General features: G+C 37.1%; 1 protein-coding gene across 1 annotated transcript; it reads right to left on the bottom strand.

Annotated features, from left to right (window-relative positions):
* Positions 1-18,140: 18,140 nt before the first annotated feature.
* Positions 18,141-48,742, bottom strand: LOC127189905 (histone H3.v1-like). The gene is made up of 2 exons (XM_051146963.1): positions 48,606-48,742; positions 18,141-18,776 (listed from the first exon to the last, which is right to left on the bottom strand). Exons 1-2 carry the CDS (start codon positions 48,740-48,742, stop codon positions 18,248-18,250), a joined length of 666 nt encoding a protein of 221 aa, XP_051002920.1. The 3' UTR covers positions 18,141-18,247.
* Between the last annotated feature and the right edge of the window lie 23,347 nt (positions 48,743-72,089).

The following is a 72,089-nucleotide window of genomic DNA, read 5'->3' as shown; positions in this document are numbered from 1 at the left end:
TCAAACTAACTCAGCGATCTGCTCTAATCTTCTGGCTTTTTCCGTTTTCACCTGAGTACTCTCTCTGCAACCCATCTCTCTGTTACTGTCCTAGTAAAACTACCTCCTCTCTCTGAAAAACTGCCTCTTAAGTAGCTTCTCTTTCCTCTCTCTTCTCAAGAGAGTTGTGTGTATCCTATTCTATCAAATCTTCTTGATATAAGTGAGTATATACCGTTTTTCTCTTTTTGCTTCTGGGTGAACTCACTTATTATGATAATTTCTAGATCAATCCATTTGTCCACAAATTTTGGTAATTCTTTGTTTTTAATAGCTGAGTAGTATTCCATAGTGTAAATGTACCACAGTTTCTTAGTCCATTCTTCTACTGAGGGACACTTAGGCTATCTCCATGTTCTGGCTATTATGTATAAAGCAGCTATAAACATGGTTGAGCATATGTTCCTGTTGTGTGGTAGGGCATTTTCTGGGTATATTCCAAGGAGTGGGATAGCTGGGTCTTGAGGAAACCCTATTTTCATTTTTCTGAGAAAGCGCCAGATAGCTTTTCAAAGTGGGAGCAGCATGGAAAAATGGGGAAATAGTAGGATCCACAGGGTCCTGGAAACATACAAGAAGAACTTTATGACAGACAGATCTGGGTCTGGGGCCTCCTCAAACTAAGGCACCAGCCAAGGAGAATATAGGCAGTAAACTTCGAACCCCTACCAAGACTTAGCCGACGAACAGGATATTCTCCACCGTTGAGTGGAGAGTGAGATCTGACTCTCACACGAACTCTGGTGCCCCTTTTCTGACCATGTCCCCTGGATGGGGAGGCCAGGCGGCACCCAAAGGAATGATAGCAAGTTACCAAGAAGAGACTCAATATTCTAAGAGCATATATAGGGGGAGGAGGTCTCCCTCAGTCACAGACATAGGGGAGGGGAGAAGGGGGGAAGTGGGAGGGAGGGAGGAATAGGAGGAAACAAGGGAAGGGCTAACAATCGAGATGTAATATGAATAAATTAATAATAAAAATAGTTCTCAAAAAAAGCTTCTCTGATTGGTCACCTTTTCTGCCACTCAATTAGATATAATTTTCAAACATGGGTATTTTCTTCTACAAATTAACTTCACCTTTGTTTAAGATTAAAGGCATGCCTGGATCTAAGCTTTTCTTTACCTGATACTGATTCTATACCAGGCTGGCCCTCAATTCAGATCTGTATGCCGGTGTCTTCTGGATTAAAGGCATGTTTGTATTCCAGCTGGATCACACACACCTAGAAGCTCTTTGGATGTGATCTCTTGCCAGAGGAGCCATTTTCTGAATAGGTATTCCTCTACAAGTGTCATGGAAAGGTATGTAAATTTAACAATCCTAAATGTATTATTTAGCATAACAATTATCAACTCCTCCCTGCTCATCTTACAATGTTGTCTTAAAGACCTTGAGATCAATAGGAAAATATGTGGATAATAAAGCAAAGGAAAGTGCTACCTTACAAACCATAACACCAACAACAAAACCAGAAAATTGAACATGTGAATTTTGCAAGGTAAAGTTTATATTTTTATTTTGAAAGTTTTGTTTGCATTTTAAGTGCATAATTTAGTTCAAAATTAAACTATATTGAAAAAATATATATATATAGTGGTAGAGCCTTAATATAAAGGCAAAATGATGATGTCAACGTAATAATGAACATTCTATTGACCACATCTTTAGCCATCTACTATAAATATTTGTCCATTATAGACTTATTTTAAAAAGGCATAATAGAACCAGGCATAGTGGCTCACACCTTTAATCCCAGCACTCCAGAGGCAGAGGTAGGTGGATCGCTGTGAGTTCGAGGCCAGCCTGGTCTATAAAGTGAGTCTAGGTCAGCCATGGCTGTTACACAGCGAAACCCTGTCTCAAAAAGGAAAAAAAAAAAAGCCAAAATAGGCAAATGGCTTGAGAACCCATAGATGATATAATGCCTGACCATACATATACATATGTGCAGAGACATACACATACTCAATTTTCTACCATTCACTAATTAAAAAAAAAAAAACCAGAAAAATATCATTGCAGCATTATTTTTTAATTTATTTAAAAATGTATATATTCACTTTACATCCCAATCATAGGCCCCTCCCCTCCCTTCTCCCCAACCCCACCCTCCCACCATCTTCCCTCTACCCTACTACCTGTTTCACTCTGAAAACAGGAACCCCTCACCAATCCACTCCAGCACATCAAGTCGCTCCAGGACTGAGCTCATCCTCATCCACTGATATTAAAAAATCATTCAAAACTGACATGCGTATCAAATCATTTAAACTGTACACCTTCGCTATACAGAATTTTTTATTAATTCATAAGACCTGGTAGCACTCAGAGGAAGGACAGCAGGTAGCCAAGAAGAGACTTGATACCCTATGAGAATATATAGGGGACGTAATCCCCCTCAGGAACAGTCATAGGGGAGGGGAATAATGGGAAAATGGGGGGGGGAGGAATGGGAGGATACAAGGGATGGGATAAACATTGAGATGTAACAAGAATAAATTAATAATAAAAAAAAATAAAAAATAAAAAAAAAATTAAAAAAAAAACCCATTAAAAAAAAAAGATAGAGGAATAAAATGCAGCATGTTCTAATAATAAACAAGAATTTGCACACTGTTTCTACATATAAGGTGTGGCACTTATTCTTGATTCCCCCATGACTTCTCCTCACTGTCCTCTGCACAGTTTGCAGATGTGTGTGCTTCCTTACTCTTAAATAAGTTTACAGAAAGGAATATTCTATTGAACCCACTCTAATTGGTTCCTAAAATAATTCAATGACCTCATTTCACTTGCATTGTTAGAGGAGTTAATTAGACCTGCACAGTCACCAGGTAAATATATTGGTTTATGGAAACATTGAATCCAATTTCCTCTATAAACCTACTTTTCCAGCATGAGTACAGATGTAAAAGCAGAGAATGCTAAATACAGCCTCAACATATCAACTTTGCCTAATTATCTCCCTTTATTTAAAGGAGAAAGATGATATTTTGTGTAAATAAGTATAAGTAATGGTGTATACATGATAATAAAACAAATTATACTTTGTGTTTATGTTTGATAATGGCAAAACTATGTGTCAATACCTCCACACGCTATTTCTATATCCATATGCTCATGTCTATAGACATGATAGCTCATATAGTACTAATTTATGCCAATCATCAGAAATGTACTTCACTCCAGCCTGTGCCTCATATGCATCACTCTTAAGTGTATGAGTTAGTCTAAGAGAAATTTTGTCTGATATCCTCTGCTCCAACAGAGTGTACAATAGACATTTGCTTGACTCATTCTTCTGGAGGCAAGAAATTCTCCACCCAGGGGCCGCATACAGTGAGGATGTTCTTCCTGCACGATGGTTCAAGGTACCTCATGAAAAGGACACAAAAATGAATCGAGGAACAACACTGCTTTCATAATAGGCTTCCTATTAAAATAACTATGGACCGCATCAATACATTCATGAAGATGGAACCTTACATTCCTAGTCATGTAAGGTATGCACAGCAATGGTGTAGACATGGCCTAACAGGATATTCAATGTCATGTGAATAAGAAAAGAAGAGAGAGGAAAAGGGCATTAAAAAAAGAAAAACCTGTCTTTTAACAGTGTAGCTTTTACAGTAAGTTTCTAGAACATTAACTTTGAGGAAGAGGCACAATCCAAGTCCAAACCACAACAAACAGTAAGAAGAAAGTGGGAACTGCTGCCTTCTGTCTCCTCTCTCTCTCTCTCTCTCTCTCTCTCTCTCTCTCTCTCGCTCTCTCTCTCTCTCTCTGTCTCTCTCTCTCTCTCCTGTCTCTCTGTCTCTCTGTCTGTCTGTCTGTCTGTCTGTCTCTCTGTCTCTGTCTATTTGTCTGTCTGTCTGTCTTCTCTCTCTGTCCTATCTCTCTCTCTTTCTCTCTCTCTCTGTCTCTCTCTTTCTTTCTCTCTGTCTCTCTCTCCATCTCTCTGTCTGTCTGTCTCTGTCTGTCTGTCTGTCTCTCTCTCTGTCTGTCTGTCTTCTCTCTCTGTCCTCTCTCTCTCTCTCTCTCTCTCTCTCTCTCATAGTTTTCTTGCATGTGCACCAACATGCATCTCTAAAGCACTATAATGTGATCTCATTATCTCATCATCTAACACAGATTAGTGGTGACTTGATTGTAGGATTGAAATTCTAAACCATTCATCAAACACTCCCCCATTAAAGGCTATATTCACAGAGGAGACTATTGTGATGTAGTCGAAATACTAGGAGAGTGAATCCAGTGGAAGGCAGAATGTTTGCCTTTGAATATTATCTTAGCACATGACTTTCTCTGCTCTCCTTCTTTCTTCTTCCAGACGCCAAGAACTACACAGTATTCCTCTAGGATGCCTTTTCTGCTATGATGTTCTCAGAAACAAAGGAGTTGCTTCCCACCAATTAACATCTCTGCCTATGAACCAGATATGATAGGTTTTTCATCCACTAACGTGATTTCTCAGGCATTGCAGACCAGTGATGGGAGGCTAGGGTCGCAGTACCCACGTGAGAGAAACTGAGTCATTTGTGCCCTGATTCCTGGTGTCTGCTGACTCATTTTAGAAAAAGTTATGACAAGTCATATTTGTCAAAGCGGGGCAATTACATTTTAGTCATCTCTTGTATGTATGCTTTAAATGAGAACTTACTTTTGAACTGTGAAGTATTAACCACAGAAAACAAATCCTTTTGAGGTAAGGTTAAACATAATTAATACAATGAAATAAAAGAAATCATTATTTTTACATTAGAGCAAAGCTATTTTCTAACAGTCTGGAAATGTAGTTTACATCTTAACAATGATTATGCTAATGACAAATCATGAAGCGTTCACAAATCAAGGTGCTCCCTGTAAGAGAGAGGAGATCTTACCATATCATTTTGTTAATTGGATTCCAGTTATCATGCTTTTTAAATATGCTCCCCAAGTTTGTGTTTTCTAAAATTAAAAATGACTGTCAGTTTAATTATTCCAAAGTAAGAAGCTCGAGCTCATATTTAATCATTTCCACAGCCTGACTTAACAAGAGTCACATCTAGAAATCTGTGCTGGAGAACAGGCCTCTCCGCTTTCTAGAACACCCCCTCTGGCTGCCCCCCTAACCCCCACCCCCATGACCTCTTCTGTGAGATTTTGCTTAGCTTCAAGATTCTCTACAATGTTACTTCAAGCAGAAAATTGAGCCGATAGAATAGTGGGGTTTCACTTTAATGTTTTACAATCATTTAAGTTTAGGTACAAAGGGTAGGCATTGCCACTGTCTACAGTCTTGTGTCTGATCCACCTTGAAGCAATCGCCCATCATGGATTTAAGTGGGTGAGCCTATGAAATGAGTAAGCTTCATAGGGTCACCTTCACTGAATCAAGGAAGATATAGGTAGCTAATGTGACGGTCATTCTTGATTGTCAACTTGACCTGATGCAGAAAAAAATCTGACCTCCAGATGCTCTGCACTCCCAAGGTGAATTTTCTTGAGCTGACACTTTGAAGCAGAAAGACTTTTTCTACATGTGAGTGGCGCCTTCTGGTGGCTGCACAGATAAAGAAAAAAGACACTTTATTTCTTATTCATTTACTCTCATTGACTTTGGCAAGTTTTTCTATCCCGTTGTTTAGGTAGCTTTCCAGCAACACAAGAACCAACTTCTTTGGGCTGAATACCACAGGCTCTCCGGGACTTTTCCAGGCCGTCAGAACCACATTGAGCTGCTGAGACATCAGCCTGTACAGAATCAGATTCTTGTAAGACACTCTAATTATTAGATATGTGTATATGTGTGTGTGTGTGTGTGTATGTTTGTGTGTGTCCATATATGATATCAGTTCTGATATATACACTATATCAGCTCTGTTACTTTAGAGAACTCTGCATACAAGTGGCAAAAAACATTCATTTCTGATGACAAATGAAACTAATGAAAAGAAGCAGCCACTGTAAAGATTCTTGTATTGTAGCTCCAAGTTCAAAAGTGTTCTCAGAGTCTGCTGTTCTCTTAGACAATCCCTTTTCTGAATAAATAAGCTCATTTTTTGTTTGTTATAAACACTACTTTTAGCCAGAAATTTTCCTGGTATATTTTCAATTTAATAAAAATACACTTATCAGCAATTCTAGGTCTTGGTCTAATCTACATTGTTCTCTTTATACCTTGTGTGAGTTGGAAAATGAGCCTCATAGTGGCCAGTTGTAATCCTAAGGCTCTCTCTCTCTCTCTCTCTCTCTTCTCTTCCACCTCTCTGTCTGTCTGTGTCTCCCTCTCTCTGTCTCTATCTCTGTCTGTCTGTCTCGTTCTCTGTTTCTTTCTCTGTCTCTCTGTCTCTGTGTGTATGTGAGCATGTGTGCATGTGTGTGTGTGTGTGTGTGTGTGTATGTGTGTATGGTATGTACAGTCTCACAGTCTAGATTGTAATCCATGCTCAAAGTAATGTGCTCAGTGTGGGCAGGAATAGAACAGAAACTGTAATGTTTACTGTCATTTAAAGCTGACCTCGAATTTTACCATGTCACATCCCATGTTGTACCTACATAAAGTTTCCTTGAATGCTTACAGAAAATATTATGATGATGATCCCCATAAAAGTCCACACACCATGGAACTTTAGGTATGGGAAAGAGGGTGAGAAGCTAAAAGACTTTTATGTTGGTATTTGAACCACTTGAATACTAAACATTTACGTGGATTCCTGGTTTATTACTTTTTTTTTTTTACATTTCTATTGGGTTGGGACACAGCATAATGTGACCAGGGAAATGCTAATTGTTATTTACAAATTGTAATACTGAAGTAACGAACGAAACCAGAATGCAGAGTATTCACAGCAGAGGTTGTGCTCCAGCTAACTGGCCTTGCTTTATTCTACCATAGAGGGTGCTCTGGCCTTGACTAGGTACAAGTTTCTGAGGACTGCAAATAGTAGGACTGAAATTCTATGTAAATTGTCCTCAATTTTTCCAAAAGCATGAACCCATTCCTTTTTACTGTTAATAATCTTGACAATTAAGGATGTTTGACGTTAATATATAATGTGTTAGGATTCTGCTTCAGTCTGCCTACCTGTGATGTCACTGCTTACCTGCCACAGGGGCGTGGCCCTGCCCTGGGCCATATAAAAGATAGACCCTCCATGTGGCTCCCTATCATGGCTCTCTATCTTCCTCTCCTCTTTCTACTTCTCTTCTCTCTCTACCTCTCCTCTCTACCTTCTCTCTCTACCTCTGTCTCTACCTCCCTCCCTCCCATCTCTCTCTCTCTCTCTCTCTCTCTCTCTCCACTCTTTCCCTTTACCTCTTTATTCTTTACTTTCTCTGTCTCTCTCATCTCTCTTTCTCTGGGGTACCCTTTCCCCCTTTCCTAACCCCCCACGCTCATTTAATAAACTCTGTATAACATAATATCTACCTGGTACCTTGTATTCTATCATCTGTCTTAATCTTTCATTTTTATATATAACATAATGACCTTTGAGACTTATCCTAAGGAAAAAATGCAAGTTAGGTTATTAAATAAGAGAAGAATGACTTAACTCTCAGAGATCACCACTGCCCAGTTTCCCATAAAGATGGAGAATAATGGTGGATCTTTTGCTTTAAGGACCTGTGTATTACAGGACTTGTATATGAAACAGTACTGTATTGATAATTAAGATATTTAAATATCATGGTGGCACCCATTATAGTGTTAATAAATAACTCTGAAGTTCTCTAAGGAAGTACATAAGTGAGTCTGTGCTCACTTCCTTGGCAAAAGGGAAATGGCTTAGCAGGATGTTGGCATCTAGAAGCCAAGTAAAAGCTGGATGCTCTGCGTGGTAGATGGAGCAGGGTATCCCAGAACAGGCATGGTCTCAGGACTGACTGGGTTCATCTGAAGACCCAGCCTCAATACATTACATAGTGAGCAATAAAGGAGAATAGTTCACATCTACTCTGGACTTCTGTGTGAACTGGAACATATGGAAGGACCTTCATACGTGAGCACACACACAGGTACATGCATACACACCACACAGACATATGTATCCAAAACTAAAATAGAAAGAAAACTTCAGTTATTACATTTTAAAATATTTTCTTTTTACTTCTTTCTATTTTCTCCCGCCTCCCTCTCTTTCCTCTAAACACACCCACACACCCACACACCCACACACACACACACACACACACACACACACACACACACACACACACAAGGCCTGGTGGCACTCAGAGGAAGGTACCCCCGAGTCACAGTCATAGGTGAGGTGAGTAGAAGGTAAGCGGGAGGGAGGGAGGAATGGGAGGATACAAGGGATAACAATTGAGATGTAATCTGAATGAATTAATAATAAAAAATAAAACACACACAAACACTTGTCCTCAAACATTTATATATATATATGTATATATGTGTGTCAGTATATATTTATGTATATGTATGTATATATATTTTTTGAAGCCAAGTACAGATATATATATCCATACACACCTATACGTACACCTTTCTATATGTATATATACACATATAAGTGTGTATGTATTGAGAAATGCCTATGTATTCTCATATGTATATGTGTGTATGTATTTAGGTATATGTATGTGTGTGTATATATACATATATATATAATGTGTGTATGTGTGTGTATTGAAGACGAGTACAGATATATACCAATATATCCGTGTGTGTGTGTGTGTGTGTGTGTGTACTGGGAAATGCCTATGCATGTGGCATATTCCCTGCTTATGCAGAGAGGATAAAGGTGACATTAACTGTTTCCTCCTTTAAGGCTCTGATTTTCTAGTGATGCCAACTCATATGGAGCCATAGTCTTCTCTAAGCTCAATTCATCTTACTAAGTGCTAAGTAAGCCAGGAAGAAGCACTTAGCACTTAGCACTGTTAATGTCCTCTTGTCATTGGAATCAGCCTTTGGAGGCCAATTGGAAATACTTTTTTATACCTTGAATAAAACACTATTTTATACCTTGAATCCAAGAGGCTTTTGTCACTCTTATGTGTCTTTAAACTGTGTGCTGTGATCAATCTTTGTGTCAGCCAAGGCCCAAGATTCTGCAAAGGCTGTCCAATCAATGGTTTCTTTTTATTTCATGAAGATTTACTGCACGGAGATTTTGCTGAAATCTCCTTAGTGTTATAGGTAAATCATCTGTGCACCTGTGTTAGATTTATACACACGTTGAAAGTGATTCTCTTCCTCTCTGACCTGGCTTACTGTAAAACTAATGTGATGACTAGGGAAGCAAGTCTTACAGAAGTCCCTCAGGACGTGCATGGTGCTGATAATTCAGCTTGTTTATTAATATTCCTAGTTTCTGGCTCTTTTCTCTGTGTGTTCTTTCTGTTTGGTGACTAGGCCTAGGACAGTGGCAACAAACTGCAGAGCTGGAGGAAATGAAAGCCAGTCTGTTTGGTAGCTGGGACGTCCTCTCATGCACTAATCAAATACCTCCTCTGGGTAAATGCTATTACCTGGAAAATATTATATTGGAAGATAGATTTTGAAAAATGAGACTGCCATAAGAATACGAGCAATGAAATGAACTTTAGATAACACAGGAAAATTAGAGAAGAGAGCAAACAACCCAGGGACTGGGAAGCCTATATTGGTGACTGTCAGGAGGCAGTGCTATCCATCTTAGTATATTATACAGAAGTGTAAATATTGAAACATTCTTGTAGGCAGGGAAGCAGAATTACAACCTAGGGCTCTCGTTTGCATGTGTAGTACACTGATCAGATAAAGTGTTGAAGGATAAACACAAAGACAAATTTCTCTGCTTGATTTTCTTTTGAATTGGTAAAATTTCACTTGTAATATGGAAATACAGAAAACAATAGTATATTTTGCATATGTGCAGCCTAGTGAGAAAGTTTGAGACCAGGAATATTCTTGATCTGAGTTTACTGGAGTTTCCAGTCTTTCAGAAGGATGCTTTTTGCCCATCACTGAGGGTCTTATTTTGTGGTTTACTTCTGAAAGAAGGAGTGAAGTCATCTAGAGTAGGTGGCTGGAGTTTCAATAAATCCCAGAGGCTGATGACTGGTGTTCTGTCTCTCACAGCCTAAGCTCTAGAATACAGTTAGAATGGCATGTCAATAACAGTAGCTGTGTTGGAATGAAGACAGAGAAGACACATAGCTCATGAAAGGAGAATCAACAATAGCAGTGAGGGAAGCCTGCTGAAGGCAGTGAAGGTCAGTTTCCTCAGGAACAAGACAATTCATTTAACTGGATCTTGGTGGCTCTCCGCACTAGATTACTGATAGGATTAAACTGAAGTAGTTTGCATACATTTACATAAGAAGGCTTGTCTTGGTACACATCAAGCTATGTGACAGAGAAATGTGTAGAATGCACATGAAGAGGCTGATTAAATTTAGTGATGGTGTTGGAGACTGTCCTCCTCAAGGTGTCTGAGAGGAAATGGATTGTGCTTGGGACCAGAGTGTCTGCATTTCTTGGACTGTTCAGCACTCTCACAGCACCTGTTTATTCACTGCTCCACAGTGGTACCAACTGCTTTCTGTTTCTTTTCCATTTCATCATTGGAAATTTCAAACCATCTTCAATTCCTTCGGTTAAAGCAAAGATGACCAAGATCAAGCTAATCATTAAACTGGGCATCTTTAATCTCCAAAGTATTTTCAAGCTAATACCTTGACTCACCACTATGGAAGGGAAGAACTTATAATAACTTGATAAATTAAGAATCAAAAGTATCAGCCTGATGAAATGTAAGATGACTTTCACATCAATTGTGAAGTTGTTCAAATTAACTTTCAAATTAAATATGGAAAAATTGCCTAAGCAAATTTCTGAAGCTGCAGAAATTAAAGTACAGAAATTAAAAAGAAATATATTTTACATTACTAGTGGTACTAGTAGCCTTGACTGAAGAGACTCCATCTCTGAGGAACATGGTTGGGTTTGACTTACAGAAATACAGGGCTCATTATTTCTTTGCCCAAATATGAGGGGAATTTATGTTGCTTTGTCAGAGTTCTGTGTATTTAAGAAACATGTTCTTGGTTGCCCTGTGTATAAGCAGGTACAAGGTCTAATCAACATTCTGCTTTTTTCACATTGTTATCTTTGATTACTCCTCAACCTGTGGCCAAACCCTCTCTTTTGGAGATTATAGATACACAAGTTTTTGCATTTCCTTAGACACAGCACCCTGTATGTCCTAAATGTCATGTTTCAGGTTTAGCTATTCCTGTGATTTTTCAGGCATCTTTCCCTTTCATAATAGCATATTGCATCAGGACACAGTAACAGTCTCCTTAAGATTTCGCCTATAGTCAAGTCAATGCATTTTAGGCTTGAATATAATAAACCTGGTAAGCCTAGCGCACCATACTGCTATAAAGTTTTCCCTTTTGTATTGATTGCAAAAAGATCTGAGAACAGAAATTTCAACTGGGATGTCACAAGGACAATAAGTGTTTCACACTCAGGTGTGTCCATGTGTGTAGACACTTAATGCTCAAGAGCTGTTGTCTGCATCTCTTATGGCTTTCAGGTGGAGACATCATTGAAAACACTTACAAGTAACACTCTTTTCCCTCACACTCAGCATTCCAATTATCCAACAAGGCATGGGTGAGCTTAGTTGTTGTAAGTTGTCTGTACTGCTGATTGGGAGAACCCCTCACTATCTGAGCTACAATGTCAGCCTGCCATCAAAGCCACAAACTGCCTAAAGGCTTGTTGCTGGGGTTGTGAGTAAAAATTCTTGTTAGTGTTTATTGGTCTCCCAATCGTCCTTAGCAGCTACTTGCTGCTAAGATTCAATTTAACCATAAGAACAGTCAGTTATATGAAAAGGGATTTGTTTTACTACACTGGCTTTTTAACTTTGGCTCTCTTTGGTAACTTTTTTCTTAATAGATCGGAGCAAAAATGATAGAAGTCCATATAAAGGCCTCAAGATGATATTGTCAAAGATAGTTGGATTTTTTTTGTAAAAACTCTTAATACTGACCATGGACATGCGTTAAATTAGGGAGCAAGAACTAGGGGCTTGGATACAATGGACCCCGGTTTTATATCGAGGGTTTTGATCCATTCTGACTTGAGTTTTGTGAAGAATGTAAGTATGAACCTATTTGTGTTCTTGACAGGACAATGTGTTGGAGAGGCTGTCTTTTTTCCACTGTGTATTTTTGGCTCATATAATATATATATATATATATATATATTTTTTTTTTCAGGTATCTATATATGTTTGAATTTATATCTGGGTCATTTAATTCCACTGATCAAATTGTCTATTTTTATGCCAATTCCTTGTTGTTTTTATTTCTACAGTTTTTCCATACAACTTAAAATCAGTTGCGAGGCCTCCATCAGTTCTTTTATTGTTTAATATTGTTTTGACTATCCTGTTTGTTTATTTGCATGTTTTCATATGAAGTGGATAATTGTCCTTTCAAAGTCTATAAAGAATTGTGTTGTAATTTTGATGGGAACTGCATTGCAACTGTAGGTTGCTTTTCCAATCCATGATCAGGAGAGATCTTTCCATCTTCTGATAACATCTTCATTTTCTTTATTAAAAAACATGAAGTATTTTTTAATCATGCTATTAGTTTACATGCATGATTAGAATTACCCCAAGATACCCCATGATTTTATAATATTGGGGGCACTTATGAAAGGTGGTCTATCCATGATCTTTCTCAATCTATTTGTCATTTGTACACAGGAGGGCTACTGTTTTTTTTTTTTTTAAGTTAAATTCATATTCAGCTACTTTTCTGAAAGGGTTTATCAGCTTTAGAAGTTCCCCAGTGCAATTTTTAGGGTCAGTTACATATTCTGTAATATCGTCTGCAAATAATGACACATTTACTTATTTTTTTCCAATTTGTATCCCCTTAATCTCCTTCCGTTGCTTTATTGCCATATCCAAGATGTTAAGTATTCTATTGAGTATGTGTGGAAAACCTTGTCTTGTCCCTGATTTTATTGTAATTGTTTGAGTTTCTCTCCATTTAAATCAATGTTGGATATAGGCTTGCTGTAATCTGCCATTATTATATTACGTATATTCCTAGTCTCTGTAATCTCTCCAGGAAGTTTATCTTCTCTAAGGGCTTTTCTGCATTTCATGATATTTTCAAGGGTTTTTTCTTTAAATGTGTATATATAGAGAACTGCATTCATTGATTTTCATATGTTGAATCATCTCTGCATCTCTGAGATGAAACCTACTTGGTCATGGTGGATAATCTTCTTCATGTGTTCTTGGATTCAGTTTGCAAGTATTTTATGATTTTCTTTTTCATCTCTTCTGTTCATGAGGGAAATTAGTCTGTAGCTGTTAGGTGTTTGTGTTGTTTAGATATCAGGATACGTGTTGCTTCACAAAATGAGTTGGGCAATGATCCTTCTGTTTCTACGTCATGGAATAATTTGAAGAGCATTGGCACCAATTCTTCTTTGAAAGTCTGGCAGAATTTTGTGCTAAAAACAACCTGGCCCAGGCCAGCCCACCTTTTGTTGTTGTTGTTGTTGTTAAGAGATTTTTACTAACTTCTATTTCATTAGGAGGTTATAGGTCTGTTTAAATTCCTTAGCTGATCTTGATTTAACTCTGGTAAGTGGTACAGGCTGAGAAAACTATCCATTTCTTTTAAATTTTCCAATTTACAAGAGTGCAGCTTTTTCAAGTTTATCCTTCTAATTCTCTGGAGTTTTTCAGAATCTGTTGTCATGCTCCCCTTTCAATTTCTGATTTTGTTAATTTGAACATTCTCTCTTTGACTTTTAGTTAATTTGGATAAAGGTCTGTTAATCTCATAAGTTTTTTTCAAGAGACCAGCTCTTTGTTTCATTGATACATTATTCCTTTCTCTATGTTATTGACTGCAGCCCTGAATTTGAGTATTTCTTGCTGTCTACTCCTTTTAGATTTGATTTTTTTTCTTGCTGTTCTAGAGCTTTCAGGTATGCTGTTAGTTGTTAGTATAATATCTCTATTTTTTTTTATGCAGCTGGTTAGTGCTGTGAACTTTCTTCTTAGCACCACTTTCATTGTGGAGCATAAGTCTGGGTATGTTGTGTACTTGTTTTCATTGAATTGTAGAAAATTTTTCCTTATAAACAATAAAGTATCTTTATTTATTTCTGTCTTGATCCAGTTTTCATTCAATAGAGAGTTGTTCAATTTCCATGAATTTGTAAGCTTTCTGCTGTTGTTGCTATCCAGCTTTAAGCCCTGGTTTCTGATAGGATGCAGGGGGTTATTTCAATTTTCTTGTATCTCTTGAGACATGCTTTGTGTCTTAATGTGTGATCAGTTCTAGGGAAATTTCCATGAAGTACTGAAAATAAGGTATAGTCTTTTGTGTTTGTATAAATGTGCTGTAAATTTCTGTTAGGTACGCTTGGCTTATAACTTCAGTTATCTCTAGCATTACTCTGTTCAGTTCTTGTCTGGATGATCTATCTGTTAGTAAGAATGGGGGAATTTAAGTCTGCTACTATCAGTGTGCAGGTGTTAATTTCTTCACACATTTTGGTGTCCTTGTGTTTAGGGCATAGATGTTGAGAATCAAGGTGTTCTATGGATGGATATTCCCTTTGATGAGTTTGTAGTGTTTTCATCTATATTTTCTGAATAGTTTTGTTTGAAGGCTGGTTCTAAATATTAGAATTGCTACACTGGTTTGTCTTTGCTCTATTTGTAAATAATAAGCACATTGAAAAATAGACCCAGAGAGGATAGATATAGAAGAATGGACTAGAGGATACACGTAGATCTCCCTGGAAGGGAAAAATAAAATAGATTTTATGAATGAACAGTGATGGTGGTAGGAGAAGACTGGAATAATAGGATCTTATGAGGAGGGAGAGAAGACATGAGGCTGAAGGAATGAATGAGCTAGAATTGACGGCATTTGAGGGACCATTGGGAAACCTAGTACAAGGGAAATTTCCTATAATATATCAAGGTGATCATAATGAAGTCTCCAAATAATGAGGGGGCTGGAACCCAAACTAGCTATCTCTTGCTACCAAACAAAGCTTCTGGTACCAGGACTGGTTTTCATAGAAGGGTCCTATGGAAGTCTTCAAACAACCCAGGGTATTACCAACACAAAAATAGGTCACCTTTCATAGCTGGATAGTAAAGCCCCATTGCTGAGACAGCACATAAACACATACACTTAACACACACACACACACACACACACACACACACACACACACACACACACCTCATAACATATGAAGAGGTTAAGCTGGTGCTTACATATAACCTTTCCCTTCATGTTCTAGTATCTTTGGTATGGGAAAGTACTCTGCAGGCTAACAAAAGAAAAATGTAAACATGAACCCAACCACAAAACCTTTAATCTATAATCTGTCTTGCCTGCTATATATGCTAGGGCAATAGTAGATCAAACTTCGTGGGGATAAATAAACAAAGTCGGATTTGACTAGGGTCCATTCCATGAGATGGAACCACACCTGACACTGCTTGAGTTACCAAGAACCAGGGACTAGATATCCCAGAGGCCTAGAGTAAAAGGAAATAATATTGTTCTAAATAAAAAGATAATAATAGAATGATTCCTAATGATATGCTGCTACACTCATAGATCAGTGTCTTATTAAGCCATCATCAGAGAGCCTTCCTGCTGCAGCAGATGAAAAAAATATAGAGACATACAGCTAGGCTATGGGGAGAGAGAGAGAGAGAGAGAGAGAGAGAGAGAGAGAGAGAGAGAGAGAGAGAGAGAGAGAGACAGAGAGAGAGAGAGAGAGAGAGAGAGAGAGAGATAGAGAGGAGTAGCTAGAGCGCTACTTTGACCACACCCAGCTCTACTTGGATGCCTCCCTCAGGTACCTCCCCTCACATCCCTCACAGCTTGGGGAACCCTGCAAAAGAGAACCCAGAAAGAGTTTAGGAGCCAAAGGATTTGGAAGACACCAGGAGAACAAGGCTCATATAAACTTACTAGATTACATATGAAGTAGTAATCACAGGGCCTATAGGCGTCTGGACCAGATATGATGTATAATAGATTTTTAATGTATTGAGCTGGATTATGAATAAATTAATACAAAAAGGAAAAAATACTGCTGAATGTGTGAACAAGTATGGGTCTCTGATTCTTGTAGATCAAAATGAGAGAGGAAGTGGGGATGAATTGGGAAGAGTAGAGGGAGACAAAAATGTAACTAAATTATATAATATGAAAAAATATAATCATAACCATAATCATGATAATTTCTTATTTCAGTTGATTAGACCCTGAAAAACAAAATTTCCGGTTTAATCAATAGTACCTGATAGTCATGAGTACCACAGTCATAGTACCATTTCTTTAGTACTGATAATTGTGCTCTTGTTATATAAGATCTTAATATTAAAGTTTGGGAATGCGTGCAGCAAATCAATACCACATTTGTATATTTTGTATATTGTACAAATATTGTACCTATTTTATTTTATTTTTATTTTTATTTTTTTTTACTTGAAATTTTTTTTATTAATTTATTCTTGTTACATCTCAATGTTTATCCCATCCCTTGTATCCTCCCATTCCTCCCCCCCCCATTTTCCCATTATTCCCCTCCCCTATGACTGTTCCTGAGGGGGATTACGTCCCCTTACATATTCTCATAGGGTATCAAGTCTCTTCTTGGCTACTTGCTGTCCTTCCTCTGAGTGCCACCAGGTCTCCCCCTCCAGGGGACATGGTCAAATGTGAGGCACCAGAGTATGTGAGAAAGTCATATCCCACTCTCCACTCAACTGTGGAGAATATTCTGACCATTGGCTAGATCTGGGAAGGGGTTTAAAGTTTACCTCCTGTATTGTCCTTGGCTGGTGCCTTAGTTTGAGCGGGACCCCTGGGCCCAAATCTGCCTATCATATTGTTCTACTTGTAGATTTCTAGGACCCTCTGGATCCTTTTATTTTGCTGTTCTTCCATGCGTCTCTCATTTAGAGTCCCAATGGGATGCCTTCCCCTCTGTCCCAGTTTCCTGGTAAGTGAAGGCTTTTGTGGGACATGCCCCTTGGGCTAGTATGCAGATATAAGTGAGTATATACCATTTGATTCTTTCTGCTTCTGGGTTAACTCACTCATTATGATCATTTCTAGCTCAATCCATTTATCCACAAATTTCGGGAATTCCTTGTTTTTAATAGCTGAGTAGTATTCCATAGTGTATATGTACCACAGTTTCTTTATCCACTCTTCTACTGAGGGACACTTAGGCTGTTTCCATGTTCTGGCTATTACGAATAAGGCTGCTATGAACATGGTTGAGCAAATTTGTACCTATTTTATAACTCTAAAATTATATCAAAGCTAGGAAAGGTATATTATTAAGCAATTAATCTTCCCAAAATATTTTGAGAAGATCTTACCTATTTAAAAAAAAATTTTTTTTTTTTAGAACAACTCAGCAAAATAAAATTCCGGTTGATTGTTGGACATTGTTTCACACATACATCAAACAGGCCAAAATAATAATAATAATAATAATAATAATAATAATAATAATAATAATAATAATAATAATAATAAACAGCAACTTCATAGAAAAAAAAAGGGGAAAGAAATCTTTTATCTTTGGCCTTTTTAACCATCCCATACAAACCAATTACTTATAGTACAGCCAAGTACATACACAAAACAGTTACTGGAATGCTCGGATAAGATTGTTTTTTTGTTGTTGTTGTTTTGCTTTTTTTTTTTTTTTTAACAAGTTTTTTTTTTTTTTTTTTTTTTTTTTTTTTTTTTTTTCTCCTTTGAGATTATAATGAACATGGTCACACCACAAGTAAAGTCAGAAGTTGGACAGAGAACGCTCTGAAGGCTGGTTTGGTCACTCGTTATCATTAAATATGGCTGACCCCTAATATGTACAAAAATATAAAATGTAAATAAAAAAGTACAAACAGATTTTCCTTTTAAAGTATTTTGAAGGAAAAAAGCAGGGCCTGGGAAGTTTTGGTTCTTTTTTTTTTTTTCCCCCTCTGCCGCAAATTCATGTTGTGATTTTGGTGGGGTGGTGGAGAGCGCATGTCATCTGTGGGGGCGCTGCCCGCTGTGTGGTGGGCGGGGCCTGCTTCTCTGCTCCAAGGTGACCACGTTTAAATTCTGAGAAGGGAAGTGGAGGGTGAATAGGTCACGGTGGCCTTAAGTTTAGCTTTTCCTTTTTGCTGTCTAGTCATCCTCCTCAGTCTTCTGCTTCTTGGTGTCAACATCATCATCCTCATTATCTTCAGCTACCAGCTTGCCCGTAGGAGCCTCAGCTTCCTCATCTTCATCTCCATCCTCTTCCTCACCGTCAACTTCTTCCTCCTCCTCCTCTCCCTTCCCACCTTCTTCCTCTTCTTCATCTACTTCATTATCAGCCTCCTGCTCCCCATTTTCGTCATTAGCATTCCCATTGGCAGGTGCCTCTCTTCCATTTTCTGCCTCCTCCACAACTTCCTTCTTCTCCTTCAAGTCCTTGATGGTGATCTCAGAGCTGGTGTCCACTGCCGCGTCTGACAAGGTGGGGCACGCCGGTTGTCCGAGATGCAGCGAAAGAGAAAAAGAAATCGAGTTCGAGGACTCTGGCGAGAAAGCTGCCAGCTGCCGGAGCCCATGGTGGAGGAGGAGAAGGAGGAGGCAGGAGAAGAAGGGGGCTGCAGGGAGCGCAGAGCAGGACCCGGGAACAATGCAAAGATGGCTTTTCAAGCAGCCAATCCTTTTTAAAAATTTTAATATGTTAATGGACTAGCCAATGTGCAACAAAAGGCGTGTATCTGATAAAGTAAAAATTAAATTGCAACAATAGATTCTATGCTGGAAAATGAAGGCAGTCATCCATTAGAAAGCAGCATGCACTAGGTCCTCCCTTCAGTCCATGCCCCCTTCTCTCTAGGTGGGTGTAGATAAGATCAGGGTTTAAACACCATTACCCATGGGGTTTCTATCTTATCAGCGTGACATGCTAACTGGATACAGCTAAAGAACACTGCCTTGTCTGTAACTTAGCATCATTTCAGATACAGATAGCACCCTGTACAGCAGCTGTTATGATAGATGTGTACTGGGCTGGATTTTTTTTTTTTTTTAAATATATCAATTACTTTTTCTGGAGCCTTTGAGTCTTCCTCTGAAAGAGGTAGTTAGAATCCAGAAAATTCCCATTTTGCAAAGTAAAGCATTCTTTGGGTTCTAGAAGCATTAATTGCACTGGTTTACCCAGGTTAGGAACAATGCAGTGGCCCTCAAAAGGGAACAAGTAACAGTTCTCCCTGCTGTGTTTTCTGGTGGTATTTACTCACCCTGTCCAATAGAATGGATATTTTGCCAAGTAAATTAATTACTAAAAGTCAATGATCTTGATCTATTAATATTTTTCTGATAATTAGTTTTCAGTGGTATTCTATATGCCAGGTATTGTCCTAGCTGTTGCCTGGCAAACAGAGCAGCAGGAAACAACCTTGCTCCTGTCTATAGCAAGTAGAAAGATAAAGAATAACCCTTTAAATTATCCTTTGACTTCCATATTCATGCCACGGCACACATGCACAGGTAAACTCACACTAGTGAACATTTGCATATAAAAATATAAACATATACCATACTTTATATATAATGAAAAGAAATAAAAGTAGCCATGCCTGTGTGCTGCTAGCATTTCTCATTCTCAGACTATCCTGATATTTCTTAATACCTACTCTACCTCTTCTTCTTCTCTTCTCATCAATATCATGATGAAAGAATAGTGTTCAGTAGAACACATGGCTTTCATAACCTTTTGTGCTCGCCTATAAATTTTGTCTTTATAAACTAATAAAAATGAGTGAAAGTGGGTTCATGGGGAAGAGGAAGAAGGATGAAAAAAAATCTGAAAGGTATCATAATAAATTTGTCATCAGATCACTTCCTCTCTTCTATTGATTACCTCAATAAGAGGATGGATATTGATTTGGATATGAATCCGTGCACAAAAAAAAAAAAAAAAAAAAAATGTACCTATGGGACAGAGAGGAGAGAAACTGAGACAAGCATCTCCAGTGTGAGGCAAGAGTTCCTAGTTGCTATCATGATAGCATGCTGTCATGCATAAATGTGTCCTTTAGGGCTTACATGGATCTCCCTACTACTGTCTTCCAAGTTTCTAGGCAGATAGTCTTAGTGAGCCCCTTAATAGAGCTGAATCTCTTTCATAGTCCAAAGTTCCAGTGTCTTCCATATTCCTCAAAAAGCCAGCATGGTCCGGCCTTTCTTAACAATAGCTCATTTTCATATTACTTCCATATAGATACTTTGTATCTCCAAGTCACCCCACCCAAGTGACATGTGTCCCCCCCAATAAGGCCATACTTCCTAATCTTTCCCACACTCTTCAACCAAGCAGAAACCAAGTTTTCAAACATTTGAATCAATGGAAGCCATTTTCAATCAAACCACCACAACTATTAATTTATCTTAATTTTTTTATTTTTTCAATACTACTTGGCAAGTTCATATGTGAAAAACTATTTAATAAGATGCCAAAAGGTGCTTACAAATTTGTAAATTTAAAAGGCAATAGGAAACATACACTGTGCCTGGTAATATATTCAACAACGAGTCTTGAATAAGACTGAGAATTTTGGAAGATGCTTGTATTCTCAGTAAACAAACATTGCTGATATTTTAAATAATAATGAAATATTATCCCCAAGGAGGGTAAAACAAATGCATTTTGTATTTCAAATACATATATTCAAGAAAATTGTTTATGTTAGTTATATTTTTATGTCAAGGAGCAATGTCAAAGATGCAAAAAAAACTCTCTGAGTGATCTTGTGGAGGCCAAGATTTCTACCCAGATTCTCCAGTCACCTGAAATTCTCTATAATGTTGGAGAATCATCTTCAGCCTTCTGGTCCAATATATCTGATAGACATATTTGTGAGGCAGGAACTATTGAGGCCTTGCTTACCCTGTCTTCAGCCTTCTGGGCCAATATAGCTGACAGACATATTTGTGAGGCAGGAACTATTGAGGCCTTGCTTACCCTGTCTTGGCAGAGTTTGGCCATCAACTCTGCCTGCATCCAAGCTTGCCCATTTTTAGGCAGAATTCTGTCTGTGGTAGAAAGGAGGACGTTTTGCCCAGTGGCTTGTTTGTCACATTTGAAGCCATCTCCATGAGGAGATTCTTCGATCCTCATCATCCTCTTTGAAGTAGGCTGGGTGTTGTCAGGAGTTAACCTCATTGTCAATGAGTTTTTAAAATAATAAAAACATCTTTACGTGCTGTGTTCTGTTTGTCACGGAGGTTTTTAAGGACATTATCTAGCTATTCCACCTCATCTCTCTATAGAATCCTGTCTGTCTGTTACACCTAGGATGTATTTTCTTGTGGTAAAAATAAACTAGTAATTGATATGACCATGATTTGATCAACTAATAATTAACTTGTATAACTTACTTATCCTAAACAGCTAGTTTTACAATTAAGCTTAGTTGTTTAGAGGTTAGGATGTTTTTAGGTCTAGATAGGTCTTTTAAGTTGATAATGATGAGATATGATAGATGTCGATTTACATTCATAATTTTAGAAACACCAAAATAGAAAAGGTATTTCTTCAAGGCTGCCAAATCCAAAACACTAAGAATATAATATTTATATAATCCCTGATTGTTTCATGGTTCTTTTTGCTGTAGGTAGTTTATTGTATGTGTAATAATATAAATGTATGCATAAAAATTAAAAACAATATTTAATAATTAAAAACAGAGGTTCCTATTTGGCACATAGTAAAACCTTTCTTAAGAAACACATAGTAAGCTGTGTGTGGTGGCCCACAGCTTTAGTCCCAGCACACAGGGAAGCAGAGGCAGGTGGATCATTTTGAGTTAAAGGCCAGCCAAGAAAAAAAAAAAAAAAAAAAAAGAAAGAAAGAAAAAAATAAAAAAAAAAAAAAAAAAAAAAAAAGCAAAAAAAGAAAACCAAAGAGAAAAAAGAGGCAGTAATTAATTTTTGAATTATAGTCATTATTAGCACTCTACTTCTTCTATGTTGGAAATAGGTAAAGAAAGGCTTAACATAAAGTAAACATTTTAGTTAAAGAGTTTATTGTTGAAAACACATTAATGTTGTTTTAGTTGGCCTGAGATAATGTAATTTAAAGGCATTATAAAGTTTGATAAAATACTAATATTTATACATATTTCTGAACATTTCATATAAATTATAATACTTAAAGCTATTCTTAATAAATAATGACCTAGAGAGAGAAATATGTTTCAATATGCTGTCTCTTAATTTCAGTCTAAAGATCTTTGAATGAAATATGAATTATGTTAAGAAAAAGCACTAGGTCCTTTGGGAAAACTATTCAGTTAGCTGTGTTATCCATAAGAAGAGAAAATTGAGTTTTCATGACCATATACTTCAAAATATTATCTCCCAACATTGATCATTAGATGTAAGGACACCCATGTCCACAAAGCAGAAAGATCACTAAATCAGGCGAATTCACATAATGTTTAAAATTACTGCATTCCTGAAAAGCAACCTATACTTTGATTATGCATATCTTAAAAGTAGGATTACAACATACATTTTTATTGACTTATGACTGAATCAATTTAAAATGGGGATATAAGAGTTGATTTCCTCACAGTAATATTAAATAAAATTTGTATGTTCATATTTTTCTTTTACTCTGTTTCTCTGTCTCTTAGAAAACCCGTTTTGAATTTTCTAGTCCCCATTTCTGCCTTTTGTCTGGATCCTGGCCCTATGTTTGCCTTTTAGTAAGTTACCTCAGGAAAACATCAAACCTACTAATATAAAGAGAGATATATCTTGTGCTCAAATGTAAACAGTGAAACTGAATAGGCCCTCCAAGAGCTTCACCTACAGGGCAGCACAGAGCAGCTCTCCAGCTGTTAGCTGTTGTCAGCGCTGCCCTCCTGTGTGCATCTTTTCTGAAAATTGCTTCTGTAGGAAGAATTAAGGGGTAGGTAACTTAATGCTAGGCACGAGTTACATTCTTCAGGGAATAAAATGCCACAATATGTGTGCACTTTCTCTTTTTAACTTCTGTTGAATATCAACAAATCTTAATTTGTTATGGACTTAGCAGATAATTTTATTTGTGTCATTCACTTGCAATTAGAATTTTGTGACCCAGAAATATGTTAAGCAATATGTTTTGTTATATTTTGGTCACTACAGAACTAGAAAATATAAAAGAAAGAGACAAGGCCCTAAGAAATATTTACCAAAAAAATGCTCATAGAACAAAACAAAACAAAAAACTATTTTAAAAAAGATCTATGTTAATTCAGGCTTAAGTTGCTATTATCATATTTACTGAATAGAATCTTTTAAAAATTCCTTATAGAATTGTGGTAGAATTATTACATATAGTTAGTGGAAGGGTGCTACTTTGTGTCAGGTTTAGAATAGCTTCAGTATTGGTTTAATTCTCCAATATGTACTTTAAAAGGACATGTGTAACATTAAATATGGAATGAGATAAAATGATTAAAAAGCGAAGTTTGTGTCTACTTTAAAATTTAGAATTAAAGTGGGATAAATGGCTCAAATATCTTCTATGTTCTTACAAGGGACCTCTGCTTAGAATTTGATATATATCTACAGATAGGAAAAAAGATACACTGATTACTCAACTTCATATCATCAGAAAGAAAATAGCAAGAGACGAAGGGCATCGAAATCCAGTATGTAATTGAATATAAAATTGCTCTCAATTATTTTCAGAAAGCATATGAAGTATAAAGAAGAAATGTAGGTATTTGCCCAGTATGATTAAGTTATATGCTACTGTTATGTTGAATACTTTTCTAATTGGATATAATTAATAAATTAAAATTATTTATAGATATTGAGTAATAATCTTTTCTTTATGTGTTATAGATAGAAGTATGCTTAAAAAATGAGATGATCAGGGGACAGTTGGTAGAACCTGGCCCTTATCACTGTCCCCATTCTTTCCTACTATGCTAACTCCCAAAATGTTGCCCCGTATAAAACCAGGGTTGTACCTTTGTCCTGCTATTCTTTCTTCTCTCACAGATAGCCTTGGCCATGTCCAGTCTTTTTCTTCTTTCAGCTCTTGCCTCTTCAGATACCTGTATCTGTTTCTTCTTCTTCTTCTTCTTCTTCTTCTTCTTCTCTTCTTCTTCTTCTTCTTCTTCTTCTTCTTCTTCTTCTTCTTCTTCTCTCTCTTCACTTCTTCTTCTTCTTCTTTTCTCTCTCTCTCTCTCTCTCTCTCTCTCTCTCTCTGTCTCTCTCATGTACAATAAAAGGCCTCCCCAACTAGTGAACAAACATTTAGTGTTTTCTTTACTCCCACCTCAAGCATATCTGGTGCTAAGAGCCTGGGAAGGGCACAAATGGGCCCATTTTCCAAGGAGTTCAGCCTCTCCTGACCTAACCATGCTGATGATTTGAACCTCTTAAAGTATAGATTAGTTGTTCCTGATAGCTCCTGTCACCCATTTTAGAACCCAAATTTTGAGTAAGCCTCTATGCCTGCTCCTTCCCCTTTGATCAAAATGTCAGAAATCATGTAATCCAGGTTGAGTTAAACCAAGACTCTCATCTCTGGATATCTCACTTCCTGAGACCTGAAGCTGCTGATATTACAATAAGTCAATTAGACCATTGATAGTTGGGACTCTGTAATATACTATTTCATGTAAATGAATGCATTGCATTATGTTAATTTTTAAGAGTCAAGCAGCAATTGGAGGTATTAGCATATAATCTTTAAAAGATTATCAAATATAATAGCAGTGGGATACAGGCTTCTTAGATCCAGACACTTTGGTGAGTTGTTACGATAAGATGTAGGACATAGGAGATGCCCAAAATAACATACAACATGAATTAAGGCATGAGTAAATTAGTTGCCCTTAACATGAAGAAATGAGACTTCAAACAATAGATAAATCTGTCAAATTAAAAAAAAATTTGTTTTCTAGAATAGAAATTAAATCTGAAGTGTGAGCAACATATATGATTTGAACAAAACAAACATAAAAAAAAATCCCAAGAGAAAGTGTCTCTGTTGTAGGATGAAACATCCTTTTGGTAATGTCCAACAGTACTATAGCTGGATCTTGAGGTATATTGTAATTCTAGGATTTGATTTCTGGTCTTGTCTTTGTTGAGTAGGTGGATTGTTCCTTGGTTTCTATTTCTCTATCTGGTTCTTTAGAAGAGTATAGTGGCTGTGTTTTTTTGGTAGAAAATTCTGGGATCCTAATAGGTGTGACACTGGGGACTCCTAGTAATTGTGTTTTTAGGTATTGAGAGCTGACTTCTAGGAATGGGGATGAGGTGGAGGAGGTATTGTGGGTGCAAACAGGAGGGAGGAATGATGGAGGTTCCACCAGGATCTGCTTAGCGCCCTGGAAATGGGGACAGAGTGAAGAAACACTGTAGCAGGTGGTCTTGTACAAAACTCCAAAGGAAACTATGAGACTGGATGCGGAGAAATGGAGGGAAAGGTGAAGATATGTAGTAACACTACCTGCTTGCTGGCCAGAGTGGCCAGCGGTTCCCAGGGAGTACCTAATGGAGGAGGGGCTGGGATACTGCAGTGGTGGTGGGAAGGAAGTTCGGAGGGGATGATTGTTGTGCTCCTCTGAAGATTGGGAGAAGGAGGGGTGTTCTGCTGAAGTGCTAGAGATGAGACTTGGGTCTGGGTTTGAAGAAAAGAAGAGCTACGTGAGGATCTGCAGTTAACCTACTTGTTTCCCTGGCTCCAGTAACCTGAGTCTAACTAACTTTTCTAATTGAATATTTATTTACTTTACAAATTGCAGCTTCTCCTCCCTCCTCTCGTCCCCTCTTCTACCCTCCCCACCCTCACCCACCCCATTTTTCCTCTTCAGAAAAGTGGACACCTCCCATAGATATCAACCAGCCTTTGCATATAAAGTTGCAAGAATATCAGGCACATCTTCTACTGAAGCTAAACAAGGTGGTCCAGTTAGGGGAAAGAGACCTAAAAGCAGACAATGCAGTCAGAGACAGCCTTGCGCCCCCTATGGGCCCAGGTTAGTTGATTCTGTAGGTTTTCTTGTGGTGTCCTTTGAAAAATATGAACAGGTATGTTGTGTTATGTAGTGTTTCTTTCAATGATCTATTTTGTTCTCTATCTATCTAATCCATCTATCATCTATTTATGTATCTATCATCTATGCATCTATCAAATCAATCTATATCTATCAGGTATCTATCTATCATCTATCTATCAATCATCTAAACTATCTATCAATCTATCAATCTATCTGTCTATCTATCTATCTATCTATCTATCTATCTATCTATCTATCATTTAGCTATAGGCATGGTTTCAATACGCACCCTTCACTGGTCTGGAGCTCACTAAGTAGAACAGAACTGCCTGTTCTACATCCAAATGCTGGGATTAACAATATGCACCACATCCCCACTTTGTCTGGCTTTTCAGTTTCTTTTAATTCTTTTAATTTTTATGATATTTGGCTATATTCTTTTTGGAATGGATTTTTTTGTATAGACATTATTTTGGGTATGATCTCTACCTAGGGTGTGATCTCTACCCTAACACAGTGCTTTAGCCTAGCGTTTCTAGGTCTTTGAAACACATGTGTACCATATTTGCCATGGTCATCTTCTCCATGGGTCCATCAGTGAAATTTCTCTAATAGCTGAGGAGACACTAATATCACTAACCAGGTTTCAGTCTCTGTCAAAATGACTGCTATACATCATACAGTTCTGTGTTTCCCACAACAGGTACGATATCATCAGGTATCCACCAGAGTTTATAGAAACTAAGATTGAATTATCTTCTCATATTTAATTTTTATAATATCAATATTTATTGACTCTTGGATAACACTTATTTTTCATAAGCTGTATGAAAGCAGTGAATCCTGACTTTTAACTGAACCAGAGATCATACTACCCAACATGGAATTGTCTTCTAAGAGAAGTTTTTCATTACATGAATGTTGTATTATTTTACTGAAGGTTTGTATTTCTTCTTTTGCCATATTTAAAAATACACTGTAGACAGTGGGAAGATATGGCAGTTTGTTACTGTTTTGTCTACATATTCTCCAGTACTGTAAATGTTTTTTAATTCTTTTGAAATCATGGAATTATAAAAATAAATGTATAATTTATAATATTCTTATTTTGTGTTTGTCTAGATTCTAATTCCTTCTCTAGCACATTTCTTTCTTTCTCTCTTTCCTTTTTAGGCATCTGGAAACATTTTTTATTAATTAATTCATATTACATCTCAATTGTTATCCCATCCCTTGTATCCTCCCATTCCTCCCTCCCTCCTGCATACCCTCTACTCCCCTCCCCTATGACTGCTACTAGAGGGACCTCTTCCCCTTGTATATGTTCATAGGATATCAAGTCTCTTCTTGGTAGCTTGATATTCTTCCTCTGAGTGCCACCAGGCCTCCCCATCAATGGGACGTGGTCAAATATGGTGCACCCGAGTTTGTATGAAAGTCAGTCAGTCCCCAGTCTTCACTCTCCACTCAACTGTGGAGACTGTCCTGTCCATTGGTTAGATCTGGTTAGGGGTTTACCGCACGTATTGTTGTCTAGCCTGTTTCTTATTTCCTCTGTATTTTAAGCAATAGAAGTGTCCCATAAATTCTACAAATTAATATTCATGTATTTAAGACATAGGACATACCTGTATTTTGTATTTAATTATGATGCTAAATATGTATCTCTAGAAGGGCATAAATTCATAATCATCTCCATGAGACCCCAAAAGTAAAGACGGACAGCATTCATTATAGCAATACATGTGATACATAGATAAGCAAGTAACAGCATTAGAGGTTATCTCCTCAGATGTGTGATGAGTAGCCAAAGACTAATAAAGGGGAAGCTTGGTGGATTTTGCTATTGACTACATCGTTTGTAAACTTTATAGCTGGAGCAGGGGCATCTGATTCTCAGTTTCTACATCAGCTGATAGTACAAATAACACTAAATTAATTGATTTCTGGCATTAAGAAGTGACAGAATACAAGTGAAATATTCAATCAGTATTTCTTTTTTTTTTTTTTTGAGTTTTAATTTCATTTATTGTGTTGTTGATCTTTTTTATTAATTTATTCATATTACATCTCGATTGTTAGCCCTTCCCGTTTCCTCCCATTCTTCCCTCCCTCCCACTTCTCCCCTCCTCTATGTCTGTGATTGAGGGAGACCTCCTCCCCCTATACATGCTCTTAGAATATCAAGTCTCTTCTTGGTAACTTGCTATCCTTCCTCTGAGTGCCAGGAAACATCACATTTCTTTTTTCCCCACTGTTTTTGAACTGTTCATGGAATTGTGCAGGAGATGTGAGGGTCTTAGAGGAAGTTCCATAAATGATGTGAAACTGGCTCACAAGTGGCAACATCAAAGTGTCCTGTGTACAGATGTTGAAATGAACTTAATTCTTCTGAAACCTGACTGTTGGATAAGTCACAAAATTTTCTTGAATAGAAAAAATAAAATAAAATCTTCAAAATATGAAAAATAGTTATTGCTAGCTTTTATTGTAGTGTCACATGTTGTAACAATGTAAGAGTTATAACTAGCCATGGTGGGCAATTTGAACCATTATGCTTAATTAGTTTGAAAAGATATTGTCCATTTTATCATTTATCTCTGAATAACACTAGAACAGAGATTTTTGACTGGGATGTACTTGTCTGTATTTTTCCATTCTTAAAATTTTCCACAAGATAACAGAAATGGTCATTGTTCCTTCTCTTATGACATGTAATACTTTAGTAATGAGTGTCATCAAATTCTAATAAAACTGAACTTCAATACCATATGCAGGATAAAATTAAACTGTTGATGAGGATAGAAAGCTCGCCAGTATGTGTTGTAGCTTGTATTAGTGTAATAGAAGGCCTGTCATGGTGAAATGTTTGTTAATGAGGAAATAGCATTTTTAATGCCTTCTGTTCCTAATTTATGAACATCAACAAAAACAGTGGAGGTAACAAAAAACAGAAGGCTCACTCACTCTGCTTAATAGTTATAATAGCATTAACATATAGAAATTTGGAAATCACTTACTATAAACACAGCAGTAGTTTTTACTTTGAAGTAAATAAGTAATTGAGGGACATTTTCTAAAAAAAATAATAATAATAATAAACCAATCCATACTCTGTGTGTGGTCAGTGGAAACCAAGGAATGAGCCAGCTGGATGCATCTGAAGATTCTCCTGCAAGGCTAGAGGCTGTAGGTGACAAGATGTGGTCAAAACAAAGAACACCATTGTTCCCAGTAATCTGCGGGAATGATCTCTTCTCAGATGATCGGCTATTAATAGAGACACATTTAGAATTCCACATTTCCTAACATTGTGTGTATTGCAAATTGACTGCAAGTGTGTGTGTGTGTGTGTGTGTGTGTGTGTGTGTGTTCGTGTGTGTGTGTGTCTGTGTGTGTTAATGAATAAATTAATGAAAAGGAGAGCACTTAAGGAGTGTACACAGGCTTTGGAGGGAGAAAAGGGAGAAATGATGTGATTATATTATATTGTCAATAAAATGAATAATAAAACTATCCTTTCATATATAAAGGCATAGCAATGTTTATCACTTGCATTGAGAAGTGTGTCTGAAATTTCTACTGTCAAACGTGCTTGGAAAGTTACTCAGTTCCAAGCTCTGGCACTATTGTACAATCTTAAAGCCAGAACTTGGGGAATGAGAAATGATTTTTATTATTTGGAAAACATCAGCATACCCAACAGCTTTCCATAGCAAAGGTAGGTTGTTATACAATTTCAAAAACATGTCTCCTGGGCCTGTGGGATGGATCAGAAGGTGAACATGCATACCCCCAAATTGGATGGCCTGATTTTCATCCCCAGGATTCAAATGCCAGAGGTAGAGAACCCTTTGAACTACACGTGAGCCAAGCATGTGTATATCACACTCACACATTACCAATACATATGTACAATAAATAAGCTAAAGTAAAGGGATGAGATCATAAAATGTAAAATGAATTCCTTGTTTGTGGCTCTCTGTAATTTTCTTTTATCCCTCTTATGGCTAGTTGCCAGCTGGTGTTTCCATTGTAGTAAATCTTTCTCTCTTCTTGGTTCTCTTTACCTCCCTCCCCTCCATATGAGTCTCCTTCATTCAGTACTGTTTCTTGTAGCTTTCAATATTTGTTTAGTGATGTAGGAAGCTCATTGTCTGTTCTTGTCTGTTTCATAAACCAACAGCCTGTAGGCATTCTGTTATTTATATCCCTATTAATATTTTAAGTTCTTTTAAAGATAAAATTTAGAGTCACTACATAGGAAACACAAATTTGTCTTAGTTTGCAATTCACCTAAAGACTAAAGTTGGAAATGACTCATGTGTACTCCATTGAACTGGTGAATAGACAAATAAAAGTCAGGTAAAAAAGGTTTAAATAAAAGAAGATAGTACTGATACACACTGGATTGTATATCATTTCTTTGAGAATGAAATATCATGAAAAGAAATAATAGATTTATGGGCAATTTAAGAATCACAAGTGAAATTTCTTTTTAAAAAGTTCATTGTCCAAACTCATTGCAAAGTACCTTTGCATTTGCATTCTTGACCTTTGAACTTCTCACTCGCTTTAAGCACTTACCAAATTCTGACTACATTTTAGAATGTTATGAAGCGTCTAATTACTGATTTTATAAATTACTCAAACATTCAGTGTAAAACAGTTTACTGTATTTTCTTCTAGTCTGTTCCTTGGATAATATTTCAGAGGTGTTTTCATAATTCTACTTTGAAACCTGTAGTGGGAATTTGGGTTTCTTTAAAAACCCAATCATATTATGTGACTGTTTTTGTTTTAATTCCACATGTGGCATATGGGCTTTCTTCAGATTATCCACAGAAGCTAACTATAATGATCTTCTGCTCTAGAAGGAACATGGTTTGTGCCAGCTACAGATAATTAAAATTCTGGGAACTCTTGAGAGAGAGTAAACAGAAGAGGCCTAAAGGCCTATAACAGGTCCCCCACCCCCGACCTGTCTTCTTGTTCCTTCCTGCTGTTGCATTTGTTACTGCTGTTTTGCTGGTGTTCTGGACTGCTGGATAGGACTTGCCCCAAGGAATGCAGACCCTAATCAGCAGGAAGTAGTGTAAAGAAACCTATGCCCCCTTTCCCCTCTAACCCTCTGTCTAACCTACATGGTGTTGGAAGAGATTCGGGTGGAGAAGGGTAGAAGATATAAGAACCCAAATAAAGTAACATAAAAAATATACACCAACAGAAACCTTTTTTTAGTTTTCTAGTGTTCCTTATTAAAGAGTGACAGCATTAGAAAGGTGGAGAATCACGCCTCTACAGCTGTGACCCATCTGTTTTTCCTTCTTTTGTTGCAGATATTTTAACTTGGTTGTTTCTATTTTTATGTTTGCTATTTTTAATTTTTGTCAAAATGTGTTTTATTTCTTACCTTATGTTTAGTGGTTGGTCTTTAATCTGTTTTCATTAGTTACCTTTAAATCCCGTCTTAAAACATTAATTTGAGACTTTTTTGGTTCTAAAATGAACATTTCAAAAATATTTTATGTATACATTTATATTATTCCACATATAGACATTATATGAATGTTACATCCTTTTTAAAATTTAAATATTTTATTATGTATCTTTTTTAACATATACATATAAATTTATATTATTAGATATGAGTAAAATAACCTATACAGGAATTATATAAATGTTACATTCATAGTGATTGAATATTTGTATTTGGCAAACTTGATGAAAACATCTTTCCTATCTTATTGGGTCTAAACTTCTGAATGGAGATTAATATCTATCTATCTCATCTCTATTAACTTAAAACATCTATCTTGATCTAAAAACATCTTAACCCCAAACCTACTAAGCTTAATTGAAATACTAAACTATCTGGTCTTCAAACCCATCTGATATTTGAGAAGGGATAAGACTTAAATACCTGAGTGAACCAAAAGTGCAGGTTAGCAGCTTCCAAAATGAAAAAAAAAAAATGACTGAGACAGTTTACTGCCTGAACAGTCATCCCACACTCTCTATAACATTGGAGCATCAAAAACCTCAGAGACGTACAGAATACAGCATTTAAAGATGTTTTCATTATTCTAAAGATTCTTGACAACAACACAAGTTAATTCCTGACAACACCCAGTTTGACTCAAAGAGGAAGATGAGCATCAAAGAACCTTCTTATGGAGTTGGCTTCAAATGTGGCAAACCAGCGACTGGGCAAAATGTCCTTGTTTCTGCCACAGACAGAATTCTGCCTAAAAATGGGCAAGTTTAGATGCAGGCAGAGTTGATGGCCAAACTCTGCTAAGACGGGGTAATCAAGTCCTCAATAGTTCCTGCCTTGAAAATATGTCTCAGATATTTTGGGCCAGAAGGCTGAAGATAAAATGAACATTTTTCACTCTAGCTTTTCAATGAGAATTAATCAAGTTAATTTCTACTGGTGTTGTCCTTCGTGTTTCCCCTTTTTTTTTTTTTTTTTTTTTTTTTTTGCTGTTTGGTTGTTGTTGTTTTTCACTTTATTGACTCATTTTGCTAACTCAATGACCATGAAAGAATATCTGATCTCAGATCAGAATAAATAGTTATTTTTTATTCCCATATATAGTATTTCTTGATAAACTGTCTGCTCTATACTTTGTTATGAGAAAGATGGTTGATGATATTCCTCAAATCTGTACATTGGTTTTCATTCTGTTTACTATTTCGGTAAATTGAGATGGGGCAGTTGGAATATCTAACCTCATCAATTCATCTATTCCTTTTATTATGTAGTTACACTGGTTGATTCATATATTATACATTTATCCTTTGTATGTCTTCATAATTCATTTACTTCTTATTATTGAAAACGTGTTTTGCTATTTCTGCTAACATCTGTTGTATTGCTCACGGATTTTGCTGACCTCATTGTACTCATGGGAACTTCCTTATCCTTTCTTTTTCATATTGCATTTCTTTTTTAAATATACTTTATTAATTTATTCATATTACATCTCAATTGCTATTCTATCCCTGGTATCCTCCCATTCCTCCCTCCCTCCCATTTTCCCCTATGACTGTGACTGAGAGGGACTTCCTTCCCCTGTATATGCTCATAGGGTATCAAGTCTCTTCTTGGTAGTACATCTTGCATTTCTTTACTTAGTCCTTTTAATTTCAATTTATCTCCTCTGAATTCAATTTACACTCCAAAACAGTACTTACAGATTCATTCCTTTCTAGAGTCAGCATATTGCCCTCACATCTAAAGTACATCTCCCTTTTCTACAGGATATGATTATAATCCTGTGAATTTTATCCACATTGAAACCTCTAGATTCGAAATTAGTCACTTCAAATTCAATGGGACTATTTTAATTATTAAATATATACCTAACATTTCTGTGTTTTTACATATCTGAGTCCTGGTTTGTTTTTTCTTTGTTCTTTCATTTTACCCTTCTGTAATTTCCATCAGTTCATTCTACAATAATATTTTAATTAATCAACTCATTTGATAGCGGTAACAATGCTGTGTAAAGTTTAGCTATTCTCTCAGAATCTTATGATTTATAATCTGTATCAATATTTACTATAGCCACAGCAAGTTAATGCAGATTTATTTTTTTCTGATATTATATAAAGTCATTATCTCTGACAGATTATCTCTATTTTCTATGATTCTTATATTCATATATATATGTTCACATAATGAATTTATCTATGTACATAAGCCTCACAATGAGTGATTATCATTATTACTTCAAATGCTCATGCATTTTTCAAACAGAAGACTTCAACAGAAAAAATATAAATATGTATACCATATCCAATCATTTGAAAATTTTCTGGTATTTTACAGTTCTCTATGGATCTGAAGCACTATCTATTCTATTTTCCTTTAGCATTTTTTTATGCTCCAATTCAGCACTAAAACCTAATAGTTTTTATTTTAACTATATTTTTCTGTTTTTATTCAGAAGCATAATTAAATATATTATCAATTAACAAGATTTTATCTGAAATGTTAGTCTCTTGAGATTTTTTTTCAATATCTACAACTGTAACATGTTTCACTATAAATAAGAATTTTGCTTTGCATTGTCTGTTGAGTCTCATGGATCTATAAATTAATAACAATTTCAACAAACACTATAAATTTACATTAACTACTCTTTGAAAAATTTTGTCCAGTTCATAATGGGCTTTTTATCTGACCATTATTTTGTGAACACTGTACAATTTGACATTTTTCTTTTTATCTTTGAAGCTCTTTTCATTTTCATACAATTTTTTTCTCTGCTCTTTGTATAAAATGGGTTTTATGTCTTCCAAATTGACTGGGTCTTTTTCCCATCTCTAATCTATTTTTAAAGTAGTGACAGTGGCTGTTTTTGGTAGTAATATATTTCAATAGGACAGCATTGCTTCCTTTTACACATTGTTTCATTTTTTCTGTTGAGAGATATAGCAAATATTCATCGAGTGAAAATTTAAATCTGGATAAATAAAAAGCAAAAGTGGGAAGGCTACACAGTCGAAGAAACACAGAGCACTACTGATAAACACTTTATCCCAACCAGGGCTATTTAGATGCACTGTCAAGTGCGTTGGGATGTCACAGCGGGTGCAACCGTGTGATTGTGGAGCAGTGCACGCTACAGTAAGGACTGTTCTGCTTACAGCTGATAGTCTGAGGTGCCAACAAATTCTTACCAATATTTATCTTTTTCGCATAAGGCTTTAATCTCTACTGAATGGCTGAAAACACATAAATAATCTTTTGAGGCTTGTTTAGTTACTAGGTTGTGACAAAGTAGTCTGTGAATGGAAAAATTATTTCTTTATAAGAGCCACTTATAAAAGTTTTCAAAATTGGGTGTTATTCATGACTAATACTGTGCATAATGAAGGCTTTTTTTTTATATGTATAAGCATTTTGCTGGCATGAAACATTTTTATCCCTTCTTTGTGATTAATAGAAAAAACAAAAGCCCACTCCAAGAAGGATAACTTGTAAATATTCTGAGCTCCTATATATTAAAAGTACCCCATGATGAGCCCTCACTTTACAGGTATGAAAATAATATCTCTAAGTGGTGCCCAGTGTGCACTTTCTATGGGTAATGGCAGCAATAGAAGGTGGATGGGGAGATGCCACATTCTCTAAATTAGTGAGTTGTTGGTGGCAGTTCGTAATTTCTTCCCCATATGCTAATTATTAGACTCTTACAGGTAACGATGAACATTTAGTGGTAAAACAAGGAAGGTTCAACAGAGTTTTGTTTTGTTTTGTTTACATACATAGCCTGTAATTACAGAATTTCTCATTGTCTATCGAGAGCTGCTTCATCTTTTGATTACATGAATTATAACATTTATATTGATGGAGCAAACAGACTCATGCACTGACTAAACTCAGTCCAATATAACTAGGCCAAATGAGTACTATATTCATCGTTTGTTATACTTCATATTTTCCATAGTACTTCCCATGGTCTCAAATTATATTCCAACTGTGGCATTATTTCCTGTCTACTTATCCAATTAGACTTCTATACTTTCTAAAGCAAGTCTTCTGTGTTCATCATCTCTAGATTTGTACATTGCATCTATGTTGTTTTGCCTACTAGGGAGAACTTTCTGTAATGATTATGCAGGAGAATTCTGACATTGAAGACTCAAATGGAAATTAAAGAGTCCTTTAGTCTTATAGAAGGCATTTTTCATATTTGCCTACATTTGTGGAGTCTAGAAAGTAGCTAACTATGTAATTACAACAGCATTGAGAAAGAGGAAACTGTTAAATACTGACCTTAAAGTGAACAACTTAAAGGTAAGAGAAGCCAAGTTACTTGTCACCAAGGCTGGAACTTGAGCTGAGGCAGCCTCTTGCTTCCTTTATAACCTTCCTTTTTTGCCATCAATATTCAATAGAAACACAGGTAGAGGCTTAAATATTTATATTGTTATATTACTAAAGATAAAATTCTTGATGTCACTTAGATTTGAGTGAAAACTGTTACATTTTAGAAATGACAGTAGTTTCCTAAAACATAATAAGAAAACTTTCCTATTTTTTCCCTAATTATTTCTGACTAATGCTTTCTGAGTCCCCAAGGATTTAGTTGAGGGGCCAGTCTAAAACAGTTTCTAATTGTACATGTCTTCTCTCCTTTTAAGGAATATGCATAGAATCCTTTGATGAGGCATGTATTACTATTTAATTTTTATTTATGGATGTGTGTTAGGATGATGTGTAATGACTGAAGAAAATTAGTCTACTTAAATAGTAGTTACGTTCCTATTAGTAGCTACAATGTGGTATGCCCACTCTAGGTATCAAACAGCTTCTACTTGCATGTCTATAGTTAAACGCCATGCTAAGGATGCATCTTTTCTTTTCTTTTTCTTTTTTTTTTTTTTTTTGAGTGCATTTTATTTATTATACTTTATTCACATTACATCCTATTGTTATCCCCTCTCCCTTATCTTCCCATTACCACCCTCCATCCCTCCCTCTTCTGCCTATTCCCCTGGACCTCTGATAGGGGGCACTCCTACCCCAACTGTCTGGTGAAAGCCTATTAGATCTCATCAGGATAGCTTGCATCCACCTCCTCTATGTGCTCACTACAATGATTTGCCAAGGGGCAGTGACCAAATTGTGGGTACCAGAATGCATGTCAGAGGTTCAGCAGCAGTCCCCCTCCTTCCCCCCCACCCCTGAAATGGAGAATCAGCAATCCATTCATTACACCCGAACAGGGGGTCTTGGTTCTCTGCATGCATTGTCATTGGTTGGTGAGTCAGTTTGTGCAGACACCCCCTGTGTCCAGATCCACAAGACTTGATAGTCTTCCTGTGGAGTTCCTACTCCAGCCTGGACCTTCCCTGGGCATATACCTGAAATCCACCATACAACAAGGATATCTGCTCAACTATGTTCACAGAAATTTTTATTTTCAACCTTGCAAGACTGCTTTCTTTTGGCTTCTTTATAATCACATTTTATATATAAAGGAAAAAGAAGGGTCAAAGAGAATGGAGGCGGGCTGTAGCCAAAAATGTAAAGGCATATCTAGAAACAAACATATAATTAATTATAAGTTATAAATTTTTAATTATATCAATATCCAATGTATGTTTTTATCCACAGGCAAAAGAGATTAGGTATGTATTTTTTTATTGTTTTGAAGATTTCCCATTACTGCCTAAATAAGATCAAGCTTCCATTAATAGGGAAATTCAGGAAGAACATTCTGGATACATAATAAATATTACCTAGCCAGATTTGTCTGAAGGGCTTATTTAGACTTCGTGCTAATGGACTCTGCTGAGGAGAAGATTTAAATCCTCAAGCAATAAGCATTCATTCATCTATTGTCCAGCAAACATGAATTCGGTACATGGAACAGGGGACATGCTGAGGAGAGTAAGATTGTGCTACCTTTGGTAAAAGAATGGATGGTCAGCAATGAGAAAGAGGCTATGAATGAGAGGGGCTAAGCTGCTGGTAGAGGGCATGGAGGACAGTCTACGATAGGGACTTTCTTGAGGAGCTGACACTCCCAACAACATAACTTTAAAGGTCAATAATGTCAAATTTATACTAGAAAATTAGAGAGCAATAGGTGATTTGAGGCCATTCATTCACTGCACAATCATGAGCAAATTGATTCTTGTTTCTAAGCCTTATCTCTGCTCATTTATAAAATGCTAATAAGTCAGCAATGCTGTTATGGGGCTAAATGCCTAGCAGAAATAAGGCTGCTGGACAATGTGTGACATATAATGGCAAATAATAGATATTTCATCAGTACAGTTCGGCTGAATTGTTGAACGCAGGTCAAAGATACTAGTCTCCTCATTTTGAGCATATACATTAAAACACAGAGATCTTATAGCCAGTGTATTGCAGGTATGGATATTTGATTTTAATCATCTGAACTAAACAAAGAAAGCGTGATGTCTTCTTCTGCTTTTAGTGTTTGAAAATTTAAATCACCTGGTAGCCTGCTTACTCTTCCTCTGAGTGTCACCAGGTCTCCACGCCAAGGGGAAATAGTCTAATAGGGGGCACCAAAGTTCATATGAAAGTCAGACCCTGCTCTCCACACAATTGTGGAGAATGTAGTGTCCATTGGCTAGATCTGGGTAGGGTTCTAGGTTGACTGAATGCATTGTCCTTGGTTGGTACAGTAGTTTGAGATGACCGACCTTGGTCCAGATCTGCCAGCCTTAATTGTCTGCTTGTAGGTTTCTAGGACCGTCTGGATCCTTCTATTTCCCCATTTCCCTATTTCCCTCTCTTATCTAGGCTACATCTCTGTTGGTATAGCATACAATTATAAGTGAGTATATGCCACTTTCTGGGTCTGGGTTAACTCACTCAGGATGATCATCTCTAGTTCCATCCATTTGCCTGAAATTTTCAGGAGTTCCTTTTTTTAAATAGCTGAGTAGTATTCCATAAGGTAAATGTACCACAGTTTCTTTATCCATTCTTCGACTGAGGGACATCTAGGTTGTTTGCACGTTCTGTCTATTACGAATAAGGCTGCTATGAACATGGTTGAGCATGTGTCCTTGTGTGGTGGAGCATCTTTTGTGACTATTCCCAGTAGTGGGATAGCTGGGTCTTGAGGTAGTCCTATTCCCAGTTTTCTGAGAAAGTGCCAGATTGATTTCCAAAATGGTTGTACAAATTTGCACTCTCACCATCAATAAGGAGTGTTCTCCTTTCTCCACATCCTCTCCAGCATATGCTGTCACTTGAGTTTTTGATAGGCTGTAATCTTATAGTGGGGGACAAGGTCCCCTTCTGTCACAGACCTAGTGGTAGGGAATAGAATGAAAGAGGGAGGGAGGTGGAATGGGAAGATACAACTGAGGGGATAACAAATAAGATGTAATCTGAATAAATTAGTTAAATAAAAAAGATTACAAATCACATGTATTGTGTGTGTGTGTGTGTGTGTATATATATATATATATCACTATAGGCTTAATAAATATGCCAAATCATGATTTAATAGTAAATCCACAGTACTTTACACATTAATTATTTGAAACTAATAAAAATAAGATATTTTTGTAATTTTGTGGCTTAGATATAATGAAAAGTATATTACTAAACAAAAAGAAAAGAGAAGAACATTTAGAACACCACCACATGGGTTATGCTGTCCTGTCTCTCTACCAAGGTGTATTCTCTGTACGCTCTATCCTTCTCCTTGTGTGAATAGACTATAATCTTCTGTGTGGCAAAGTAATTAGACATTGCATTGTCTGTGTGATAGACACCGTAGTTGACAGTAGGAACTATGTAACAAATTACACTGAGCGTTATGTTTTACTCACAATATGTGGTTCTTGAACTACTTCTATAATGTGTGATTCTTCCTATAGATTTATAGGCATCTACTGAGAGTTTTCACAAAGAATTAGAAGGCACATAAGCACAATAAGCAGAGAACAAAGCAAAGTTCCTTGAATCAAAGCTATCAAAAAATACCTGAACTAAGGACTGGGTAGAAGGACCAGTAAATAAAGTGACTGCTGCACAGCCATGAGGACCTGATTTAAGATTCCAAGAAGAACCCTCAAAAAACATGTGCATGCTGCTCCCTGCTTGCAAGGCACTGACTTCAGGAGACATCCACAGACACCTGCGATGCACTGGCCAGCCAACTTCACAAAACTAGAGAGCTCCATGCCAGTCCCAAACCCTGCCCACAGACCAAGAAGCATAGCTGCAAGGAATGACACCAAAGCCTTATCTCTTGTCTCCAAACATATGGGTGGACACCCGTACCCACACGTGTGTATATATACATGTACCTATACAGACATGAACATCTGTATAAATAAGTAAACAAAAATAAAAACAATGAAAGTGTAGAAAATAAACAAAGGGTAGAGTAAAAGGAAAAAAAAAAAAACCAGACAAATAAGACTTACAGTTACAACAGTCTTACCCCATTAGTAACTAGTGCAAATGTAGCACAAATATTGTGGGAGTAACCAACCACTTTTGTTGGATTTAAGGCCTACATCATGAGATGGAGCCCATGCCTGACACTACTAAAGTGGTCAATAATCTAAGAAATTACAGGTTACAGAATTTGGGGAAATCATGTAGAAGAATTTTAATCTAGCAACATGGCTGCTCTGGCAAGGGATCACATCCAAAGACCTTCTAGGTCTATGTGATCTGGCTGGGATACAGACATATCTGTAGTATACACCATTAATCCCAAACAATGAAGTATCCGGCAAGAATATAAATATGTCTTGGTACACACCTTTAATGCCAGACTATGAAAGTATGATTAGTTTATATAAGGAAGTGGCAATGTTTAAAAGTCATGTCTAATTAAGGAATTGATGAAGTGATGAATCAGAGAAAGATTTGACTGAATAAGTCAGAAATAGGCGATGCCCATCTCCGAAAGAGAAGCTACTTAAGAGCATCACAGAGAGATAAAAGGAGATAGTACTGGTACTGGGAGTAGCGGAAGAGGAAGAAGTGAAGTGTGCATAGTGTGTAGAGAAACTTTACCAAATTAGTTTTCCAGAGACAGGCTAGACACAGATGAAGATAGAATGAGCCAGAGAATGAGAAGGAGCCAAAAGATTAGAACATATTGCCAAAGTTAGTAAGACCAAGCAGAGCAATTCAGGCAGAATCTAAGGGAAGCTGGTTTGAATCAGTCAGCCTGGGGAGGAGTCTGGGCCAGAATGGCTGAGTTGAAACAGCCAGTGAGAGTTCAGGAAGAAGTAGAAGTGGTGATCGTATTCAGCATTAAGTCTTAGAGACTGAAACATTATAGGCCAGGGTTAGCAGAAGGAGGCTGGAAGCTGAAGCCTTCACGGTTCAGAAGATTAGATTTTATGGAGGTTAGAAGCTTCCATGCCAAGGCCCAGGGATAGCTTGAACAGAGAAAGAGAAAGAAACGATCGGGGCTCAGTCCAAGCCCTCTACTCATACAGCTTGGTACAGCTCTCATTTCAAGCCTCCTCTAAGGAAATAAAAGCAATCTGGCCCCCAACATTTACATAACCCTACTATTATTACTGTTAAAGGAAGATACCAATCCATTGATCCCTTATGCTGTATTGTTATCAGAGAGGCTTCTTGCAATAGATAGCAATAGCACAGAGACCCACAAGTGGACAATGTAGAAAGAGTGAGAGACTGTGGATTAATTATCACCGAGAGGTCTTTACCAAACTCATTCCCTCAAGGTTCAGAGATATATGTGGAAAATAAAGCAGAAAGATTGTCAAAGCCAGATGTGAGGGCTGACACCAGGGAAACAGCATCTCCTAGACATAGTAAGACTGAGGCACTTCGGAACTCAGACTGTGGGGGCATGCACAGTTTCAAATCAGACAAAATCTCAGCACTGACAAGAGTAAGAGGACACTAAGTCCCACTCCTCATCAAGATAATATTTGCAATTAATACCTGCTGAGAAAGAGAAAATCAGTTTTCACAAAGGAAGAGTCAGAGTAGGTCAGCCACACTCCATGGCAGGCCCCATGGACAGAAATACATGGCAAACACAAAAAATACTATGTCTTTAAAATTCCTTGTTAGTTTAGTTGTGTTTGGTATGTTTGTCTTACTGGTTTTCTTATTTGCTTTGTTGTTGTTTGAGAAAGGAGACACACACACAAACACAGAGAAAGAAAGAGAGAACATTAAGGTCAGCGAGGAGAGAAATAGGGAGAGTTTGGGAATACCAAAGGGAGAAAGAGAATATTATCAAAATATATTACAGAAATATTTAAATTAAATATAATAAAAATTATTAAGAGTCCAGCAGAATGGAGATGAGATATTTCTAACTAGTATTAAATTTACCAACAGAAAATCTTTATTTCCATCTGGCTGCTAACTATAGAGAGCTATAGTCTAGTGCTAAACATCTACAGAGTCATGGTCTATATTGCAAGTCTATGCTCCAGAACAGAATTTAGTCAAGCAGAACTGTTCTACTTGCATGACCCTTACTTCTACAGTGGAGATTGCATAGAAATCACAAGCAGCTGGTTCATGATAAATCCCCAGCATGGTACACCCACCAATTTATACTGTCCTCACTTGCATGAAAGCAACTATCTGACATGAAACTGCACACACGATAATCACTCTACTTAACAAGTACTTCTCAAAAGTGATGATGCTGAAACCCATTTTGCCGTAGTTGGCTGCCATTGCCACTGGCCAGCTTGTGGCCTCTTTGCGTATTCTGTTTTATTTCTACTCTGACCTAAGGGTGAGTGCCGTCCCTACCCACCAGTCCTTTCCCCAATTCACCAGGGTCAAGTGAATAATTAGAAAAAAGTCATAGTAGCATGACCACATTAGATAATTTATATTAGATGGTATATTTTATTGTAGGACATGAAAGTAGTCTGGACCAGCATAAGAGCCAACAGAAAAGGTAACTTAAGCATATCACACAATTTCATTTTTCCTAAATAACATGCGTGAATACAATCTGAACTCTTTCTAAAGAACATTGGTGGATAGCTTATACAGATATGGTCACTCATTAATCAGATATTTAAAATATGCTGGAGTATTTTAGAAGCAATATCATTTGGGATTCAGTGACTAAGGAAAGAGTCAGTGGATGCATATTTACATGAAAACAGAAAAACAACAACAAAATCTTTAGCTTTTTTCATGGCTCCTCAAACAGGTCTATGCAGCTCCCTCTCTATCCAAACCCCACCCTTCCCTTCTGGTTAACATCCGTATATCCCACAGCAGCCTCTTCAGTGTAGACCTCAGAACTGCTGTGAAGCAGTGATATTTCCTCAAGTATTAGTATGGATGACAGTGGACAACAGTACTATTTTGGTAAACCTCATTAACTTATTTGTATATTTATGACTTTATGAATGTTCATCTATTCTATTTAGACACAAACAAATTGAACCTTTCCCAAATTAACAACCATGACAACAAAACACCTTCTCTGAAATGACAAATAAGTCTCCACGATGAGTAAGGATTGAAGGTATGCCTTAATGCATATCTTCAGAGGCAGGGATGTACCCAAAGAGACAATGAGAGTAATACTCACTTTTATACTATGGTTTTCCTATACTTTACAATTATAATTTTTAGTCAAATGCAAGAATGATATCATATGGAAGCACTACAGTGCTCATGGTTGAATAACTAGATATGGGTGCAAACTGTGTTTAACTGTGTTTCACTGCTTGTTTGAGTAGTAAAAAATGGAATAAAATCTCTTGTCTTGAGCACGCTGTAGTCTATTGGAACCATACAGAAAAACTAGTCACAGCAGGATACACAGCACAAGGCAAAACAGCTAACCTAACTAGTACTTAAATCCATAAAGTATAATCAAATTGTTATGGGGTAGATATAAATGTGGCGTTTACTTATCACCAGGAATGTGAACTGCAGCATTACTAGGTAGATCCCATTTTCAGAAAACTGCAGGATGAGTTGGCATTTGCTGCGTGAACAAACAGGATCAGACATTACACATCAAAGGCACAATAAGTTCAGAAAGACAGGGAGTCATAAAAAGGTAATATTACATGCTCTGAGAAAGGTGAAAATTACAGCTTGCCTGGAGCCCAGAGGCCTGTGGGAAATTACAATATAAGGAAATAAGGCTAGAGAAGTAGTTTTGGGCCAAGTGGTAAAAAGATTTATGTCTCAAATAAAGGCGATGATCTTATACAAGTCTGTTTGTGTTACCAGGGGAGCCACATAACCAATTTTTTAAGGTAATAGAAGTAGAGTTGCCAGTCATTGAGTGCTTCCTAAATCCCCTGTCCTTTCTTTGTAGGAGCTTCACTGTTGTAATCTCATAAAATTAATTCTCCAGAACTGCACTGTGAAGGAGATAACATGAATCTCATTTTACAAGTGACCAATCTAAGCCTGCTAGAAGTTAGGAGAGTTGCTCCTGCTCAGAGGCCTTGTAGGCACTGAGGGATCCTCTGGGTGAGACTCCTAAATTTTCGTCAGGGGACAGAAGCAGGTTTTCAGGAGCAGAGTGACTGGAGTATAAAATTCTATGATTTGAATAACCATTCCTTGTTCAGCTCTTGCAAGCCTGGACTCCTACTACCCTCATATGCCTAGTTCGCTCCTTTCCCTCTTACCTGCTAATGACAAACTTGATTCATAATGTTTTCAGTTTTAATGGTTTTTCCAGATGACACTTGTCTAATCCTAGATATTTTTCAGTTTTCCCACTTTGACCCTCAGATCTCTTTGGCTGACCAAGTTACTTCTAGTTTTACACCAAATACGTGATGATTTTCTTATTTTCATGGGTTTATCTTCTTGAAATCCATGTCCAAATTTAATCCCTGTGGTGAGTATTGAGTGGGTGGAAACTTTCTGTTGTTCTGAGACAGGGCCTGTGAGGCTAAGATGAGATAAGGTCATGTGGAGACAGCAGAGGTGAATCCTGATGGTCTTAAGTGAGGAAGATGGGAGGATTCACATGTGCTCCCCACGTCTTGTCTCGTGATGCTCTTCACTGACTTAGGGCCTCACTGCCTGGAGTCCCTTGACTTTACACTAGGATCAGAGTCTAAATATGCCTCTATGATCCAGGACTCTCCTGTCTGTGACACTGTATTGCTAGCAGTGGAAATGAGCTAATACTATGGAATTTTACTGAAAATAAAACTTTGTTGAACTGAGCTACTGTTCACATTAACTGGAGAAGGAATATTGTGTCTGGAAGAGTTTCAGAAGATGAGAGATTTTAAGACTAGTATATAGTCTCAGGCTTGCCTCTGAGGCTGAGAATAAAAAATAAGTGGTATTTGTAGGAAAATATTTTTTTAGCGTTTTTAAAAAAATTTTTATTATTAATTTATTCTTGTTACATCTCAATGGTTATCCCATCCCTTGTATCCTCCCATTCTTCCCTCCCTCCCATTTTCCCATTATTCCCCTCCCCTATGACTGTTCCTGAGGGGGATTACCTCCCCTGTATATGCTCATAGGGTATCAAGTCTCTTCTCGGTAACCTGCTGTCCTTCCTCTGAGTGCCACCAGGTCTCCCCCTCCAGGGGACATGGTCAAATGTGAGGCACCAGAGTACGTGAGAAAGTCATATCACACTCTCCACTCAACTGTGGAGAATATTCTGACCATTAGCTAGATCAGGGTAGGAGTTTAAAGTTTACCACCTGTATTGTCCTTGGCTGGTGCCATAGTTTGAGTGGGACCCCTGGGCCCAAATCTTCCTATCATAATGTTCTCCTTGTAGGTTTCTAGGACCCTCTGGATCCTTCTACTTTGCTATTCTCCCATGCTTCTCTCATCTAGAGTCCCAATAGGATGTCCTCCCCTCTGTCCCACTTTCCTGGTAAGTGAAGGCTTTCATGGGACATGTCCCTTGGGCTAGTATGCAGATATAAGTGAGTATATACCATATAAGTCTTTCTGCTTCTGGGTTAACTCACTCATTATGATCATTTCTAGCTCAATCCATTTGTCCACAAATTTCGGGAATTCCTTGTTTTTAATAGCTGAGTAGTATTCCATAGTGTATATGTACCACAGTTTCTTTATCCATTCTTCTACTGAGGGACACTTAGGCTGTTTCCATGATCTGGCTATTATGAATAAGGCTGCTATGAACATGGTTGAGCAAATTTTCTTGTTGTGTGCTGGAGCATCTTCTGGGTATATTCCAAGGAGTGGAATAGCTGGGTCTTGAGGAAGCCCTATTCCCATTTTTCTGAGATAGCACCAGATAGCTTTCCAAAGTGGCTGTACTAGTTTGCATTCCCACCAGCAATGAAGGAGTGAAAATATTTTAAGTATGAGGAGAAATTGTGAGGTATGCTTATATAATCTTAAATATTTAAATTAATTTTTGTCACAACGACTCAAAGGGAAAATCAAGCTCTCTGAAAGCCCAAGTTGAAAGCCCGCCCAGGGAAGAAAGCACCCCAGTGTTTAGATTCTCTTTCCTTGGAATATGCATTTTCAAACTATTTTAGAAATTATATCTTTCCATTTTTCATCTGGGGAACACAGCTAAAGGACAAAGGGTATGGACTAGGTTTTGAAAGCTGAAGTGGTACTTGACCCAGGGTACAGACTTAAGTCAAATGGATAAACTAGGATAATAATGAGAGTTTAGCAAAGACTGTCTACGAATTTGAAGGAGAACAAGAAGTGGAATATGGAAGGGCTTTGATGCAGAAAATGGTATAATTATATTATAATTAAAAAGTCAATGAAATAATTTCTGAATCAAACACTACAAGACAACCTGAAAGTGAGGCCTTGGTGTGTGGGGGTTTAAGGAGGGTATCTATGATGGGCTACAGGAGGTAAGGGAGAGAGAAAGTGAAGCAATTCTATTTCAATTAAAAATAAAAATACTTGTAAATCAAAATAAGAGTCTGAGTCTTCAAAATCCTAAATTATATCTAGTAGAATAAAATTCTAAGCAGTACATTATCAGATAACTTCATCATCAACCTGGCTTACACACAGGGGATCCAGGAAGACTTGCAAACAATAATTTATCTGCCAAATAGAGTTGCCGCTGTATAGCTCTTTATATAAAGTTGTAAAGTGGCTATTTTCTACTATCACTACTGCAAGTAACCAAATATCAGTGACACATAAGAATAATAATAAAGTTAACATGGTTAATTGACATCCCCTGAAGATAACTGAACTATAAAAATAATTTTCAAGAAAAATGTCATGTTAATTATCTTAACAGAATTTATAAAGCATGTGATGTTTGAGGCAGGGTTGCTATGTCAGCATCCTGGATAATATTGTCATATTTTTCAGTTCATCAGAATAGTTATTTCCATGGTTATAATGTATGACATAACAATCAGGTCAGAAAAAATGATAAGAAAATAAGGACTGAGCTGGGGCAGGAATGGTGTAGTGGAAAAAACCACTTGTCACACAAACATGAGGACAGGAGTTGGGCTCTCCAAAACCCACATAAATCCAAGCACTGGAGTGCATTCTAAAACCCCAGTGCTCTCACCAGGACACAGGAAGTAAGAGAGTCCTTTGGAAGCTTGTAGGCTACCTAGCCTATTGTACACAGAGATGAACAGATAGAGACCCAGAAGATACCTCAACTTTCTGGTGCCCAATCTTCATATACTTACAGAAAACTACTTTCTTTGCCTCATAAGATTGTTGACAGCTGAGTAAACTGTCCCGGAACAGTGCAGTTCATTTGATCCTTGCTACCCAGAGTTTTCTACTAAGATCTATTTAGTAGCTAAGTTCTACTACCTTTCCAGCCTTGATGCCTAAAGGAAAGTCCATACACTCAGAATAAATAATATTTTAAGTATAAATGGCCTTGTAAATGTGGCTCAAGGTCACAGGAACACCTTCACCCCAAGCAGAGCTCCGTTGTGAGAAGGAAGCAGGACACTCCTTGACAACAAGCCTCTCTTGTTAGGATGCACAGACTTGAGGATCGTATGCCAAGCCAGCTTTTCCTTCATTATCTTACTTTATTTTAGTTACCCAGTTATGTTTCCATTTTTTGAAATTAAAAATGAGTTTTCCATCTGATTTTATTTCCAAATACACTTTCTTTAAAAAAAAAATACACTTTCTATCAGAATGAAAAATATCAGTATTAGGAAATGCAATTGTACAAAAATTACCACATCTAGTCTGGGGTAGATATTTTTATATTTTGGTAACACACAGTAAGTGGCACTAATTACATGGTAACTATAAAGTAATTAACATGGGACCACAAAACTGTAGCTCTGCCACAGGTCTATGGATTTGGGCCTTTCTGGCTGAGTATGTTTTCAAAAAACTGGATTGCCACCCCAGAGCTCCGCCAATGGAGTTGTGATGGAGAAAACCCTGAAGGAGTAACTCACCAGAGCTCCTTGCAGCTCACAGACAAGCAGGGCATGTTAGTTATAAAGTAGTTACAGCCTGATTCACAAAAGTCACCAACTGATTCTCTTTCTAGAAAGAAGCAAGATTGAGGAAATTCTTGGAATTAAGGCCCATTGTGAGGTAGAGTGCAGAGAGGGCTGTTAGAGCAGTGTCACATGACCATGGCTGATCGACAGGTTGGACGTCATTACAAATCATAGTTGGCTTCTAAATCCTGGTAGCAAGATGACTTCTGGTTTGTAATCTTAGGTAAGTTATAGATAAATGAAAAGGCCAGTGCCATACAGTAAGATTAACAGACATTTCAAATTAACCACATGAGGCTGCCCTTCACAAGACGAGGCATGCAGACTTTTTCTTCCCACTTCTGGCTTACACAGCAGCTCTCATGGCCATCTCAAAAACCTCTCTTTTTCTTGAACCTCATTTTTTCTTGAATTTTTTCTAAACTATCAGGGCTGTAAATGGAGAAACACATCAGTAAAGCATCAGTGTCTAGCTAGGAGAGAGGCCTCAGGAAATCATAATCTTCCGGTCCAACTGTGTGCCACAAAGTCGACTCTACCTGCTTTCCACATGGGTTTCAAACACGGTGGGCACATAAGCCTCTAGGAATTGGTCCCTGCTGAAGATTATGAGAAAGCATGTCTTACCACAATCTCCATCAACAACAATCACCAGTTTCTTCCCGATAACAGTCATTGCTTACAAAGGTCCTGAAAACACATAGTTTCAGTGACAGAGTTGTACAAAGTACATGGAGTTTCTCAGATGCAAAGCTCAAGGCAAAGAGATGAGAACTTGCAGCTCCCTGAGAGACTACCAACTAAGGAGAGAACTGAGGATGGCAGGCGAGGTGCCCAAGTTGAGTTTATTATCATAACAGCTATCAGCATTTCTGTTTGACCAGAAAAGAAATGGAAGTAAACAGTTTGTAGAAAATTTCCAATAACACATTTTATTAAATGTGGAGGTGGGGATGGACTTTAAACCAAAGTAAGAACTAAAGTTGTGCCTTAATCATAGAGTTTGCTGGTCCATTATGGATTGCCTATATCTACAGTGCCATCAGAGAAAATAACTCATTTACTTATTACTCCATCTTGTTTCACTTTAAAAAATAAAGTTGGTTTTTGGTTGACATAACATCTATGTGAAGTGTATGAGTATATATGTAGGCATGTGCACATGTGTGTGTGTGTGTTTGTGCATGTGTGTATGTGCAGTGTGTGTACATGCATGTGTGTGTGTGTATGTGTGTGAATAAAATCTTTACACTCTGTTTTTATTGTGTGTTGAAGGTCACCGTCATATTACTTTATGTGAACAATGTCAAGAAACCTCTTTGGTGACACTAAGCTTTGGCTTTAAAATAGCATTTAAGAGCTTTCTAAGAAGAATGAATACCTATGCATAGGAACAGACATGAAAATATGTTTGATACAATCAAATGAGAAAAGAAGAGCAACGTGAATAGCATGGAAGACAGACACCACCAGGAACCAAGAGTAAACAAGAGTGCTAATCAAGCACTGTGGGGAGGAGCAGGCTGGGACTAGATGCTGCATCAAATGTGTTCTTACTGTTCTGAGTCTGGGGGTGTGTGACTGACTCACCCTTGGGAGGAATGCATTAAATTGTTTCCTTCTGAACAACCCAGAGCTCAGCAGTCATTTATAAGATGGCCAAATTTTGTTCATGAATTATAGTCCACCCTTCCTGAGAAAATTTCAAAGAAAGTAATTGCAAAAGAATGTGAAAGAGATTACCTCAAAATGTTCCCTGGAGAAGGTCAGATAGGTGGCTGCAAATCTTCCTGAACTTCCCACATGAAAGAATATTTCAAATAGTTTTCCTCCTAGTTTTCTTGTTCAAGGCAATATTGTTCTATCTGAAGGATAATCTTGTGGGGACACAGAAGTTGGGTATGCAATGTCTCGTTTTCAAACCCTGTGCAAAGCTGTCAGTGAGTCTACTCAGACTTGCTTTCTGTGCACCAGGATTCCAAGCAAGGGAAAGGCTTCCTGTGAGCAAATTTACTGCCAAGTAGCCACTCCTTTCTTCCCATTAGCACATTTAAGTGTAGATCTCTCTTCCTTTAGATTTTTACCAAAGAAATCCCATTTTTCTTTGGGACACTCAGATCACTTCAATTGCCTTTCTCTGGAAAAACAAACAAACAAATAAAACAACAAAACAACAACAGCAACAAAAATACCAATTTTATTTCCAAACATATCTTTAAAATTACTTTCACTATCGTTTTCACCACTTCATTTTATAAATTTTATATTTGGAATTGTTTGCATTGGAAAGACCGAATCCTTAAACCTGACAGGTATTTTGATGGTGTCCCTTTATAGAAATAAATAAGAACTGTAATTTACTCTTCTCATTTATTACTTATGCAGATTGGGTGTTTGTAGTCCAGCAAAGTGTTGCTTCCCTGACTACACGTGTGACCATGGGAGTTAAGGTGGGTTTTAAATCTGGATGACAGCTCTGTGAAAGACGTCACTAAAATTGTTTTCATTCATTTCTTTAGAAAGTGGAAAATATTCTTCAGAATTTCAAAATAAGTCTTTTCAAAGCCCAGTGAAGTGTAACCCTTGAAAGCAATAAAAAGGCTTTACTTTGTTATGGTGTTGATGTTGGAAAGGTGGCAATGAAGCTTTCAAACTATGACTTATCTAATACGGAGAGATAAAAAGAGCTACACTCCTGTCAACATTACAGGAGAGCCTTCTCTCCAGCAATCACCTGCACGCATCATGCTTGCACTCACTTCCCCAGGAGCCCTAACCTATATCTTACAATCTGATGTTTCAGCTTTTAGCATAGTGTGCTTTTAGTTTTTAAAAATGTCTTCTAGGAAAAGAGCAAAAGCAGTAAAGTTTTGAGTATTTACTTTGTATGAAACATTGTGATAGCTAGTGCAAATATGTTTGCTAATTAAAGTTTATAACAACCCTATATCATGAACATTGCATGTATTTTATATTTAATATATTATATATGTATATTAGCTTGTTAAGACTCATAGGGATTAACTTTCCTACAATAATCGATATATTTGAATGCATATATTTGAATCCATTAATTTGAAGAATTCCAGCATCTCCTAAGTTTCCACACACTCACAGCAGGTCTGATGACAACGAAAGGCACTAGTACACTTAGAATAAGGGAAATTGAAAGCGAACCTCAGTTCTCCAACTTGATTTCATGAGGCTGAGTCTGTAACTTATCTGAATAGGAGTCTCTGGTTTTTGAGAGTGTGTTGTGAATTCAGAATACAATGTCCAACAGTAAGCTCTGTTTGCTGCTTACCTCAGACCATTGGCATTAATAGAAAGGGTTTCCTGAGAAGCTTAAACCCTTTTGAGTAACTGTACCACCCTGCTCACTGCTGGCAAGAGAGATCACTTCTAGCAGTTGGGGTATGTAAGGAAGTGCGAGCACCTAGCACAGTAATCATAAGGACTACCAAGGAAAGTCTATAGAGGGCTGGACTGAAGATGCCCGTGTCTGTAGCTGCAAGACAAGTGTACACACAACCTCCATCAACAACAATCATCAGTTTCTTCCATTGTTTCTTTTACAATTTGAATTATTTATTTTTAAATTATAGCAATAAAATAAAAATATGGGATTCTGTAACTTTGGGTTTGACTCTTGTTATTTCTTACGAAGAGGCCTGTCCTGGGAGAGATCCTGAACGTCCTCTAAACTGGTCTTCCTCTGTGTAATTACAAGTGTAGTCACAATGAGTTCTCCTTCTGGATCATGAGAAGACATATTGTGTATGTCCACATCATTCTCTTCCCATCACAGAATATTTCAGAATAAAAGATACTGAAACACCTCATGAGTCTGGAGACCCCTGTTCTATTTTAATCATAGATTCACAATGCCAAAGACCTATTTGTGGATCAGTTATTTTACTCATTAAAAAAGTATTATAAATTCAAGCTGCGGAAGCTAAAGACTTAAGAGCTTCTCAGGTTTCAAGGTTAAACACTGAGGTTAATTAAATTTGGATGAAAAAGTAGCTAGAGGGCATGTCTAGAGACACCAGCTGACACTACACCACCATCAATACCTAATATATTTACAGTCACTGAGTTTACCAAGTACCATATCCTGTGTTAGGAGATGCACATTATTATTTAAAATTGTGAATAATAAAATGTAATGCAATTTGAATGATTTGCTCAAGGCACAGAGCTAGTACATGGCCTAGACAAACTTTATGTTAAACTCATTGTCAGATCATCTCACATTTAATAGCATATTTTTGGTATCTGTAATTAATCATCCAATTATGCAATGCGATCCCTACAAAATAACTGGGGGATAAGGAACTGTCTCAGTAGACAAAGGTGAAGTCCTTGACATATAAGCATAAAAACCTGAGATCCAAATCCCACCACCTAAGTAATCAGCAGACACATCTATAATGCAGGAAAGAAGATATACATAAAATTATAAATCCACCTCACCTACCAAAACCAAACCGGGATACTGGCATAATGTTTTTGTGGACTGTGTACAGTTTACCCTTGCTCAACAAGTACTGACTTCTGCACCCAACTCTACGCATCAGCCCTGACATTGCATTGTGATGTGTATTCTAAGTACCTTCTGTTTCGAGTTTATGTAAACATGTCACCAGTTGTTATGTGTGTTGTCAATAAGAGCAAACTAGCCAATGTTGAACAATAACAGAGAATAGGGTGGGACATCCTGATCCAGTGAGGGAGGAAAAAGAAAAGGAAGGAGAGGATGGAGCCATGAGGAGAGACTGGGAAACATCAAGAGAAATGAACTGTGCCTAGGAGATGGTTTAAAAACAAGCATAATGTAGAAAATCTAGATGTGAAGAAACTACAATCATGGAGGCTTAAGATGGAGTAATTACGATGCAGCATCATGCTCTAGGCTAATTAAATAGGTCCTGGTCTCTCTGTGCAGTTATTTGGGTATAATGCTGGCTAAGGAGTAACTGCTGATTTCACTAAAATAATAATTCAATATTAAATATTAAATATCCACTCAACAACCAGAAGACACAAATAAATTAAACAAACCCATTATAATCAATGAGGGTGAAGCTACAGTCAAAATGTACACACAAACAAAATCTCAGGACCAGTTGTATTCACAGTTGATATCTATTAAACTTCCAAGAAAGACCCACTGTCAACTTCTCAATTTGTTCCACAAAAAAAGGGGACGAACACTACCAAATTTATTCTAAGAAGCCAGTGTTATCCTGATACATAAAGAAGAATAACACTCAAAATATTAAAGGAAAGAAAAGATGAGTTTCTCTGCTCAACATAGATGGAAATTTTCTCAACAAAATACTTAGAAACAATTCAGGAACAAATTAAGGAACATACATGGGCATCATGCTGAATGTGAGAAATTGGATACACAAGTCAGTAATATACCACATAAACAGACTTAAGAGCAGAAATGACATTACCACCTCAATGAATACAGAAAAGTCATTTAAGAAAGTCCAACATGACATTCATGATAAAAGTAACTCTGACATTAAGAACAGAGAGAGCATACCTCAAAACCACATAAGTTACAAGTCTATAGAGAACATCATTCTAAGCAGAGGCAAACTGAGATAGATGATTTCCTTCAAGATCATGAAGGAGACAAAGATGCCGGTGGTGCCTTCTATTGTTCAGTCAGTTCTCATGTCCTAGCTGTAACAATCAGACAAAAGACATAAAAGTGAGAAAAACAGAAGGGAAGAAATCAAATTATTAAACATATTCCAATGATGTGATTTTTATACTTCAAAGATAGAAATCTATTAGTAAAATTTGAGATCTAATAAACATATTCAGTATATAAGTATACTGTATACAAGAATACTTGCAGGATACAAGTATCAATGAAAAAGAGGTGGGTCTTTATGATGGAGAATCCTCTGAGTATAATTTACAAGGATTATTTCTCTTATTGATCCCTCCTCAAGCACAAAAACCATGGCGGATCTTTCTTTGGGTCGTCAACATGGAACTAGGCCATGTGTTGGATGTGTCCCCAGAGTTCTTGTGTTTTAAGAACTTAACCAACCATTCCACAGAGGAGGTGAGAGTTTTTGATGTCACAAAAGTTTCACTGTTGTGAATGAACTAATGATATCACTGGAGTGGGTTCTTGCTATATATTTAAGTCTTTCCAAAAGTAAGTTTAGCTCTCAGTTACTCCTTGTAAATTTCCTGATGTCACCTGACACCCATCATCAAAAATGCTCTCAGTAGATGTGGACTTACCAACTTACAGCACAGTGAATTAAGCACATTAACGTTCATTTTAAATTCCTCGTGCTGAGGCCGTTCAGTTATAGTGCAGCAACTAGAATAAAACAGCCTTAAATAGGTATAAAGCACAGATATTGGTTTTTATGTAATTCTATAAGTTTCTTTAGTCATAAAAGCTAACGCATGGTCATTTCCTCATGGAACTCTTTCCTAGTAAAGCAGGAAAAATGTCAGATCAGTATTTCATGAGTTCACCTGTCTCTAAGAGTAGATAATTTTTTCTGTAAATTTATTTTTTGATAAATTAAAACAAACTTACAAAACAAAAGCAAAGGCAAACTACATTCTGTTAACAAAATTAACTGTTGTTATAATTAGTGTTTTTGGAGTATTATCAGGCAAATTTGTTAGCAGAGTATCTGTCACTATTTCACAATACAGCATCTCAGTTCAGTGATCAAAACAGAGATCTTATGCTTGCAAAGTATGAGATGTTTAATATATCAGAATTATTGATAGATTGATAGCTCTTACATGGCTTTCATTCTGCCATGAAAAATATTGCAAGCAACATCTCTGAGGATACATTTTCCATTTTGTGCACTTGTCTAATTCTTTATTTCAGACAAACTCTTAGAATTGCAGTTTCTAGTTCAGAGAACATAAATATGTCTTTGTCTAGAATATTTCAAACTGTCTGTACTCTAAAAGAAGAGGTAATTAAACCAATTCCCTCTTTAAAATATTAAGGCAAGAAAATATGACATAGAATTTTTGACACTAGTTGGTGAGAAATGATGACATCTTCAGTGAAAGGTTTTGTAGGTTTTTTGTTTGTTTGTTTCATCTATGTGTTTTCATGAATGTGCCTTTGACTTCAAGGCCTAATTTTGGATAAACTCACTGAATCAATTGGCCTGACTCAGTGAAGGTAAGATGAAGGTGATAAATGAAAACTAGCAAGGCTCAGAGGCTGGTTCTAACTGTGTGGTACAACACTGTGGTGTCAGGACACACACTACTAGGAAGGCGTGCAGCGTGCCCTAGGGAGAAGACATCTCCTACTACTAATACATGGGGGAGGCATCACATTCTCATCCAGAGTCAGGAACATTATGTAATTATTTCACCATTCATCCTCACCAAGTCACTCCTATTTGTTTGTTTGCTTTCCCTTCCTTTTCTATTAAAAATGGCCTTCTTTTGGGCGGACCTGCATCATATTTGTCCTAACTGGATAGCATTTTTACATGGCTTGTTCTTTAATTCTCTAGATGACTAATGTTTCTATTTTCTAAGCTTGTCTTCAACTCTAAACAGGCTCCAATTACCACTGAGTCTAATATAGGCTGTGTCCCGCTGCAAGCAGAAGGTCATCAACTGTGCTGTCTGGCAGCTTTCATTGAAACCACAATAATTTTAACACCATAAAGACACCATTGACTTTATTTAAATGCTATTATCACATGACAAAACAAACCTCCTAACTTTAGGAGCAACCCACTACTTATGTTCAAGATGTGAGCAGATAGTCTTTATACCGTCTGCTTTCAAACACTCTGATAACAACATTGCTTTTGAACTCTCAGTGATGATCAGGGTGTGGTTGTAGACCAACCATGATATTCCCTGCAGTTAGTATTAATAATTTTCAACTTTCCTCTTCTGCGGAGTTAAGGGGCTGGAATCACTACTTCTATTTATTTTCTCCAGTTTGATCATCCATGATTCTGCAAGTTCTTAAATAACAATGCCCATGGTTGATAGGTGGCCAAAGGTGAACCATCCTCAAACAGGAATGCAGTAGAGGTCTTGAAAGGCTTCCTATCTCTCTCATCTGCTATGTTTTTATTTAATAGTGAAAGAAAACTGAGGTTGTGGCAACACGTGATGGAAACTTAAGGTGCTTAGCATCTGGAAAACGGTAAGGCCTTTGAAAGTTTTAGAAAAAAAAGTCGTGTCAACAAAACTTCATACTCGGTGATAAAAACATAAATTATACTTTTATATTCCCTTTAAGAAAAAATCACAACAATGAGTTATAAAGACAAAGAGATTGAGTACTTGGGTAATTGTAAGGCAAACCACCTTTTTGTTCCTGAATAACTACATGCCCAATGTCAATTCACCTTTTCCTCAGCACCAGAGACTCATTTTCTGCTCCTGTCCTTATTTTATATCGAGTCCAGGCTATGGTGGGCATTCCACATGGGTTGTGGAAGAGATAAGGAAATCAGGATCTAGAAAGAACCACAGTCTCGAATGTTGTGTATTTACTAAGATGGAGTGATTCTATAAGCTTCATGAATATCCTATTAACAATTTGTTTATTTCTTCTTTTTTGAACAGTTTATTGACATTTGGCCTATTTTGTCTTCCACTGTGCATGCTACAATAATCTGGGCATTTTGTTATCTCCCTCTTCTTTGTTTTGAATAGGGATCTGAATATAAAATCATCACCACATTAAGTAATGCTTGATTTTTATTTTAAATGGATTCTTGTATGATATATTAGTTTAGAAAATTTAATAACATAGTAAAATAACAAAAGTTTGATATTCACTTTTAAAAGATTACTCATTCATGAGAACCTTGTTTGCATGAGAAACGCAATCAACATGTTATAGGAAACTCATCCTTGGGGCCCACTAATTTGCCAAATCTTTTGGGCAACACTAGAATCTAAGAAATAGTTTTTTCATAAGAGAATATGGACATTAAACTGAAAACTGAATATTACAATCTAGTACTTTGATATGAATATATGGTAGCTATATGACTTTATTATATATGTCATATACTATTTTATATTATTTTAATTGATATTCTTGTTTATTTGATAAAGATAAAATTTACACACTGAATTTAATTGTTAGCTTCTTAAGATGTATGAAAGCATATGAGATGATGATGATGATGATATTATTGTTATTATTTTATTGGTTTTTCAAGACATGGTATCTAGTCTTGGCTATCCTGAATTCACTTTGTAGACCAGGTTGACGTCAAAAAAATCACAAAAATCCACCTGCCTCTTTCTTGGTCTTCCAGAGTTTGTAGGCATGAGCCACCAGACTGGGCTGAGATATATTTTCTTTTCTTTTTTTTCAATTTTCTATGTGCTATTTATTGATAATTACAGGGGAACACTATTACATCTGTTTTTAATAATTTTAAAACAATTATTCTAATTAAAAATTAAATAATCAGGAGTAAATCATAAAAGGAATAAATTTACTGTATTGACAGATTAGGTATAGAACATAAGCAGAAAAAAGTCTTTCTGTCTCCAAAGAATGATTTATTATTTAAGAATGTGTGTATGCAGGCCATATCCATGTATATAAGTATGAACTTTTAGTTTTTTCACAATTTTTAATGAAATAATTTTACATATACATTTATATTATTACACATATATACAATAAAATGCCTACAGCAAGAAGAACCATCAAACAATCAGGAATAATATATGTGTTACGTTCATAGTGTTTTGGTTATTTGTATTTGGCAGGCTTGAAGAAAACATTTTCCTGTCTTGGTGCGTCTAAAATTCTGAATATAAGTCAGTATCTATCATATCTCATCTCTATCAACTTAAAACATTTATCTAGACCTGAAAATATCTTAACCCCAAAATAATTAAGCTTAATTGTAAAACTAAACTACTTGGTCTTCAACCCCATCAGAGGAATAAAATTAATTACTTGAGTACAGGGACTTCCCAAATGAGAAGATGGCAGAGACAGTTTGCTGCCTCAACCCAAAACTCTCTATAACGTTGAAGTACCCTCACCAGCCTTCTCGCCCAATACATCTGACAGACATATTTGTGAGGCAGCAACTATTGAGGACTTACTTATCCTGTCTTGGCAGAGTTTGGCCCTTAATTCTGCCTGCATACAACTTTGTCCACTTTTAGGCAGAGTTCTCTCTGTGGTAGAAATGAGGACATTTCACCCACTGACTTGTTTGCCACATTTGAAGCCATCTCCATAAGGAGATTCTTCGATGCTCATCTTCTTTGAGGTAGGCTGGGTGTTGTTAGGTGTTAAACTGCCTCATTGTAAATGTCTCTTTGAAATAATAAAAACATCTTTATATGTCATATTCTACATGTCTCTCAGCTCATTCTCTAAGATCAACAATTAATAAATGGGTTCTTATAAAACTGAAAAGTTTCTGTAAGGCAAAGGACACTCAACAGACTAAAATGACAGCCTACAGATTGAGAAAAGATCTTTACCAATCCCACATCCAACAAAGGGCTAATATCCAAAATATATTAAGAACTCAAGAAATTAAACACCACCAAACCAAATAACCCAATTAAAAAATGGGGTACAGAACTAAACAGAATTCTCAACAGAAGAACATCCATAGGCTGAGAAACACTTAAAGAAAGACTCAACATCCCCCTACTTATCAGGGAAATTCAACTCAAGACCACTCTGAGATTCCATCTTACACCTATCTGAATGGCTAAGATTTAAAAAAAACCTCAAGTGACACCACATGCTAGTGAGGATGTGGAGAAAGGAAAACACTCCTCCATTGCTGGTTAGAGTGCAAACTTGTACAGCCACTTTGGAAATCAATCTGGCACTTTCTCAGGAAAGTGGGAATAATTCTACCTCAAGACCCAGTCATGTCACGCCTGAGCATATACTCCAAAGATGCGCCACCATACAACAAGGACATTTGCTCAACTATGTTCATAGCAGCCTTATTTGTAATACCCAGAATCTGGAAACAACCTAGATGTCTCTCTACTGAGGAATAGATAAAGAAACTGTGTTACATTTACACACTGGAATACTACACAGCTATTAAAAATAAGAAAATCTTAAAATTCCCAGGCAAATAGATGGAACTAGAGACAATCATCATGAGTGAGTTAATCCAGACAAAGAAAGACATGCATGGTATATACTCCTTCATAAGCAGATATTAGCCACTTAATACAGAATGACCACATTACAATACAGAGACTGATAATTCTCAGCACATGCTTAATGTGGCAATTTGAATGAAGAGCATGTTTCTAGTGACATTCCAACTTTGGAATGCATGGAACTGCTTCTGACATTGCAAATGCTAAACTTTCAGTACTCACAGATGCACGCTAAGGCTTTTAATTTGTCAGATCTTTAGTATTTATTTAACATCTTTATGCAACTCTTGTTCCACCTAACCCACTCCCAGGCCTATATATGACTACAAGTTTTAAAACGGCCACACTCATAAAATATAACTAAAGATCTTTCCAGAGATTGTCTGATGCTACAATTCTATTGTCCCTTTCAGTCCTGTACTCCTGTGGAATGGCTATTGTTATGGTTCTGAAAAGAAAGTCCAGAATATCTGAACAATTTGTGACATCATCACAAATTGCATGGAGTGGCAAGGTGGGACTAGCAATGCTTTCTCATTACAGCATGGTCAGTAACCACTCTGCACTCCTAACCTCCTTCAGATATAACCTTAGGAATGCTCACACACACACACACACACACACAGGGGTGTAGGTATATAGTTAAAAATCTATTTTAATTGGTTTCTTATATCTGTTTTTTTCTCCACCTCAATCCCTTTCAATACCCCAACACCAAATAGGAGAGAAAAGGTTAGTAGGGAGAAGGGGCATAGTTTTCCTTAGCTGCTGTTTGTTTTTGTTTTGTTTTGTTTTGTTTTGTTTGGATAAGTCCAATCCTTGTTTCAGTACATCTTCAGCAGCTTCTTATCAATCAGCAGCCGCAGCAGCCAGGAGCAGCAGGAGGGAAGCCCAGCGTTCTGCTTTCTTAGAGCCCTTGCCAGCCCAGTCTCTCACTGGGTCTCTCATTTCTTCCCACTGCAAAGACCACGCCCCCGCACTAGGCAGTTCCCAGCTGACAAAGACCACACTACCTCTCCTAAGGCAGTTACCAGCTGTGGACAAGCTGGAGAAGCCCCCATATCCCACACCTAGGATTAAAACAAAAGCATGTTTACATATCAAAAACCAAAACCTCCACAACACAAGGGAACTTTTTTGTCATAAAATAAGTGCATCTTCAAGATCAAAGGAGCTACTGGAAAACATTTCAGTGAGGGAAGAAATCTAGAGTTTACTTATATTTTGTTAACTGAACCCAATAAGGTGTGTGAATTACCAAAAATATCAGTCTTGAGACTAGAAGTAGAACAGCTGTTGAATCTGTGGTGCATATTGTGACAAATTTCCTACAATAAAAGTGTCATAAGAGTGAGACTAAATAAATCTGGTGAAAAGGGGAGTTTTAAAATTGAGCCTATTTAAAAAAAAAAAAAAGAAGAAAAAGAAAAAAGAAAAAAATGAGCCTATTAAACTTTGGCTAAAGCACAATCATTTAATTATTAACCAGTAGCACTTTGTCATATCCATTGGTCATGGGTGCAAAGTCTTTGTTTTGATAGCCAATGTGGACCTCCAGGATGCTAAATAACAGCGCTTTTATAACTCTAATATTTTTTTTAATAGGGAAAAGCTAAAGAAACCATCATTGCATTTAGAAAATTAATTTTATTTCACTTAAAATAGAAATTTAGAAGATACTGAAAGCACTAAACAAAACTGATAGAAATAATAGTATATAATGGAACATATATTACTTTTCATTAAGTAATCTGAGTGGCAATGCCAGCATGTCAACCTCCACTTGCGGAGTTCACCGACAGAGGCCAAGGAAGACTTATCAAGGTTCAGAAGTACACTGGGCCTAGGCTAAACTTCAGCATTATTTTAGTTGTCTTCAAAACTTGCTTTTAAAGATGACATATCTGGTGAGAATGTGTTGAAAGCATTATAAATTTTTATTTTTTTCTGATCACTGCTTTCCACTAATTAACGCTGGTATCATCCTTAAGGCAACAACTGTCCCCAAGGACAGTTAACGTGAAAACGGAATTCTGTTTGGTATCTTCCCTTAGTCCCTTTTTAGAATATTTACTTTCTAAGGCCTTATAGATGTTCCAAAAGTTAAAAGGATTTTAGAAGCCTAAATCTTTCTAAAATCATCGTATTTTGGATTGTATAAGACATGAAGATTTTATTATCACTGTTTCAAAAATATGAAAAAGTCATAAAGGAAGAGGTTCTTTAGGAAGATCCAGATCCGTCTTATTACTGTTGTGACTTCTCAGTAGTTTTAATGAAATGGAATTACAAATCTTTTTGAACAATAAAAATCTAGATCACAGAAAATAAGATTAACTCTGATTCTACTATAAAGCAGGTTTGTTCCTATTCAGATAATACAGTGAAAAAAATCCAGTTTCTATGTATAAATTATTAATCCAGCTCTTTCTCATAAAAAAATCGTGGTAAGCATTAAGCTTAAGCTCTGTAGTCAGCACACCATCAGAGAATGAAATTGTTGTTTGTTGGAGTATAATTCATCTGCCTTAGTAGCTTATAACAAAATGATTTTTTTATTTTTTAATTCAAGGATTCTTAGTTTTCAGAACATGGTAGATAAGAATATGTTTCAGTAAACCATCTTTTATATGTTTTGAATTTCTCAAATAACTAGATTTTCTGTTTGATAAATTAAAATACGTTAAAGAAATGACTCTAAGACAAATCTATGAATTTATTAGACTTTACTAAATAACAACTGTAAAAATGTAGGCTGGTATTTGTAGATGTTCAATATCCTAGAATTGAGGGAATCTTTAATCAGAAACACACACACATACACAGACACACACACACACACACACACACACACACACACACACACACACACACACATACTATCCCAGGAATAGTATACAGTTAATATTGTGAGACTCCAATATACAGGATAAATGAGCAATTCAGGGTGATAACAATTGTCCTTTGTATTGGGTGAGTTTTCTCAGTAACCACATAGCTTACCTGTTGGACTATATAAAACTGTTCATCTCTCTCTTACGTCAGCTATTGGCACTCCAAATTAGCGATCAGGAGGATAAAAGGTCTAAGTGACTAGTTAGAGACTATCATCCTGCACCAGAGAACACATGAGTTCTTAATCAGGAGAATTTGAATAACAACAGAGTGATTCTCACATAGCCTAAAGAAAACAAAAAACCCTTTAGCTAATAATGCAACTTTCCTAATATTTAAGAAAGTGTAGAGCCACATGTCCTTTTAAGACTTAAATCTCTGAACACCTACAGGCTGTGTTGATTTGAAAATTTTCTGGAAAAAAGTGACTAAACACCTATATCTGATAATAGGATTTAAGCAATCAGAACATGATGTTGTGCACAAAACAGTGTCCAGATTTCAACTGTTAGCTTGCAGTTCTTATTGATTTTAGTCACATGAGTAGGAAATAGGAATGGATTTCCCAACCTATAATATGATTTTTTTTAACCAATAATATCGGAAACATTTCCTCTTCATAAGCAAATAGTGCTTTTTTTGCAGAACCAATCCTTCTTGAAATGAAACTCAGTCACCAAGCATCATGCACACGCTCACTCATGACATCTCTTCCATCAATGAATTACTGAAACTTTAGTCACAGAGCTGTTTCATTGCCTGCTACTTCAGCTAGTCTTTTTAGACACGACTGCCAGTCACTTTTCAATCGGAAAAAAACAACTATAACTGGCAATTTGATAATGCACTATTATATTGACTATTATCTTCCTATTGGCATTTGCTCTCAACACCCCCGGGGGATTCCTAACTTCCTTGTTCAAAGCTTCTCTAACCAGAATAATATTCAAAAGTCACAAATGACTTCTAAAAATGGAAGACATGAACCTGGTTAAATTTTAGTGTGTTGTAATTGTGAAACGCACAGTATTTTAACTATTGAAATTGCTAATGTGTTGATGTGGTATTTGGAATATATGGTTCAGTAAAATGCAGTAGGGAACTACAAATCACCAGTCTATTTTGCCTCTTCTCAATGTGGCTATTAGAAAAATTCAAGTGAATGCCATTGCATGTTTTAATGGACATGAAATATGTAATAAGAAATCTATTGAGTTTCTGTCTCTCCGTGATACTAGAAGAACGTAGCTATTAAAGCAGTAATGGAAAAAAATTATTGTTGCACTAAGATGAGTAAAGTTTTCAACTCTGATTCTACCAGTTCCTGCTGTGAGAAAATGGACAAGCACCAGAACTCAGAACACCTCAACTTTTCCATCTCTAAAATGAGACAACTTCTACCAACTTCTTAATAAATAATGCACTGAAGTGTTTTTATACATTTCTTGCTTCATAAATGGTATCAGTAAGAAATTAATTTTTATTGAGAAGTGTATCCAAATTTCAGAATATTATAGTGATCTAAAAATACATGGGAACACTAAGGATAGGTCAGGAGTGGGTACTACTTAGTGGCAGGGTCTACATCTGATCTACAAAAAACATCATTTACAGGCTTTCTACAAAGCTTTGTGTTGGGGTGGTAGATATTTTAATTAATCCTGACACAGCAATCCTGTTGACAAATTATGCAGGTTGGGGATTTAAGTGATTTTTTTCTTATGAAATTTATTTGGAAAATTTAATTGTAACTTTGTAATTCTCCTGTTAAGATGTTAATTAATGTCACACCAAGTTATTCACAGCATTATTCAGCATAAAACTCATCAAATTATGAGCATACATATCTCTGGGCTTGGTACTGCAGCTGTCACCTCTCAATAATTACTTTTTAAATGTATTTTTATGCTTCAGATGTTCCGTAAGTTAACATAAGCCAACTACAAGTGTTTTGGAACCTGCATGTAGGACATATGGCCTCTGTTCCTCAAGAGAAAATTATTAATTCCTTCTTTACAACTCTTCTATGCTGTTGGATTTGTTACAAGGTGATGCCACCAACTAGGTGACTGAAACAATGGGGATTTATTGTGTCAGCATTCTAAATGAATGTGAACGGTAAATGCAGATCCATCGTGCTATTTAGTGACTTTGTTCAGGTCTAGTTTCTGCAATGAAATGTGTGTGTTATGGGCATGGAAGGCAGCTAAGTAAGTGTAGAGTGCTTTCCTAACATGCCAGGACCTATCTTCAATTCCCAACACAGTAGAAAAAAGACAGACATTTATATCTACCATCTGCTAGCATGAACTTTTGTTACTCTAATCTAGATATCTTTTCATTTTTTAAAGCAAGATCTATGTTCTAGAAATACTTTAAAACTATGTAAAGGAAAATTAAATTCTAGATCTTTTGCAGACAGAAGTCCCAGTTCTTTGTGACTTTGAGAATATTCCCTTACAAGCATCAGCTTTACCTTTACTTCTTCATCAGATGAGCTTGAATTAATGTTGTTGTATGTGCCTTACGGCATTTCTGAAAATTAACTAAATTAAAATGCAGTTTAACCATAGTTACTGGGAGATCAAAAAACACATTTGTTATTTTTTATTACTTAAAACCAACAGAAATATTCGTTTCTCATGTTCAAAAACTGCCATATGAACATGAGAATCTCTTTTGAGTGTACATGCTGAGGATTTTACCACAGAGCTGACATAGACGAAGCTGTTCATGTTGCACTCTCAGATGTGAATGTGTAGAAGAGAGAGTAAGCTTCAAAGATAAAGGTTACAATTGACTCACCCCCAAAAGTAACTCAGATCGTCGCTGGGAGAACGTATGTCTGACAGCCTAAGTAAACCCAGATATGCGGATTTTGAGGAGAGTTCCATGCAACACGTTCTGCTCTGTCTAATAGGTGGGGACTTCTGGTGTTCACTTCCATCAGCTGTCAGGAAAGCACACTGTCCAGGCATCCAATCATGTGAGGACTGCTGTGTCTGAACTGAGAGAGGTACATCTTTTGTTAGCCAGCCTCTTAAGACAATAGCCAGCTTCAGTTTTCATCAGATACACCCCTCAAACACAGGAAGATATAAGGAGCTAGTTTCCTAGAGTGTGATGTAAGTCTCTGCAAATTTGGGTGGTTTAAGGTAATGGAACGTTATATCATTGCAGAATCAGAGTCCAGGTCTTTAAAATCAACATGTTAGAAGAGGTGCATTATTCCAGCCACTGGAGGTCTAGGCTTTGCTTAGCTGTGGGGTGTACACCATAATGGACACAGATTTAACAGGTCCCACATTTTTTGGTATGTAATTTTGTATTCTACTGAAGATATTTCTACTTAAATTTATATGTACTCAGATAACTAAAAAGGAGTTCATTTTGAAACGTTAAGCTATAGTCACAAAAATGCTTTATGACATCTTTCTGATGTTGGAATGACACATCTTTACTCCTTCTAGCTGGAATATGGAGAGTCCTTTATATACACTTTAATCCCAAACAATGAAGGTAAAGTTAGTTTGTGGAAGGAAGCGGCCATGTATGAAAGTGACATCTCATTGAGGGGCAAAGTGACAAACCAGAGAAAGATTTGACAGACTGAGATAGGATCTGCCCAATTCTCATGAGAATGGGAAAGAGAAGAGACTTAGGAGAGCAGTATAGGGAGCAGAGAGGTGAATCAGGCCATGTCAGTTCCAACAGTTCAGCTGAGCAGGCAGTTCAGTAAAGCTGTCTGTTGGCAGCAGGTCAGCTGAGTTGAGGTCAGTTAATCAGTTAAGTGTCATTCAAGCAACTCAGTGAGAAGCTGAGAGAAGCCAGGTTGAATCAGTCAGCTTGGAGAGAATTTTGAGCCAAAAGAGCTGAGCTTAACCAGATACCAGAGTTCAGAAAGAACTAGAAAAACACTACTTAGGTATTCAGTGGTAAGCCTGTGAGACAACAGTTACCTCTGGTGAATAAAAATCGCATTTACACAAATTGGAATTGGTGCTTTTTTTGTTTTTCAGGGATGTGCACAAGATGGGAGGATAGGCCTGGGAGGAATGGGACTTGGGAGTGATGGAGGTACATTGTACAAAATTCCCAAACAATAAAAATATAACGATGAGGAAAAATGTAAAAAAAAGGTTCATTTTAGTTATATTTACTTTATAATTCTTCCCATGATTCTATTTAAAAAAATTTTCATGTTATAGAAAGGAAAAGTTCAGTTTCTTCCACCATTATCAAGGCAGTATTTATCTAAATTATAAATAGATTTTATAATGAAAAAAAAAAACTTTATTTTCCAATGTTTGATAACAAAGCTTTTAAACAAAATAATGGGATGTTTGTTCAGTTCATTATCATCACTATATCATTTCTGAAAAAATATGACTAAAGAAATAATTTTGAATCACAGCTTCAAGAGTTTCAGTGTGTGGCTTGTAGGCTCTCTTAACTTCAGGCCTGTTACAAAACATAGCTAGCAATGGGGTGTACTCAGCACAGGGAATCATAGATAGCACTGGGGAGTACCCAGCACAGGGAATCATAGATAGAACTGGGGAGTACCCAGCACAGGGAATCATAGATAGCACTGGGGAGTGCCCAGCACAGGGAATCATAAATAGCACTGGGGAGGACCTAGCACAGGGAATCATAGATAGCACTGGGGAGGACCTAGCACAGGGAATCATAGATAGAACTGGGGAGTACCCAGCACAGGGAATCATAGATAGCACTGGGGAGGACCTAGCACAGGGAATCATAGATAGCACTGGGGAGGACCTAGCACAGGGAATCATAGATAGAACTGGGGAGTACCCAGCACAGGGAATCATAGATAGCACTGGGGAGTACCCAGCACAGGGAATCATAGGTAGTACTGGGGAGGACCTAGCACAGGGAATCATAGATAGCACTGGGGAGGACCTAGCACAGGGAATCATAGATAGCACTGGGGAGAATCTAGCACAGGGAGTCATAGATAGCACTGGGGAGGACCTAGCATGAGGAAGTATCTCACCTCATGGCAGCCATGAAATAAATAGAGGAAATGGGGCCAAGAAAAATATACCATTCAAAATCTTGTTCTTGTGACCTTCTTCTTCGAACAGGGTCCACTTCATAACAACCAGGTTAGCTTTGAACTTAGCATTGAACTGACCCATTGATAATATTAATGCTCTTATAATCCAGTTACTTTTCCATGGTTTCACCAGCTGCAGACAGGACTTGAATCTGAACCCAAGACAAACAACTTATATCCCCAAACTAGCAATACCTATGCAAAACAATATTGTCAAAACACAGAAATATTACTTTCTACTAAAAGTTTCATTTTTAATTGGTCAAATGCTCATGCTTTGAATCTGTTTTTTAAATTTTAATATCTACATATTTTGCATTTCAATAACACTTCACCTGGCCATGATTCAGCTGCCAATCAGTCCTGAAAGAACTGTGCTACTGACAGCCTTCACTTCATGACTGGCAACTCTTTTTAACATCTTGAAATCAAGATCAATCATGCCTAAAATATGAAGTTATCTTTTCATTGGCATCAAAATCTGTCATGTGCCAGATATAAAAGATAATTTTATAGAAAAAAATATTGTTTTTACCTTTAGAAGTATCTCTTTCATTGTAAACAAAATTTCCATTTCTACTGATTCCAAATTTGGTTTTTTAAGTATATTGTAAGTATAAAATCTTCCCCAATGTACTGTAAACTGTAAAAATAAAGTGCTGCACATTCTACATTTATGGATAAATGAGATCATAAATAATGGAATGGTAGAAATATTTATATGTCATAAAATAAAAAATAAACATAATGCATTCTAGAAGATGTGAAATTAAAAGTACTATTGTCTGGCACCATAGTACTTCTTAAATTGACCCCAGTAGTATTGTGTGAGGCCAGCTATTTGCAGAAAGGGAGGATGTCATTAGGTCAACAAATCCTGCAAGTTTTAATCTGAAGAAATGTTTCTGTCTTCTATACAATGAGTTTTCTGGCTACAATCAATGTTGTGTAGCATGTATGACATTGGTTATATTATTCTCCTCCTCTTCTGTCAAGGGTTTAGCAGAATCCTTACTCTCGGGAAGGTAAGTTCACATCTAAAGTAAGTGTTTGATCGAAAGAGAAGAGTTTTGTGTCTTTCCAACAGAAACCCACAGTGTGATCCATCATCACTTAGTGGCTTGTCATTCATTTCAGCCTCTGAGACTTTAAGAATCAATTTAATAACACTGTATCCAGTGCAAATGGAACTTGACTGGGCAGTAAGGGTATGAGAAAAAAAAAAAAACACCAAAAAGCTGGAGTCCGGTGGACTGTGCAAAATCTGATGGTGACCCACCAAATAACACAACCCAGAAACCCAGAATGCTTATTAAGTACAACATATGAAAAAGTTGTTAGCTACTCTTTGCATTCCTGCTAGAATAGAATGGCAGTCTTAGACTTGGAAGTTCAGGAAACACAGCTCTGAGGTGGAACAGTGTCCCAACGGACAGATACCCTGAGACACAGAAGGCCAGGAACCACACAGCTCTGAGAGGAAGCCCCAACAATGGAGGCATTGTAGCGGTGAGAGAGGATATCCCTGGATGATCTGGAGCACTACTGGTTGATCTGGAGCACGACAATGTAACAACTCCCCTTTGAAGCTACTCTTCTTCAATGTTGCAGCTCCCAGGGTAGGGTATCCCAGGCTGAACTCAGGAGCTCAGGAAGGAGCCTCAGTCACATTACACTTTTTCCCTTCTTTGCTTCATGATTTCTTCTGATGAAAGTGTCACATTGGGCAGTAAATCTCTTTTATGAGATTTACTGAGAGGGATGAATCCAGATTGTAGAGGGATGAATTCAGGGGTTGCTGACTAGGCTTCCAAGAGAAGACAGCGGGGAATTGAACAGTAGGTGAGATTTCGTAGGATTTCTTTTGGGGTAGAGCTTTCAAGGGCATAGATTTCCAGGGTGAAGATTGGTGGTATTTTTAGTCATAATCTGGGGGGCAGGGGGCTCAGAGATTGGTGGATTTTTCTTGTAGTGTGGGCCCTGGGCACTCTCCCACCTCGGGGTTAGAAATGACAACTAAAGAAATTGAGATTTAGGGCCATTAGAGAAGTCTGGGGACGAGGCTTGGCTCCTGGAGCTCCTCAGGCTGGGGCCTGGCCACTTTCCTGCTTTGAGGGTTTACAAAGTTTACAAAGTATACAAAGATTACTAAGGGAGTCCCAGGCAGGCTTTCCCTTGCTGTTAGAGTCGGCTTACATAGCCAACCATCTAAGCGGTGTCTGTAGGTAAGCAGTCTCAAGTGGTGACCATTGGGGAGAAAAGCTTTGGTTACTTACTTCTACACACACTGTTCAAGAGTTTATAAAGACTCAAACTTACAAGTTCAACATTGCGTTTGTACCAGAAGGCTATACTACTCCTCTAAGCCTTACCTGAATACTTTGCCTCTTTCCCATGGGTCTAAGGCATTGATTGGTTCTTGACTTATCCCAAGACAACAATATGCCCTCACCAAGGACTTCATCTGCTCTTAACAATTTACTTATGGTTTCTAGCCTCCCCACAATTAATTCTTGGGTGAAAACTAGAAGATGCTAATACTGTTCTACTCCCACCTTGAGCAGTGTGATCCACCTTACCAAATCTCCTCAGACTGATAAACCCATTTCAGTCTCTTCCTACAGTAGAACAAGTTTTCATAGCAGCTTTAGAATCTCTTGAGGTTTTGGTAATGGACTGGGGGTATTATTGGAATAAGCGATTTAGTTTAAATGATAGCTCCCTAACTGTATCTGGGGTAATAAAACTTGGGAATGAACAGAAAACTATAGGTGATATGCTTAATATTAGCCCTGAGGGACTGGTTTTGTTTATATAGGTCAGAACTCTAGTGAAATCTGCAAATCCAACCAGTATCCACCAGTAAAATGGCTGAGCTGTTCAAGAGATTAAAGGACACTGTGATGCCATGTAAAATCACCACAGTGTTTTTATGTGGGGGTGTGTACCAGACATCTCCTGCCTTCTAGGTGAGCAGCCTGGAACACAAGCCAAATGCAAAGCTGACTATACTCAAAGCCCAATGGACACGCTTACTGTTCTGAGATTCAAAGCTTCATGCTCAGCCCAAGAGCGTAAGAGGGTCAGCTATTTCTTTTTTAGGCATACCTAGGTTGAGATAATATGGATATAGTGATAAATAATTCTCACCTAACCAAGTCGACTTGAAAACATCCAATCTAGATTTTAAAAATGTTTTGTTAAATAAATAATCACTCTTTATGCTGGTATGCTATTGTAGGTATTATTCACTACAAAACACAGTTTTTTTGTGAACTATGCCTGACTCCTCATATTTCAATCAATATTTCTCCTTGATACTTTTGAACACTCAGTTCAAATCTATTGATTGCTATATTATTATTATTATTATTATTATTATTATTATTATTATTATTATTATTATTATTATTATTATTTTGAAATCCCCACTAGATAACTTGTAATTTCCAAGCACAAAATTGTTGGTACTGTATCTATCTCTATCTGCTGGCTGTGCTGTTCTGTTTATTTAAGGCTCATGTATTGTTCTTAGGTGGCTCCTTTCATTAGTGTATTGTACTTCATCCATTAAGTTGGGTAGCATCCATGAATGGTTTTTGGTTAATAGATTAGTGGGGAAAGGGAGAGGGACAGAGAGGGGGAAAGAACTGAAGGTGGGAGGGAAGGTGGAGAAAGACCAGGAGAAGGCAAGTCTCAAATGTTGACTTGTAAATTTGCTTATGAATTCAGTTCTGATTATTATACAATTTTGCAATTTCATAGTTGTTATCATTGTTTTTACAGCCGAATTCTTTTTTTGTTCTATTTTCACAGAACTTTGTTTTGAGGACACAGAAAAAAAAAAAAAACATAGAAATAGCAGATCAGTACTTGTAGTAGAAGAAAGTTATGCCTTGCCCCACAATTTCTCTGATCTCAATCCCAGTAATCTTGGTTTTTGTGCTTTGAAAACAGAGTTGGCACCTTGACATGGGAAAAGGAAGCAAAGAATAAAGGTTTATATCACCATGTGAGAAAGCAAAAGCAGAAAGCAGGTGCAGCCTGCAAGCTCCAGAGTGAAAGGAAAAGAGCACAGCAGGGTGGCAAAGTGTTGCTTCTCCTCCCAGTCCCAGTGCCACTCTCAAATCCTCCTCCCCAAATTCCTTCATTTCTTTCTTCTCAGAGAAGGGAAGGACCCCCAAAGGTACCAACCCACCCTAACACCACAAGTAGCAGCAGGAAAAAGAAAATCTTCACCCACCTAGGCCTGACAAGGCATTCCAGCTATGAAAAAGAGATCCAAAGGCAGGCAACAGAGTCAGAGACAGCCCTTATTCTCAGGGTTAGGAGACCGACATGAAGACCAAGCTGCACATCTGTTACTATGTGTAGGTGGCCTAGGAACAGCCCATGCATGCTCTCTGGTTGGTGGTTCAGTCCCTGTGAGGCCCCATGGGCCCAGATTAGTTGACTCTGTAGGTCTTCTTGTGGAGCTCTTTATCTCTCCAGCTCTCTCAATCCTTCCAACACACTTCCACAGAACTCCCTAAGCTGGCCTATCAGCTGCCAAATGAACCCTCTCAGAAGACAGTTATGCTAGGTTCCAGTTTGCAAGCAGAGCAGACTATCATTAATAATTTAATGGGTCTAAATTTCTGAATGAGATTCAATATCTCAACTCTAATAGCTTAACTTCTTTATCTTGATCTAAAACGATCTTGTCCCCTAACCAACTAAACTTGGTTGTAAAACTATACTATCTTGTCTTCAATGCCCCTTAGAGACTTGAGAAGGAATACAACTTAAATTCTTAAGTGAACTAGCAATGTGGGTTAGTAGCTTCCAAACTGTACAAATTGAGTTAAGACAGTTTACTTCCTGACCAGTCACCCAATACACTTTA

The sequence above is a fragment of the Acomys russatus genome, chromosome 5 (genome assembly GCF_903995435.1).
Source record: "Acomys russatus chromosome 5, mAcoRus1.1, whole genome shotgun sequence".
NCBI classification, from domain to species: domain Eukaryota; kingdom Metazoa; phylum Chordata; class Mammalia; order Rodentia; family Muridae; genus Acomys; species Acomys russatus.
This window is presented reverse-complemented; position numbering and strand designations above follow the sequence as displayed.

Bases quoted from the DNA above. Each gene is read 5' to 3' on its own strand.
- LOC127189905 (XM_051146963.1), bottom strand. From the start codon at position 48,742: ATGACTGTTATCGGGAAGAAACTGGTGATTGTTGTTGATGGAGATTGT. The intron at 18,777-48,605 runs GTAGAGTCGACT...ATTTTTAAAAAG, and splicing joins GAAACCCATGTGGAAAGCAG to GATTGGCTGCTTGAAAAGCC.